The sequence below is a fragment of the Solanum stenotomum genome, chromosome 2 (genome assembly GCF_019186545.1).
Source record: "Solanum stenotomum isolate F172 chromosome 2, ASM1918654v1, whole genome shotgun sequence".
NCBI classification, from domain to species: domain Eukaryota; kingdom Viridiplantae; phylum Streptophyta; class Magnoliopsida; order Solanales; family Solanaceae; genus Solanum; species Solanum stenotomum.
In genome coordinates, this window is record NC_064283.1 from 55,967,432 (window position 1) to 56,021,985 (window position 54,554).

The window sequence follows — 54,554 nt, forward strand, 5'->3', positions numbered from 1 at the left end:
GTGTACTTATGCATTTTCCCTAAAAAGAATCTAAAAGTATATTTTTCCATAACTCATTTTATGTTATTAAAAATTACTCTATGTAACTATTTTTTTTTTATAATTATGAAAAATGAACCATTAGCTTCAAATAGATTGTTGTAGTAGAAATTATTTTAGATTGTTTTAGTGAAGCAAGCAGTATATTAAAAGTGTATAAATCTGAGAAAATGAACCATTAAATGAGCAAACATATAAAAATTAAATAAATTTGAAATCTATTTGGTACAATTAAAGATAAAATGCCCATTTGTTTTTTCTATTTATATTGTAAAACTTAAAAAATGTACTATTTTTGCAAGGCGTGACATTCACTTTTTTTTATGTTTCAGGGTACAATATTCATGATCTTCTAAAATAGGAGAAAACACAAAAAAATATGAAAAAGAATTATGTGTGTGAATACTTGAAAACTTTTATAGGGATAAAGTCAAATAATAAGTGTGTGAGAAATATAATGTAATCAAATATTTAAAAGATAAAATAAGAGTTACAAAGAATACGTAAAAGTAGAATTAAAGGAAATAATGTTTTGTAAATTTGTAGAAACAAAGTACAATTTTTATAGTTAATATTATCAAATAAAGTGAAATTCTGTTAGAAAAATTTAAATAAAATCTGAAATATTTAAAAATCGCGCGTAGCGCGGCCAAATTCACTAGTTGATAAATAAAAAGAAACAAAAGTATTACCCACTTCATATAATTTTAACTTCTATCATCAATAAATCAAGGTTATATAAAACTCAAAAGGAAAAAAAAATAAAAGTATTACTCCACCCTACTTAAGTTCAACTTTTGCTACCCATAAATTAGATACATAGTTATGATTGAAATATATATAGGTGAAAAGGTTTATAACTGATTTGAAATATAATGTTTAATGTAAAATCATGTCTTTTGAATTCTTCAACGTAGCATTGCAGACACAGAATTGAAAAATGCCAAGAGAAGTGAAAATATTTGTAACTGAAAGTCTTTATGCTATTGTGTAATTATTATCTTTTGTGTTTATAAATATGGTTGAAAGGTCAATAGGAGCAGATTTTAATGAGAAGTACAATTACTTAATTTTTTATCTTTAAATATCGATATATAACTGTAGAATCCATTAAGATATTAAAATTTATTAAAGCTTTTGAATTTCTTGAACTAATAGATGACATCGTATTTGTTCAACATTTAAAATTGTCATAGTGCAACTAATGAGTTTCTTGACCTAAACCATAAAATAGATTCACATTTAATGTCAAGACATTTCATGATTACAACCAACTCTTACAATTTTTAAGCAACAGTTTCACAATTGTGCTTTAATATTTCTTGAACAAGAGTGTTTATGACATTTTAAACTTATGAAAATGAAATAAGAGAAAAAAGAAGAAGAGGAAAACATTAAAAAAAAAGATGAGAAGATAAATATGTTGTTATTTAATTTTGAAATTGATAAATATTCTATAATATTTGAATTTAGTATAAAGGCAAAATGATAATCCAACTTTGAGGTTAGATCTTTTCACTTTTAATAATAATAATAATATTAATAATAATATATATAATAATAATAATAATAATAATAATAATATATATATATATATATATATAACGCACGTTGCGTGTGTCGCCCTTACCGGTGAGCGTATTTTTCAAAAATCACATAAATATGATAAATATATTCAAAAACCACATAAAAATCAATGACATCCCATATCTAAAGTGTTTAACTTTTAAGATTCTTAATTAATACTATATTAATTTTATTTTGGATTTATGAATAAAAATTTGATATGAATTTGTCAAATTTTAGTAGTTTTATATAAATATTATATTATGTTTTGAGCCAAAAACAATTAAGTTAATTAAATCCGTAGATTACACACTTAATCCGCTCATATCATCAATTCACCCTTGTCCTAGCACCAAATCTATATTACATTTCTAAGAAAAACTTTATTTGTTGTGTTTTCTTTACTCATCGTAATTATAATATTTTTTAGTTAAAAAGTAAAATCAACATTTCATTTTTATTTTATAAAACTGTTTTGATGAAATTGTACTTGAGAAACAAAAAAGGCATGCCAATAATAATATTACTGAAAGTCCAGGGGGGTGAATTAAAATTTCCTTTCGTCGACTTCCTGTAATGGCCAGTCGACTCACCTGCACGTTAGTTGAATAAATAAACAGTAATAATAACTTGCAGTAAGTAAATAACACGGAGTTTTTTTATACTGGTTCAGATCACCGATGTGGTGCCTAGGCCAATCTCCTTGGGTTACAAGGGTTTCCTTAAGAGCTTTTGAGAACTTGAGTGTTACAGAATGTTACAATTAAGATCCCCGTCTAATATGCAAATCAGATCTTTTTCTTCGACACAACCTCTACCTGTATAACCTACACTCAGATCTTTCTTTCTCTTTTCTTTTCAATTGTTCACTCAAGTGTGTACAAAGTTTTATAAAAGATACAAGAAGATTGCAATATAAGTTCAAGTGAAGTGCGTACTTCACATCTAAGTATGAGGGGGTGTATATATATATATATATATATATATATATATATATATGAACAGACTTGTGCTCTTGTAAGGAAAACCCAAGGGAATTATACTTCAATCAAGGATTTGAGGAATCCCTTGATTGAGACGATTTGCTGATCCATGTCCATATTAGATATGTGCATGGTAAATCTCATTATTTCCTTCTTGACATATATGATTTGATTATGTGCTTGGCTGAAGGATTTATCTTGACTCTTTGGCTTGATATGATTTCCTTTCTTCTCTTGATGGCTTGGCTCTATTCTTGGCTTGATTGATGATTCCTTGATCTGGTCCTATCAATCACGATTTGCTGCCAGCTTATTTGCTTGATTGATCTGTTGCCAGCTTTAGGCCATCTGTTAATGATTCTTTAATCCCTTTGATTATGTCTTTCCTTTACGAAGTAATTGTAAGGATCAGAATATATTGCTTTCCATGTTGGTGTATTAGAATATATTGTTTTCCATGTTGATGTTATTTTACTTGGATCCTTTCCTTATTGGATCTCCATGCCTGCGAGAATTGTGAGTAGTGTGTTAAGTGTCATTTATCATAATTTACATAATATTAAGAAGCTAACAATCTTCCCATTTTTGATAATGACAATTAATTCACAATTTTAAATGGAGCGTGGAGAGACAATGATACTTCTCTGAGATATGGCAGTATGTGTAGCTCCCCCTTATATGTGGCTCCCCCGCCTTGAAGGCTTCAGGAATGTATCTAACGAACTTTGAACTTGGTTCCCCTGTCTTAAAAATTGTGGTGGCAAATTTTCTCCCCCTTTGACATAATCAAAAAGAATAAAATATCAAATATAAACAGAAACAGATAAAAGCAACTTAAAGCAAAGTAATTCAGAGGCAAGTTAGTCCTCAGGAAACAGTCTAGAAGAAAGTTTTAGGGATAGACCCCTATTGAAACAAGTCCAAAACGAGCAGTTAAAATAAACAAGCATAAGTCAGAGGTTAGCGATCACCCAAAAAGTACTTCAGGGTGTTAATCACATTCCTACAGATAGAGTAAAGTGAATAAACTTGGTACTTAATAAATAAATAAGGTAATGCCAAGACATTCTCGAAGGAAGCAAAATCTTTCCTCAAGTAAAGGTTTTGTAAAGATATCGGCTAACTGATTCTTAGAATCAACAAATTCAAGCACAAAATCACCATTTTCAACATGATCACGAATAAAATGATGCTTGATATCTATGTGTTTAGCTCTAGAATGATGCATAGTATATTTAGATAGACTAATAGCACTAGTATTATCGCAAAAAATAGGTACTCCCTCAAAGGATAAATCATAGTCGAGGAGTTGATGCATCATCCAAAGTAGTTGAGTGCCACAACTTCCAACCGCCAAATACTCAGATTCAGTAGTTGAGAGGGAAACGGAGGTCTGTTTCTTACTATGCCAGGAAATAAGAGATTTTCCCAAAAACTAGCATGTTTCACTGGTGCTTTCTGTCATTTTTATCACCTGCAAAGTCAGCATCTGAATATCCAATTAGATCAAAACATTCAGAAAAAGGATACCATAACCCATATCAGAGGTTCCAATGAGATATCAAATGATTCATTTCACAACGATGAGATATGATTCCTTTGGAGCGGATTGAAATCGTGCGCATTTGCAAACGCTAAACATGATGTCTGGTCGACTAGCAGTGAGATATAATACAGACTCGATCATTTCTCGATAAAGTTTTTCGTCAACTACTTTTCCTGTTGTACCAAATTCTAGACAAGTGGAGGGACTCATGGGAGTTCCAAAGGCTTTACCCTTTTCCATTCCAAACTTTTTGATCAACTCTTTTGTATACTTACCTTGATTTATAAAAACTCCTTTATCTGACTGCTTAATTTGAAGACCGAGAAAGAATAAGAGCTCGCCTATATGACTCATTTCAAATTCACTTTTCATGAGATTTGTAAAATTCTCACAAAGAGAAGGATTAGAGCTTCCAAATATAATATCATCAACATAAATTTGAACAATAAGAATGCAGGAAACAGATTTTTTTGTAAACAGAGTTGTATCAATTTTCCCTCTTTGGAAATCATTTTTTATAAGAAAAGTGTTAAATCTTTCATACCAAGATTTTGGAGCTTGTTTTAGACCATAGAGAGCTTTAGATAATTTAAAAACACAATCAGGACAAGAGGGATTTTCAAAACCGGGAGGTTGTTTAACAAAAACTTCTTCTTTAATAAATCTATCTAAAAAGGCGTTTTTAACGTCCATTTGAAAAAGTTTGAAATGATTGAAAGAAGCAAACGCTAGAAGAATTCAAATATATTCTAACCTTGCCACAGGAACAAATGTTTCATCATAGTCGACTCCTTCTTGTTGTGAGTAACCTTGAGCTACTAACCTAGATTTATTCCGAATAACCTTTCCGTTTTCATCCAATTTGTTGCGAAATATCCATTTGGTTCCTATTACTGAACAGTTCTTAGGTTCAATAAGAGTCCACACTTGATTCTTTTTTAATTGATCAAGTTCTTCTTTTATTGCTTGTATCCATGACTCATCTTCCATTGCTTCATTAATTCGTTTTGGTTCCATTTGGGATATGAGAGCCAATGAAGCTTGTTTCTTGAGAGAGGATCTTGTCTGGATTTTGTCATCTGGTTTTCCCAGAATGAAGTTTTTAGGATAGCTGGCATTGTGTCTCCATTCCCTGGGAATATTCACTTTGTCAGCTGGAGTAGTTGACTCTACTTCTGCAGTAGCTGGCCCTTCAATGAGATTTTCAGTGGACACTTTTGGAATAACTTTTGCTGGTTTGAATGAATCAATTTCATCTTCGCCTGCTTCACTTTCCTGTATTCTTGAATTAGTGTCATTAAATACCATATGAACATATTCTTCAACACTTAAAATTCTTTTATTAAAAACACGAAAGGCTCGGCTAATGGGAGCATAACTTAGAAAAATACCTTCATCACTTCTTGGATCGAACTTACCAAGATTGTTCTTACCGTTATTGTGGATGAAGCATTTGCATCTAAACGGATGTAAGTAGCTGATGTTTGGTTTCTTACCTCTCAATAGTTCATATGGAGTCTTCTTTAGTATAGGTCTGATAAGACACCTGCTAAGAATGTGACAAGCAGTACTTACAACTTCTGCCCAAAAATGATCGGGAAGATTTCGATCGAGAAGCATAGTTCTTGATATATCTTGTAGTGAGCGATTTTTCCTTTCTACAACTCCGTTTTGTTGAGGTGATTTGGGTGAAGAGAAGTTTTGAGTGAAACCATTTTGAGCGCAGAATTCTTCAAAAGCTTTATTCTCAAATTCACCACCATGATCAGTATGAATAGTTGTGATGAAGTAACCTGCTTCTCTTTGAATTTTTCTACAAAAAACTTCAAAGTTAGCAAGAGCTTCATTTTTACGAGTGAGAAAGATTACCCATGTGAATCTTGAGAAGTCATCAACAATTACGAATGCATATTATTTACCTCCAATGCTAGCAGTTCGAGTAGGACCAAGAAGATCCATGTGAATGAGCTGAAGGGGTTTTGAAGTACTTACAATATCTTTTCCTTTAAAGGATGAACGAGTATGCTTACCCATTTGACATGTGTCACAAATATGATCTTTCTCAAACTTTAGTTTAGGCAGACCAATGACTAGTTCAAGTCTAGAAAACTTTTCAAGAGCATGCATACTTGCGTGTCCAAGCTTTCGATGCCATATCCAAGGATCGCTTGAGACTGCAGTAAGACAAGTAAGAGATGGAAAATCAACATTATTTAAAATATATATGTTATTAACTCGATCTCTGATAAGAGTTAGCTTTTTCTCAGGATGTTTGATGATGCAACTGGCTGTGTTGAAAGTAACTTGAAATCCAGCATCACATAGTTGACTAATGCTGAGAAGGTTATGTTTGAGTCCCTCAACCAGATACACTTCGATTAGATCGCATGATGAGCTGAGTGTAATAGTCCCGACTCCAGTTACTTCCCTTTTAGCATTGTCTCCAAATCTGACACATCCCCCCATCTATTCTTTTTATAGTTTTGAAATTTTCTTTCTTTCTGCACATATGTCTGGAGCATCCATTGTCAAGTACCCACATTCATTTTTTTTAGGTTTTCTTGGATTGCTCCTGTAAAACAATAAGATTAGTTTCTTTTAGGTACCTAAGCATTTTTGGGTCCTTGATGATTAGTAATTTTTGGTCTCCAAATCCACTTTTCAGTAGAATATTTTCTACAATTAAAAGATTTGTGACCAAGATCACCGCAAGTGAAACAAGTAATTTTTTCGTAGAAATTTCAGGAGAATAAGATTTAGAATTAGATCTATTTTATGTTGGAACTACAATTAGAAGAGTTTCTTCTATAGAGTGTAGTTCTATTAGATCGGACAGAACTATGACTTGGAGCCATTCTGATGCTGGTCAACTGCATTTTGACTTTCTCTAATTCTTCTGTTAGTAAGTCGACTTCAACCTGCCTTGCTTTTAGAAGAATCTGCCAATCTTTCTCACTTGTTTCACCTAGTGCCATGAAACATAGATTGGCCATTTCATCATGATCATCGTCGGTTATTTCTCCTTGATCCTATGCTCCGAGACTCTTAGGGTCCTCGTTTCTTCGATTGTTTCTTATTCTCCAGTCTGGATAGTTTTGTTTGATGTGTCCTGGTTTTCCACAGTAGTAGCAACGATCATCATTTCTTTTGAAATCATTGTTCTTAAAGTCCTGTTGAGGTCTATGTCCTCGCTGTCTAAGCATTTGTCTCACTCCTCGATTTATTAGAGTCATTCCTTCATCTTGATTTCCATCGACTTCTTCTCCAATTTCAGATATCTCAGTTGTAAATGCCACAACTTTCTTTTTATCATCTTTATTGTACCTATTGATATGATTATGTTCATAGGTCATCAAGTTGCCTTGAAGTTCATCGTATGTCATTTTCTTCAGATCTCCATCTTCAAGAATGGCAGCCTTAGTTTCCCAAGCTTTGGGAAGACTTCTAACAAGTTTTCTAACTTGAAGTCCATTTGAATACACCATTCCAGGTGATTTGAGTTCGCAGACAATTTTACTGAATCTTGAGAACATAGTTTCTACATTTTCATCTTCGGCCATTTTGAACAATTCATATTCATTTACTAGTGAACTGATCCGAGCCTCCTTCACCTTGGTGGTTCCTTCATAAGTCACTTCTAGTTTGTCCCACGTTTCTTTTGCAGTTTCACATGTTGATATCTTGTCATATTCAGATCCGCTCACTGCACAATATAACAAACTTATAGCTCTAGAATTAGTTTGAATTACCTCTTGTTGTTCCTTAATGATGTCAAATGATTCAAGATCAAATGGTTTTCCAGTGCCATCTTTGTCTGTCAGTCCAGGAATAGGCTTTGGACCCTTCTTGATCACTATCCAAGCTTGGTGATCATTTGAAGAGACAAAGATTCTAAACTTGTCTTTCCAGTGAGAGTAATGTTGTCCATTGAAGTATGGTGGTCGGTGTGAAGAATGTCCATCTTGAAGTAGAGCACCAGGAATCTGATAGTGTGCCATTGGATCTTTGCTCGCGTGTGGTTAAACACTAAAAAGGTGACACCTGCTCTGATACCAATTGAAAGTCAAGAGGGTGGGGGTGAATTAAATCTTCCTTTAGTCGAGTTCCTGTAATGGCCAGTCGACTCACCTGCACGTTAGTAGAATAAATAAACAGTAATAATAACTTGCAGCAAGTAAATAACACAGACTGTTTTTATACTGGTTCAGATCACCGATATGGTGCCTAGTCCAGTCCCCTGGGGTTACAAGGGTTTCCGTAAGAGCTTTTTGAGAACTTGAGTGTTACAGAAAGTTACAATTAAGATCCCCGTCTGCTATGCAAATCAGATCTCTTTCTTTGACACAATCTCTACCTGTATAACCTACACTCAGATCTTTCTTTCTCTTTTCTTTTCAATTGTTCACTCAAGTGTGTACAAAGTTTTATGAAAGATAAAAGAAGTTTAAGTGCGTACTTCACATCTAAGTCTGAGGGGGTATATATATATATGAAGAGACTTGTGCTCTTGTAAGGAAAGCCCAAGGGAGTTATACTTCAATAAAGGATTTGAGGAATCCCTTGATTGAGACGATTTGTTGATCCATGTCCATATTAGATATGTGCATGGTAAATCACATTCCTTCCTTCTTGACATATATGATTTGATTATGTACTTGGCTGAAGAATTTATCTTGACTCTTTGGCTTGATCTGATTTCCTTTCTTCTCTTGATGGCTTGGCTCTATTCTTGGCTTGATTGATGATTCCTTGATCTGGTCCTATCAATCACGATTTGCTTGATTGATTTGTTGCCAGCTTATTTGCTTGATTAATCTATTGTCAGCTTTAGGCCATCTGTTAATGACTCTTTAATCCCTTTGATTATGCCTTTCCTTTATGAAGTAATTGTAAGAATCATAATATATTGCTTTCCATGTTGTGTTTCAGAATATATTGCTTTCCATGTTGGTGTTGTTTTACTTGGATCCTTTTCTTATTAGATCTCCATGCCTGCGAGAATTGTGAGTAGTGTGTTAAGTGTCATTTATCATAATTTACATAATATTAAGAAGCTAACAATTACGACATGTGAGTGATGAGTAATATAAATTTTAAAGGAGAAAGGGAGGTATAATTTATGGATCAAATAACTAAAATAATCAACTAAAATTAAAGGTAAGAAAGTTAATATAATTTCACGAGAAAAATAACCAAAATATCCTGTCAAAATGTATGAAAGTTGTAATAAAATATGAGATTTTATTCATTCCTTTCTTTCTTAACATGAGTTTTTATCATCTCTTCTTTCTTTCGAATGAAATTTCATCAAAAAAATTTGAATTCAGAAAAAGACAGTTAAGCCAAATGACTGCAAGGCTGGTCGTTTAAAATTCCAAGAAAAGTTAGTTTGAGTAATTAATTGAAATAGGATAAAGAATGCACGAATGATCATAGAGAGGAGATATTAAAAGCTAAAAGCCTCAAAAATTAGATTGCTAGACTCATGTAGAAGAAAGATCTCTTGAGAAAATAATATTTCATTAAAAAGTTAGTGGTTCGGAATGTATAGATTAATGTTATGAAACATTAACTTGTACATATCTTTCAAAATAATTATTAGTGAAGTCATGTATGTTTAAATATACAAGGCAAATGAAGAAGAGATAAGTGAGATTGTACTACGAAAAAGAAGGAAAAGTTATTAGATCGATGGATATCACTTTCAACTTTTATGGTGTAGGTAATGCTTTGTCAATTCTTTTTGATTTCCCATTGTGTCTTCCCTTTAACGTATTATATACATGCTTACTTATAAATGTAATAATTTTCTGAGAAGTTGATGTGATGATAAGTCTAATTAGGCTACCTGTCTTGTAACGATTTGTTAGGTCGTTTCTGTTACAGAATATTATATGATATTGTAAAGATATTCTCTTACCTTATATAGCTAGCTAAATCATATAAAGATGTGTAGGATATTTACTTACCTTTGATAGAACCTCTAGTGATTGTATATATACATGTACTTCTTAACATAGTGAAAAACAAGTTCTTCTATTCCCATATTTCAAATAACAGTTTCGAACACTAGATCTATTTCTTTCGTAAAAAAATCTTTCCGTAAATTTTAAATAAGAATTTTGAAACTATTTGATAACTACGGTTATTTAGTTGAGGGGCATTTGTTAAATAATAATAATGTTTTATTTTGTGGGTAGCTGGGCGAGTGGATTGGAGGGCAACAATTTGATATTTTCTGTGGTTAGGTTATTAATTCTTTAAAATATAGTTAACTATGTTAATGGATAATTATGGATTGTGGGAGGGGATATAGATGGTTGGTTGTAGGGATAAGTTAATTACGGCAATTGGTGCTTTATGGCAAATTGTGATCATGCATTTGACTTAGAGCAAGTGTTGTACTTTTAATTTAGGATTGTCGCCACTGGTTTCGATAACCAGTTGGCTTCAATTCTTAATAATTAATTATATTCTTTAGTTATCATATTATGATTCATGTTTTAATATATTGAGATAGGTAATTAAATATGGATAAATTATAGAAATACACATCTTTTGTTTCACTTATTTCCATTATCCCCTATTACTTTTAAAAATCTCCAAAATTCCTTATTTCTTTAATGTATCCGAACTGCATATTAATGTATCCGAACTGCATATTATTGTATCCGAGCCAGTTTTTAATGTATCTGAGCTACATATTAATGTATCCGAGCCATTCTTTAATGTATATGAGCTACATATTATGTATCCGAGCTAGTTTTTAATGTATTCGAGCTACATATTAATGTATCCGAGACAATATTTAATGTATCCGAGCTACATATTAATGTATCCGAGCTTCAATTATTGTATCCAGTTTTTTTAATTTCTAAGGGATTAATGTAATTAGAAACTTATTAGGGATAGATTGTAATTTCATATTAAAGCTATGTGATTTATGTAATTTACCCATTAAATATTGAGTGTATTATATTATTTAACTACTATTAAGGTTAATGTTATTCAGGGAAATTAAGACTTAATCTTAGGCTTGAATATAAGAAATATGAGACTTGGCATATTAATTGACCTCAAGATTAGAAACTTGAATATAGATTTATACTTGATGATTTTTTTTGGGGATCTAGGCTAGAAGTATAGCAATATGGATGTCTAAGGACTTGCTTGTTTACGAATATTGTATACTTGATAAATTGGAAACATTCTGGGGCATTGAGGAAAGGAAACACATCGTGGAAGTAGCTTGCTTGACTTCAATTCTTCGGTTGAGGTAGGTTATGGTTTATTCTATGTGATAGATAGACTTTTAATAGTTATTGATAGTCATTGAGTGATATTGTGAATTTCTCCATGTACTTGGTTGTGTGGTTTGAATAATCTATGTGTGTTTGTGATTGGTCTAAAATCATAAGATTGTGAAATGTATAATCTTGAACCTTCTTTATCGAAGTGATGTCTTGAATAAAGAAGGTTTGATGAAAAATTGTTAATGAAGTGAAAAATGGTGATAATAAATGATAAATTAACAATATATTGGATTCGGTACCACGAGCCAGTACGATGTTATTGGATCGGGTGTTACGTTCCGGCACGGTAACATTAATGGAAAACATATTGAATTAACTGAATGTACTCAATCTCAAACAACTCATTTCGCAAATGAGCGTGGTGTAGAGGCATGTGTACTGATATTGTGATTGTTACGTACTTGTTTCCGTTGTCACTTGTTCATGTTGTTTGTTGCTTATAAGTTGCTAAGTGCTATAATTGATTTATACTATTACTTTGTGCGTATTAGTTACTATTTTGAGTCAGCTGATGATATCTACTCAGTACATGTTGCCTTGTACTGAGTCCTACTTGTGTTTTTCTTTGTTTTTCTTTTGTGGAGTGCAGCGAGTGTACCAATGACTTCGACTTGCCCTCAGCTCTAGCCAGTCAGCACCTCAGGTTCCAAGGTGAGCTATTCATTCTAGCTCGTGTTGGATTCTTTCGGTCATGGTATGATGTCCTAAGTTTTTGGACAGAGACTACTTTATTCTTTTATTTTGGTGTATTTGATACTCTTAGATGTCCTTGATGTGATAACTTTTCAAGTTTTGGGAATGACATATAGTAGACTTTAGTGGATATGTGTTTCTTACCTTAATAAGATTGAGCTTCCGCATTATGGTTTGTATTTCGTAAGTTTAACAATTAATATAAGTTGGGGTTAAATTCGTTGGTTCGCCCACCTAGGAGGTTAAGTGTGGGTGCCACACACAGGGGCGGAGCTACTGTAGCGGAAGGGGGTTCGGCCTAACCCACTGGCTTTTCCGTAGACCCTATATTTGTATTAAAAATATGAAGTACAATGTATATATATATTTCCTGCGAACCCATAAACACACTGAATCGTTTGGCCCAGTGGTTGCTGTGCACCCAGTGAGATCATTCAACCCCCACAAAATGTGGGTTCGAATCTCGGTAGGCACACATCTCTTTTGGATTAATTTCTGAATGTGTGTTTATATAAAAAATAATTTAAAAATAGAATATCGGTAAGGAAATAGTATTTTTTTTAGAAAAATTAATTACGACACAAATACTATTTCCTTACCGGTATTCTATTTTTAAATTATTTTTTATATAAACACACATTCAGAAATTAATCCAAAAGAGATGTGTGCCTACCGAGATTCGAACCCAAGACTATTATGAATACATTTCAAAATATGAAAACTCGTCGAGAAAAGTTGTAGTAGTTTACCTGATTTATGTTGTATTAATATGTTTTAAATAGTTTTTATATTAATATAATGTTTTTATATCAAATGAAAATTAATTTCTGAATGTGTGTTTATATAAAATATAATTTAAAAATAGAATATCGGTAAGGAAATAGTATTTGTGTCGTAATTAATTTTTTTTAAAATAAAAAAATCAATAGGTGGGTTTATATAAGAAAAATTAAAAAAAAAAACAAAAAATTGTTAAATGAAAGAAAAAAAAAAGGAAAATAGTATTTGTATCGTACTATGAAACTACAATATCTGAATATTGATTTCTACTCACATTCAAAAAAAAATTAACTCAATTTTTTTCTCCAAAAGTTAGGGTTCTAACTTTTATTATTGATCTAATTGCTGCTATCCAACATCTGGCCTCCGGTGTGTACTCTTGTCTCTCCCTTTTCATTTTTTTCCTTATTCGTTTTTAATGAATTAAATACTTGTATTTGTTCGTTAATTCGATGATTATTACTTTAGGTTAAGATCGTTGTTTATTTAAAAAAATTTAGAACCCACCGACATGAAATCCTGGCTCCGCCTCTAACCACTCATGACTCGTTTTGGGTCGTGACATGTTCCAGATGCAGAATCAAGTTTGAATTGTATGGGGCCAATTTATACATACTGTGTTGGTGAAACTTTGTAAAGATGTGCATGTTTTTCTCACATATTTAGCTTGGAATGGATGATACGAGAGTTTTACTTAATAATGATTTGTTTTTCTCATTTTTTCTTTATTCTCTTCTTATAGTTAGCAGTTAATATTATTATACTTACAAGTTTAAGGACATTCAGTTATTGACATAGAAGCTTGTAAATGCTTGAAAAAGAAGAGTCCTACTTTCATAGTTTGTTTACACATTTCAGCTTACAAATTTTACCAAACACTCATGAATGTCATGCTTGATTTTCTGTTTCATTTGTGACTATTAATCCATCAACTTCACCATCACATGTTCATATACTTCTTCCATGACAGATGCTGTTGTGAATTTATTCTATTAACACATTTTTTTTCTTTAGTTTCCGTTACAATTTGTTGGATATTTTATTTTTCAGTCACTACTAGAAATAAGCTATTTACCAACTATAACTGTCGACTACAAATATGTGATCAGAAATCTGGATAATTTTCCGACTACTGTAATCGGTACATTAAAATTTATGTTATTTTAATTATTTTTAAATTTTACCGACAATGATTTCGACTACTGAAGTCATAAATTTTATGAAATAAAGTCAACAAAATAATTGACTAGTGTTTCGATTACAGTAGTCGGCAACTTGTTAAAATAATTAAAAAATACTTTTAATTGGTGACTACGGTAGTCGGCCATTTTACAATATTTTTTAATTAAAAATTTTTAATTTTTCGATTATGGTAAAGTAATAGTGAAGGTCCCCAATTCGATCCTAGGCATCAACATTTTATTTTGTAAATATTTTTTTTAGGTAATAAATTCTGACCCATTAATTAAAAAACAGAAAATTACTCTAAAAGAGTTTTCACATTCTGATCCATTGGTAAAGTAATAGTAATAGTAATTCTGACTCATTTTTTCACTCACTACCGTCTCTCTAAAATCTAAAAAGGATTTTCACAGAGGAGAAGAGTTAAAGAAAGGAGAAATCGTTTTCACAGAGGACAAATCGTTTGAAAGAGGTACTGTAAATTCTTCTCCTTTTTAGGGTTTTAATTTGGTTGAGGTACTGTAAAGTCTCTTCCTCTTTATTGGTTGAGGTACTGTAAATTCTCCTACACTTTAGTATGTAATTTTTCTCGAGGAACCTTCCAAGGGTTGCTTGAATTAGAAAATTGTTTCAAAAATATATTTATTAGTTGCAACATATGAAACTTTTCCTCAATTAGGCATTTTCTTGTGTTTGTTATTGTTTCTCTTTCCGTGATGGGCTCGATTTTGCTTTCACTTTATGATAATTCTCCATATAAAAAGGGGAAAAATCACTTTCAATTTTATTCAGAATTTGTATGACTATACATTTAACATGTAATTGTTAATACTAGTACTATTTGTACCATTTATCAGTTTGTACTTGTCGTATTTGTTTTATTTACAGTAGGATTTTAAGTGAGACCAGTTGCTTACGTTACTACTTAGCTTACTTTATGCTTCACATCAAGTGGTAAAAATTGATCTAAAAATGATTATTTGATATGTCATGTAGCTTGTAAGAGTATTTAATTTGAAAATGTTTGGTGGTTGTAGCCTTACATACTGATTATTTATTTGTTATTTGATTACATGCCTTGGTTTGTTATGGGATAGATGTTAAATGTTGTCACGACCCAAGCCTACACTTCGGACGCAACACGGCGTACAAGACTCCGAAAAGCCTCATACAAGACTCATAGCATTCATAACATAAGACATAAGAAAATGGTACGGAATTTAAAAACATTTATCCATACAATCGAAGTCTTTATTCAAAAACAGCGAAAGTCTAACTTTATCTCACATGGCCATCTAATACAACTTTGAATCAATAATAGGGTCACAGCCCTTCAACATAGTCCAAAACGTAAAATGACATGAAAGAAACTACTAAAGACTGTCATATGTCCTCGAATCTTGAGGACTCACCACTAGCTTAAAGAATAGTCAATCCAAGCTTTACTCCAAAGAAATCACCTTAAGATCTGGAACCTACACTTAATAAAAATGTAGAAGAAATATGGGTTAGCATAAAAATGCACGAAGTATGATAGCCATGCAAAAATCTTGCTAAAAGGGACATTTTGGTTGAAAACCATGCCATATGTCAAGTTTGAGAAACATTATGAACTTTAGTATAACCACATAAGACATAAGCATATTCATCATGTAAGTCATTATAACACATTAGAACCATCCTAAGTTATACTTGTGCAATGTATGAATGGCATCCCATAATACAATTCCTACTAAGTACCACTTTGAGGCCACCATAACATACTTACCATTCTTCATCCTCATCTTTAGTTAGTACTCATAGACAAGGGAACATTCATATTCAATAAGTCATGACAAGGAAAGCAACTCATAATAACAATCCAAGTTAAGCATTCATCATTACATTAAGCCTTTAAGTCAACATTCTCATTAACATCATTATGAGCACATTCATTTCTTTAGACATTATGACATTAAAGAAACACATCATAACCACTCTCAAAGCCTACTTGTGCAATGCATGGATGGCATCCCATACTACCACCCACACTTTATAGAACTTCATGAGTAACCATAGCACATAACTCACATGATGGTAATAAGCTCTAACCGACATAGACCATGTGAGCAAACCATGGAATCCGGTGTCTATCTCACACCGTAAAGGGTTGGTCTACTTGCCTAAGGTAGGACCGGTAATATTTTAGCTTAAATGGATCCACTAGCTAATAACCTATGTGGGCACATAGTTATGGAATAAGGAAGGTGTTCATTGAAACCCGACCTAACGTGGGAGAGTTTCGACCTTAAGATATACACTTGGTGCTAAGCTTTAAATTCCCATAGAGTAGTTCGTTCTCATTAACATTATTACACATGAAAGGGCTACCACCATTACGTCTACCGATTCAAGGTACATTATTAGGATAGCTCATGGAATCCTCAATAAACGGCCACCACCATTAGGTCTACCGATTCAAGGTTCATTAATATAGTAGTTCATAGACACATCATAAAAGGGCTACCACCATTAGGTCTACCGATTCAAGACAACGCCTTAGAATACTTCATTAATCATTTATGAAAGGGCTACCACCATTAGGTCTACCGAGGTACATTATTAATTACATTAAAGGGCTACCACCATTAGGTCTACCAATTCAATGTTCATTAGGTCAAGATACTTTCGATTATACAAGAAGAGGATGCCCTAATCCTACCAATTCACGGTATAACATTACATTGAAGAAACCTTTCACAATATATCATTATCATTCACAAGTGTATAATTGACAATAACCTTTCAATAAATAACACAATTGCATTGTAGTCATGATCACATTACTTTCAATATATTCACAAGGCATATACACAAACATCATGATTATACAACAATCCTTATAGACATGTACAAACCCTCATAATTTTCCCTTCAAGTACCATGAGTTACATTCAACCCTACATCTAGAATTACTACATTAGATAAGTAGAATATCATGATTCAATAACTCAATCAATATAGACATAATCTATTCACATGCTTCTATAATTAATCAACCCACATCATGATGTCACAATTTAGCAATATAGGGAAATTCATGGGTTCTTGGGGTGATTTCATCATAAATCATCAATTAATCAACAATTCAATCATAATCCATCATAAATCAACCATTGATAATGTTTGAGGAAGGAACCCATGACTTAGAGTGAAACCCTAACTTTTTGGGGAAATTGAAAGCTTTGAAATCTAGTTTTGAAGGGACTCTATGGGTGAAAGCTACCCATAGATGAAAAGCTACCATACTTTGATTAAGAATCTTCAAAGAATTTGAGAAAGAAGCCTTGAAATCACAAAACCCTAGCTCCAATTCTACTCTTCTTCTTCTTGGAGTTTTAGAGAGAAATATTATTAGGAAGATGAACTCTTGGGTTTTCTTTTTTATTCTTTAAAAGTGACTTAATTGGGGAAAATTTGAGTCTAAAAAGCTTATATACTTACTAGGAAAAGAGTAAAATAATGTAGGTTCAATTTTGGAAGAAAACTAAAGACCCTTAAAGTTTCAACTTAAAATTAACTAACCTACATGACTTGGCTCGCCAACTTATCGCTCTTAGCTCGCCAAAGGCACTAGGCAACACGCCTAATGGTCCCTTGGCTCGCCTAATTTTTGAGAATGCTCCCTCAAAGGGCAGCTCACTTAGGCGATGGAGAGGGTCTATGGGCGATGCACCAACCTAGTAGGCGATCCCCGACCTAGCTCACCTAAATTTCCAGCAGCTAGGTCATGGGGACAGTCCACTAGGCGACCCCAAGGGGACATGGATGACTCGTCAAGTCTCTTGGGTGACCATGATGTCCCCTCGCCAAAAGGTCCAAAGGAAGAACATGTTTTCCTTCACTCTTTCTTGGTAGCTTAGGTCCTTGCCCTCTTCTTAAACTTTTACCCCTTTCACTTTAGCTCTAGTTTAGTCTAAACAAATTTCAGAATGTTACACTAGTCCTCACGTTTAGGCTCTAATTTAACTTACTAATTTTTGAGGTGTTACATTATCTCCCCCTTGGAAACATTTGTCCTCGGATGATGATCTAGACACCTTACGGAATTAAAGACTCAAGACTAGCAGCCCATCATGCATGAACCATCAAAATAATACATATTTTAAAGGAGGAAACATCAACTTCATCTCAAACATACTCAATGCAACACAAGGAAGTAGGAACTACATCTACAAACCTATTATGCATGAAACTTCAACATTTCTCATATCATTGGAGGAATTACCTTCTCCAACTCACATCATGCGCATCATAATATCATGAAGCAAATTATGCAATTATTCTCAAAAGCACATTTAACCATGTTCAACAATTCATCTCATGAATCATATAGACAACTCATACTAAATGCGCATCAACATGAGGAACATAAATCATGAAAAACTCATTTTCTCATTAAACATGAATTCATCAAGGACATGCATATCATAAGGAGACCATGGAAACACATAAATCACACATGACTCCAAAACATGAAACAAGCCACAATGAACTCTTCGTCTTAAGATTGAATAGGAATAGAAGAAAGAGATAAGGATATCAGAACTCTCAACAACATTTCCTTCCAAGCATACCATCTCCCCCTTGGGAGTAAACCCATACTAAGGCTATCATGAAAATCTAGCAATTAGCATAGGGACCTTAATAAAACATTTTCATCTATAAGGAGTTATCAACATACCGGTGCCTTCATCCTAAAGGGCTCCTTTGTCTTCTCTAGATCAGAGTGAATATAAACGACCATAATTTGGAAGAATAGGAACAGTACCACTAAGAGAAGCTTTTTTTGGCCTCCTTTCCTTTGGCCGTGAGTGTAGGGCAATCTTTCACTTGATGATCACTTTTTCCACAACCATAACACCCATTTGTACTTTCTAGGCACTTCCCATGATGCTTCTTTCCATAATTGGTGCAAGTAGGTTTAGGAAATGGAGGTCCACTGCCTTTCTCTTGGTTAACCCTAGGAGTGCATGAAGAATCTTGTTTGGAAGATCTCTTTTTAAACCTTGGTTGACCTTGTTCATCGGACCTTGCTCTCTTCATCTCCCTATTGTTTCTCTTAAGTTTGGACTCCTCAATTTGCTGAGCATACACCATAAGGCTAGAGATATTCATGTCATCATGGAGCATTGTCGTACGACATTTTACCTCAACTAAGTCGGACACACCCATCACAAATCTACTCATCTCATCCCTCAGATTCGACACCAAAGATGGGGCATACTTAGACAATAGGATAAATTTCAAAGAATACTCTTGAACATTCATGCTACCTTGCCTAAGGTTGATAAATTCCTCTACCTTAGTTTGTCTCTTCTCACGGGAAAAGAACCTATCAAGGAATGATTTCTTAAACACCTCCCAATCAATAGGACCCGCTCCTACCCGCCTATTACTATTCCTTTGGGTAAACCAAACTTGAGCAACATCCTTCAATTGGTAAGCGGCTAGCTTCGTTTTTCTATCGAAGTCACCCCAGAGTATCAACTACCTTATACACCTCATCCACAAATTCTTGGGGATCCTCTCCCACCTTGGAAATAAGAAACACCGGAGGGTTCATCCTAACAAAATCCCTTAACCTAGAAGTCGTAGTGCTCACATTAGGGTTCACATGAGTCCCACCATCTCTATTGGCTTGGGTCGTCATAGCTTGGGCTAGAGTAGACACGGCTTGAGCCATCATTAGAAGAGCCGACATGGCTGGAGGGTTAATTGGAGGTTGATTCCCTTGAGGAACTTCTTCATTGACATTGTTTCCCTCCATTCTCCTTGCGTTAAGCCTTCTTGTATTCATATCCTGAAGACACAAAAGACGGATTAGGAGATGGACTTGTATAGTCAAACTTCATGGTACAACTCAAGAGTAATGAAAGAGGTGAAGTTTCCTAACATCTTATAGCCTCTCATTCAAAATTTTGGCGTGCTTCACACTATGAACAAGACTCTACTAGACGTGGATTGTGAGACATCAATCCTAAAAACCATCCCAATATTTTGTGCTCTGATACCATGTTTGTCATGACCCGAGCCTACAACCCAGACGCGACATGGCGTATAAGACTCTGAAAAAGCCTTATACAAGCCTGATAACATTCATAACATAAGACATAAGAAAATGGTATGGAATTTTAAAACATTTATCAATACAATCGAAGTTTTTATTCAAACCAACGAAAATCTAACTTTGTCTCACATGGCCATCTAATACAATTTTGAATCAATAATAGAGTCACAGCCCTTCAACATAGTCCAAAACGTAAAATGACATGAAAGAAACTACTAAAGACTTTCATATGTCCTCTCGAATCTTGAGGACTCACCACTAGATTAAAGAATAGTCAATCCAAGCTTTACTCCAAAGAAATCACCTTAAGATCTGGAACCTACACTTAGTAAAAATGTAGAAGAAATATGGTTAGCATAAAAATGCACGAAGTATGATAGCCATGCAAAAATCATGCTAAAAGGGACATTTTGGTTGAAAACCATGTCATATGTCAAGTTTGAGAAACATTATGAACTTTAGTATAACCACATAAGACATAAGCATATTTATCATGTAAGTCATTATAACACATTAGAACCATCATTCCAAGGCAACCCTAAGTTATACTTGTGCAATGATGAATGACATCCCATAATACAATTCCTACTAAGTACCACTTTGAGGCCACAAGAACATACTTACCATTCTTCATCCTCATCTTTAGTTAGTACTCATAGACAAGGGAACATTCATATTCAATAAATCATGACAAGGAAAGCAACTCATAATAATAATCCAAGTTAAGCATTCATCATTACATTAAGCCTTAATGTCCACATTCTCATTCGCATCATTATGATCATATTCATTTCATTAGACATTATGACATTAGAGAAACACACCATAGCCACTCTCAAAGCCTACTCGTGCAATACATGGATGGCATCCCATACTACCATCCACACTTCATAGAACTTCATGATAGCACATAACTCACATGAAGGGAATACGCCCTAACCGACATAGACCATGTGAGCAAACCATGGAATCCGGCGACTATCTCACAGCGTAAAGGGTTGGTCTACTTGCCTAAGGTAGCACTGATAATATTTTAGCTTAGGTGGATCCACGAGCTAATAACCTATGTGGGCATATTGTTATGGGATAATGAAGGTGTTCACTGAAACCCGGCCTAAAGTGGGGGCAGTTTCCACCTTAGGATATCCACTTGGTGCTAACCTATAAATTCCAATAGAGTAGTTCATTCTCATTAACATTATTACACGTGAAAGGCCTACCACCATTAGGTCTACCGATTCAAGGTACATTATTAGGATAGCTCATGGAATCCTCAAGAAAGGGTCATGTCACGACCCGATTTCTCAAGTCATGATGGCACCTACTATAACCCACTAGTAGGTAAGCCAACCCGTAACCCGGAACAACAAGTAATGGGTCTGAGGGTAGAAACTAAACAAGAGTAGACAAATAACAATAAAAACAGGCGGAAGCAAACCAAAAACATATATACAAATAAAGATCCCTCCCAGAACCTGGAAGTCACTAGTACAGAGCTACTAACAAAATGAGTACAAGTCCCAAAAGTGGACAACAGAGACTGGACTGTCTCGAAAGGTAAAAGACAAGTCTATATATACAGATGGAGACTGAAATAGTACAAAACGTCGTGTGCTCACTCCCGTCTCCGGATCAGTCTGCTCCAAGCTCGATCAACGCTGGCTACTAGTGCCCGGACCTGCATCACGAAATAGATGCAGAGCGTAGCATGAGTACCAAAACAACAGGTACCCAGTAGGCATCATAGGCCGACTGAACTTGAAAAGTAAAGGCAATATGAAAAGAAGGAATACGCAAACCGAAGTCAAGAACGAAAATCTAACTAACAATGAAATGCACACGAGTGTACAAAGAACTAACTAAAGTAATCTATAAGCTAACTACACCTAACTGGACCCCCATAAGCCCAGAAGGTACACTCGTGCGCAAGTTAAATAAAAACCCGAACGGACCCCCATAAGCCCGACGAGTACACAGAATAACTATAACTAAAGAGAATTGCATAAAAGAACCCAAGAACGAAGAACATCGAACCAGAACCTCAACCCTAATTAGTAGAATCTGACAGCACTGAGGCCGGACCTCGAACCGGATGCTCAGCAGAAGTACCCAAGTAACCAATCACAAGTATCAAGTATAAGAGGCCGGAACTCTAACCGGATGCTCTATATAGGTGTCTGAGCAATAGAGGCCGGACCTTAAACCGGATGCTCTATATAAGTATCTGGGCAATAGAGGCCGGACCTCAAACCGGATGCTCTATATAAGTGTCAATGTAGCTGCTGAAAGAGTCCCAATTGATCCATACTCATAAATATCTGTGGAACGCCGTCCACACATAGCCAATCAATGAAAGTCCTTGGAACCAAATCGAAAATCAAATTAAAATCGCGAAGTAGAACTAGTGTCGCCGATGTAACTCGTGAAGCCGTAACATCGAGGAAAATAAGGATAACTATAGTCGGAGAGAGAGTATCGCTTAACTAAGGCCCAAGCTATCAGACTCAAGTCTGCTACACCAGTCTACAAGGATCTAAGCCGACCGAGCGACGTCGGGGCAAAACTAAGGCCTATTGGATCCGAATAATGTATTTCTAAGGCAAGCCCTAGTCAAACCTAAACTAAGGCCCAACATTCTTCAAATAAACAATAATTAAGCATGCAAGCACTCCACATAGCGAGGAGGGTCCGTTAATAACACAAAGCATGCTCACAGTTACCGGATAATTCCCGAAATAGGCCGAAAACATGATTTCTTAACACCTATGCAAGATTCAATGACTACCCAACCCAAATCCCAACTAATCAACATGCATTCACATTCTCGAGCTCAATCTAAGAGAGGAAAAACCGTAGCCTACCTTAAAGCCGATCACACGCGCTCCAAAATCACTCCTCCGGAGATTTTCCTTTCCGAATGGTCTCGAAACGCTTCCCCGCTATCAAAAATAGTATCACAACGTTAATACGGTCGTTTAGACACCAAAATCACAACAAACAGAGACGGGTCAATTTTGGAGTCAAAACGGGAATCGTGGGACCCACACAGAAAATTCCGAAATTAACCCCAAAAGTGGGTCCTAACCAGTTCCCCCAGCTCATTTCCCATAATGGGACACAATTCGGGGCTCGGGAACAACACAATACCAACATACAACTAAAACCCAAATTTTCTCAAAAATCGAAATGGGACAGCAGTGTATTTACCAAAAACGAGCGATCTACAGTAAAATCTAACAACACCACAATGTTCTCCTCGAAAAACCACTCAAGATAGCCTCAAAAATCACCAAAATCGGATCTAAAATGGCTAAGAAAACAAGTCTCAAAATTTCCAAAATCAAGTCACAAAAAGAGGTCTGGCAGCAGGTATTTTTCGAAAATTACCTCAAACGGGGACTCCAAATCACTATCCGAGCTCACCAACACGTTGCCCTCGAAAAATCTCACAACTTAGCCTTTTGGATCACCCAAATCGGTTGAGAGATGAGAGAGAGATGAGAGTTTGAAGTTTGGGAAATGTGGCTGATTTTCTGCAATTTATTGCAGAAAATCTGCAACATTTCCAAAACTTTAAATTCCGACGGGGTGCTTCGATCTCGTTCGGAACCCCGTGCACGCAAACGAGATATGCAACCATACCAAATTCGATATTTCAGACTCAACGGCGCAGTCGAAATTTCCATCAGAGGTCATTTCGATAAAAAGTGGGTCCCACTTCCAAAAGCCCTTTTAAGTCAAAACCCACAAAAGGGCTCGGAAAGATATCGAAAACCTCCAGACACAAAAGAAAGGTCAATCTAGACCAAACTCGACATTCCGGAGCTAACCACGCTGACGGAATTCTCATCCGAGCGCGTTTACTCAGAATGTTGACCAAAGTCAACCTTATGTCAAATTTCAAAGGCTAAAACGCCTAATCGCACCGACTCACACTGAAAACCTCGGGAGTCATGTCGACCACGCTACTAGCCTAAAATGACCCTTCTGGAGCTGATGAAATCGTCAGAATTGGATTCCGATGTCATCTTCTTGAACTTTTGATCGAAAATGATCGTTCAAGGTTCATAAGCTCTAAAACACAAAAACTCACACCAAGACCAAACGAACGACCAGGTGACCGAACTGTCAGTCCCAGCAAGTCATAAATGACTTGGGGTCGCTATAGGAACGCTCTAAATGACACACAGAAGGCAAGACACAGAAATGACCATAAGGGTCATTACAGGTCATCACCATTAGGTCTACCGATTCAAGGTTCATCAATATAGTAGTTCATAGACACATCATAAAAGGGCTACCACTATTAGGTCTACCGATTCAAGACAACGCCTTAGAATAATTCATTAATCATTTATGAAAGGGCTACCACCATTAGGTCTACCAATTCATTGTTCATTGAGTCAAGATACTTTTGATTACACAAGAAGAGGATACCCTAAGCCTACTAATTCAAGGTATAACATTACATTGAAGAAACCTTTCACAATATATCATCATCATTCAAAAGTGTATAATTGAGAATAACCTTTCAATAATAACACAATTGCATTTTAGTCATGATCACATTACTTTCAATATATTCACAAGGCATAGAAACATACATCATGATTATACAACAATCCTCATAGACATGTACAAACCCTCATAATTTGCCCTTCAAGGACCATGAGTTACATTCAACCCTACATCTAGAATTACTTCATTAGATAAGGAGAATATCACGATTCAATAACTCAAATCAATATAGACATAATCTATTCACTTGCTTCTATAATCAATAAATCTACATCATGAAGTCACAATTTAGCAATATAGGGAAATTCATGGGTTCTTGGGGGGATTTCATCATAAATCATCAATTAATCAACAATTCAATCATAATCCATCATAAATCAATCATTGAAAACGTTTGAGGAAGGAACCCATGACTTAGAATGAAACTCTAACTTTTTGGGGAAATTGAAAGCTTTGAAATCTAGTTTTGAAGGGACTCTATGGGTGAAAGCTACCCATAGATGAAAATCTCCCATACCTGGATTATGAATCTTCAAAGAATTTGAGTTAGAAGCCTTGAAATCACCAAACCCTAGCTCCAATTCTACTCTTCTTCTTTTTGGAGTTTTAGAGAGAGAAATATTGTGAGGAAGATGAACTCTTGGATTTTCTTTTTGATTCTTTAAAAGTGATTTAATTGGGGGGAAATTTGAGTCTAAAAATCTTATATACTTACTAGGAAAATAGTAAAATAATGTAGGTTCAATTTTGGAAGAAAACTAAAGACCCTTAAAGTTTCAACTTAAAATTAACTAACCTACACGACTTGGCTCGCCAACTTACCCCTCTTGGCTTTCCAAGGGCACTAGGCGACACATCTAATGGTCCCTTGGCTCACCTAATTTTTCGAGAATGCTCCCTTAAAGGGCAGATCACTTAGGCGATGGATAGGTGATGAGTCCATGATTTGGACTCATTTAGGGGTTTATTTTAATAGATTTAGTGTCCTCGAATGCATATTTTGTCTCAATAAATGATATAATTCCTTGAATTTCAGGTATTTGAACTTAGGGACAAAGCATGGACACTATTGAGCAAAAAAGGAACAAGGCAGCTGAAAGAACGAAGAAAAGAAGGCCTAAGGATTGCCTATTGCCATTGAGATCTAAGATTCTAAGATTATGTTAAATAAAATAATATTGAAGTGTTATAACTTACAAATGTCTCCTCTGCACGTGGTTCTATCCATTATCCCTTTGTACCATCCTTATTTCTTTTCTTATGCGTCTCCTCAAATACCTCAGGAATAGACACCTCTGCACCTTTTATGAAGTTCAATCACATTTAGTTAAAAGTATGGAGATTCAATTAAAAAAATTTCATTTTTCGTTTGTGGGCTGCGAAACTCATAGAACCTCTGGTGTGTAAAGAGACACCCTTTACAGAGGCCCGAGTTGCCTTTGCTCTCTCACACTTCTTAAATTCAGGAGTACTTCGTTTCTCCAAAAATTTAGCCCATATGTCTTCTCGTAGCCAACTGGGCTTTTGATTATTTTTTCGAGCTTCAAACAACATTTCAATAACTCATATACGAGCATTCTTCTCATAAATGAAATTTATTTTATTCTCATAACATAGCTGCCATACACACTTCGTCTTCACAATAAAAAAATATCATTAGATTAAAAATTCAATATTTGATAAATGATATAAGAATAAATTTTATTTGTAACTTAAATTGATTCTACATTTGTTCCCTAATATTGTAGGGAAATTCTTTCCATCTACCCCAAGCATCATCGAAGAATGGTGTAATAGATTCTGCAACCATACGCGATCCAAGATATGATGGCGCAAACCTGCATTAAACTTAATTCATGTAAGAAGTACATTCACCAAATTAAGAAAAATGTAAAGATTACCTAAGGATAATCAGCCTATGAAAAGCATCATATTCTCCAATATCTCCAGCATTTTGAGTCTTGTAGTATTACTACTGATCATAGATGGTGATGCTGGTACAAGGACTCCAATATTTGACCTAGATATATTAGGTGTCGATGATGCTGGAGATACAACTTGAGTCGATGATGAAAGCAGAGATGAGGAGCTGCCTTTTTTACTTATATGACAACTCGAAGAAGAATTTTTACAAGTTGTGGGAACAATATTATTAGGAAGACTTGTACTTCTGCCATGAGAAGTTGTGGAGTTATTTTGGATAGGTCCACATGGTGGTATACTAAAAAAACAAGGTGGTAATGAAGTTGACAGGGGAGGAAAGCTAGGGGTAATGATGTCGACATATGAGTAATAACGGGTGAATGTTGTTGAGTAGGAGCGACAGATTGCAGTAAATTTGGTTGAGGAGGAAAGGTGGGTGGCAATGAATTCGCCTTAAGAGGACCTGGCTAGGTGGAGTGACTTGTAGGTAGCAATGAAGGCGGTTGAGACTCGTGTTGTTTCCTCTTATTTGTATGCTTTCAACGCTTTCCAGATGCCTTCTTCATTGCCTACAAAGATACTCAAATTATGCACAAGGATACATTGGGTTAACAGAAGTTGAAACTATTTCTGTTTACTTAGGTATAATTATACATTTCAACCAGCCTATCAAGCCATAAGAATCGACTTTACATGATAAGCAGTCCACCAAATTAAATTTAACATAAACTTGCTTCAGTAAATTTCTAATGGAATCACAATAAATACATCAAACAACAATTTCTTAATTCATCAATTATACAACTTTATAACCTTATACTACAGAAGCATAAATATAAGGCTGCTATACCAATCCATTCTCATAGGCAAAGAAAAAAACTACAACCAAATTCCATTGCAACAAGATCAAACAGAAAGTAGTTGAGCCCCTACACACATAAAACACAATTTAGAAGATCCAGCTTATATTGTCTACTGTTAATTTTTTACTTATTATTACAACAACAACATATTCAGTGTAGTCTGAGAAGGATAGAGTTTACGAGAGGAATTATTAGTGAGTATTAATTTTTAAATTATACCTGAACAAGTAATACTGAAGCACATAAAGTGTATTGATCAAATCTACTAATAATTAACATGATTCCCAATCAGCAGCTCAAAAAATAAACTTCGTGAAAAAAAAAACAACAAAGTGCCAAATTTTTATATATATTTGTTGTCCTAATGTACTAGATTAAAAATATTAAGAGGACCTACATCTGGCTGGCTCGAGTGACTTGTAGGTGGCAATGAAACTGGTTAAGAATCGTGTTGTTTCCTCCTAATGTACCAGATTATGAATATTAAAAAAGGACCGAGTAATCATATTTCCTACAAAAGGTAATCTACAACATGGGCTAGCTAACTTACCAGCAGTTGACCACCCAGACAACATTCCATAAGCAGGAAAATCATTTATAGTCCACATCAGAGCAGCACGCATTATGAAGTTTTGTTTATGGAATACATCATATGTTTCCACACCTTGATTCCACAACAATTTTAACTCATCGATCAAAGGTTTCATGTATATGTGAATCAATTTTTTTGGATTGTATGGACCTGGAATAATGCAAGTTAGGAACAAATATGGACTTGTCATACATAACTCAGGGGGAAGATTATATGGCGTAACAAATGTTGGCCAACATGAATATGGTGCCGCAGAGACCACAAATGGAGTGAATCCATCAATACATAATCCCAACCTAATGTTTCTAGGTTCACTAGCAAAGTCAGGAAACACATTATCAAAATGCTTCCATGTTTCTCCATCTGATGGACGACATAGAACACCAGGTGGCCTTTATGTTCATATTGCCATCTCATATGAGGAGCAGAGCTCATTGATGCATATAACCTCTTTAACCTAGGTATAAGGGGTAAGTAATGCATTGCCTTCACTGGAACCTTCTTCCTTTTGACATTTGTGACTTCCTTATAACGAGCTTGATTACAAAATTTGAAATTTTCTAAAGTTGCATCATCTTTATAGAATAACATACAACCTTTTTAACAATAGTCAATCCTTTCTGATGAAAGTCTTAACTTAGAAACCATCTTCTTTGTCGTGTAGAAATCTTTAGGTAAGTCAATTTTACTCGGATTAAGCTCATTCATAAGCCCAATGATAAAATCCATCCCCGCTTGAGAAATTGAATAATCTGACTTTATACTTAGCAATCTAACATCAACAGACAACTTGAATGCATTGAACCTTCATATAATGATCGACTAGCTTCAGTTAACTCTTCATAAAAGCGCTTAGCCTCATAATTTGGTTCTGATTGAACCCCTGGGAACATCCCAAAATCATCCCTCAATAATTCATTGTATCGAGAATTTCAACATTATTATTCTCTACAGGATTATCCACTCCATCAAACGCATTCTGAAAATTAACATTAGCTACATTGGCGTCATTCTCTCCATGAACAGTCAACACATAATAATTATCCATAAATCCCTTCTTCAAAATATGAAATTCAACTTTATCTGGTTTCAATAACTTGATACGCTTGCATTTGGCACAAGGACACCCAATTGTACCTTTTATAAGAAAATCATTTCTAGTTTTCACCTTTGCAATAAATTCTTTAACCCCGTTTATAAATTCCACCCTCAATCCCGCACGATTAGGATGAGTTATATCATACATCCATTTACTATGTGCAAATTCCATCTACACAAATAAAAAAGTTTAGAATTTAACTAGACAAACTAGCAACAATTCAATGAAGAACACATCTGTAAAATAAAATCTTGAAAATGGAGATTTTTCAGCTACATAATATAACAATTGTTCATATTTGACATAAACTTGTTTAAGCAACTAAGAGACCACCACATATTATATCATTTTTCAACACATAATCTAGATAGATAAGTACAAAGAGGCAACAAGATGAAAAAATATAGACTCTGGTTAAGCATAACCAGTACTTCATAAATGGAGAATAGTAAAGCTTAAAGTTTTAACTCACCGATTGTAAAAAGAGAGATATAATCGAGAGTATAGAGGAGACGCCTGCAGAGTGGTCGAGAAAATTAAGTAGCAATCCAATTCTGTAGAGAAAATTAAGCATATATTAACTCTAATTTTGTGATTGAATAAGGAGAAAAAGGAATTTAAAGTGTTCTTATATATTAGAATCCATTACGTATCTTCACAACTGGTAATTCGTGTGTTTTATTTACTCCCGTCAGCCCATTCCTTTCTACGAAGTTTCCTAATTAAAGAAAAAGGTGTAGCTCGTTGCTAAATTCCTAAAGCGGTGAATTCTTTATTGATCATCATCTGGAGGATGGTAAAATACACTAGGTGAATATGAGTAAAATATGATGAAACGAACAAGAAGACTAGTTGTGAGATGGGTTTGGATGATAGGTAAGGTGTTAAAAGAGAAAATCATTTGGCTGGATTATTGTGACCAAGATAAATCTGATGTTCGATCAATCTTAAAGCAGTTTGTTTCTTCAACCTGCTTCGTATACCTAATTCATTATGTATTTGCATAGTTATTGGACGAGTTGCCAAATGAATAAAAAGGCTCATTCGGAACATTTGGCTTAAAGCATATGGAGCATTGCACTATCATTCTTTTCTTCACACAATTTTGAAATCTGGATGGCAATTGCTTCTGCACTCTTCTGTATTTCTTCAAAATTGCGTGTTCTAGAATTAAATAGATAGTTTTAAGAATTTTTTAATTACCGAGCTAGCCCAATAAAACCTTTTTATTTATGTCTATAAGTCCCTAAGAGAAAACATGAATTTTTGGTGCATAGAAGCCCAACACAAACTTCATTTTGACTATTAACAGGGATAGCATAGCTCTTTTGTCAGCAATATCAATTTCTAGCCTTTGATATTTCTGGTTCTAAACTTTCTCATTGTTATTTTTTCTTTGTTGTCTTTGTTTTTAGTTGATATTTCAAGACTTCAAACCATCAAATATTCTTCTAGATGAAGACTTTATCGCAAAACTATCAGACTTTGGACTAGCTAGGCAAGGTCCAACTGCAGGACTAACCCATGTGTCAACATCAATATCTTTTTTCTTCCCTATTTCTATTTTAGATGTTCTTTGATTTGCACAATTTGAGTCGGGGGTCTTCAGAAACAACCTCTCTACCTCCATAAGAAAGGATAAGGTATGTGTCCCCTCCGTAGACCTCACCGGGACTATACTGGGTATGATGTTGTCCATCAGTCCCAAAAAAGAATGACTTTTTCTATGTTTAGAAACATTTTAAGTTTAAACTTCTCGTTTTACCCTCAACTGATATATAGCCGTACAAATGTCTATGACATGTTTTAGACCAAATGTTTCAAATGTCTCGTTATGCATTGCCTGACTTAGCAATTCCTCAGGTTGTAGGTACGGTAGGCTATGCAACTCCAGAATATGTTCAGACTAGAAGAATCACTGCTACAAGCAATCCAGTTATTTATTGGTTTGATTAGGCAAGGCATGATTTATTGATTTCATGAGCATTTAGTTTCTAGCAACTACTTCTGGAAATGCAATGAAGTATTACACTTTAACAACTGTATGTATATAAAGTACGTGTGTTTTAACTAAGGAGTGGTAAAGTTGATCCACACAAACAAATTAACACATACTCTCTCTCTCGCTTTTGTTCTGCCATAATTTGTCACCATTATATTCCTCCTGCTAATTCACTGATAGTTCTCCTCCTTATCACTCACTCTCTCTTATATAACACTCCCATCACAACGTGTATTGAAGGAACGACGCATAAAGGTGTATGATTCGATGTCCTCATCTAGGACTAACAGAAAATTGTGCATCGAGATTCAAAAGTTGTCTACAATGTTGCCAAAGTACGTTGAATCCAACGGATTTTATGAGCAAAAAGACCGAACCAACTGGTCAGTTCTTGAATCTTACCAGGGCAAGAACAAATCTCACCCATTCGAAGTCATACATGTTACTGGTATTGCCTAACAAGCAAGCAATAGTTTATAAGTAGTATCACATTATTTTTTTAGTCTTACCACTATCGAAATATGATGTTAATATTAGGTTTATTATATTTTCTAATTGATGATTTACCATGCAGTGATTGTGGAGATTTTGTTGCTGCATACGCTGAGTTTTTGAGTGATGGACTACAAATACCATCTGATGGAATTATTTCTCAATCCCTTCGCTTGAAATATGCTTCACTCCTATGGAATTATGGGATTTTAAAGGCTCGGAGTGGCTATGTTAGTAACAATGAAGACCCACAAAGGCCTAGACCTAAAAAAGCAAAGTTCATAGATGAAAATGTTGTGGTTACCACCATTGATTAGATTGATGGTTATGTGCACCATTGTGAATTACCTTTTTGTTGATAAGTTGTATAAAACAATTGGTGAAGTGTTAATTTTTGCTGATAATATTAATATTAATGATTATTATTATTATTTTTATTTTTATTTTGTTGGAACAAATGTCAATTATGATGGAAAGGAAGAAATGTGGTGCCTGTGGCAACATATATAACCTCTGTTGTAAAAAATACCACAGAATTATCTGCATGTTCCCCAACAGAAAGGATACATGTGGCAACATATGTCACAAAAAGAAGATATACGGTAATATATGTCATAGAAAGGAGATATGTGGCAACATTATATTGTCATCAATTATTCATTTTTGCTGATAATATTAATATTAATGATTATTAATATTATTTTTATTTTGTTGGAACAAATGTCAATTATGATGGAAAGGAAGAAATTGGTGTATATGGCAACATATATAACCTATGTAGTTAAAAACACCACAGAATTATCTGCATGTGCCCCAACAGAAAGGGTATATGTGGCAACATATGTCACACTATGAATTGTCAAAATTCAAAAAATAAATTAAAAAGGTTTAAAACAATTGTCCCTTCATTTTTCCCTCTCTCCTCTCCTCTCCTCTATAAAAGGTCGTTTCATATTCCAAATTTAATTTATTTTTACTAATTTCCGTTTTCTTGTCTCTTCTTTCCTTCCTTTCTATAGTTCCATTATTCCTTCACAGATCAAGGTTGTTGTTGCAATATTTTCTACAACAACGGTGGTAATCTGGTGCGATCCTCTTCTACAACAAAGCGTCGTTACCTTATCATTTCTAGTTTATCGTTGATATCTTGTCAGGTAAAATCTAATTAGGGTTTTCAGAAATACTTACTGGTATTAAATCAGGACATTTTTAGTGGTTTTATCACTTATTTATTTGTAGGAAGGTTGGATAGTTATTCCTTTTGAAATATTATCTGATTTCAAAAACCTTAATTCGTAGTTCGTTGGTTAGGGTTTAGAGAGGTTTTTGTGGTTTATTGTTTGGTTCATGTGTGGTATTGAATCGTATTTGTTGTTTGTGTTGTTGTGTTTGGTTGTTGTTATTTTTGTTAAGAAATATTTGATTTTTGTGGTTGCAGATACAAATATAGTGGCTCCTGTCAAAAGAAAAATTGTATTAACAAAAGAAATAGCTGACACAAAGATCCAGAAGAGGCCTAGGACTAGAACTTGTAGGAAGAAAATGAAAATTCGACTACCAGTCTTTTAGAAGAACTAACATCTGAAGCAGTTTTTTCTTCTCAAGTAGAACTTAGAAGCAGAATTTTCTCAAAAAGAATATGAAAAAAGAGAAAAAGAAAAAAATGAAGTAAACAATGATGGAGAAAGAGCAGAAGGAGTTGAGGAAGAAGAGGGAAATAAAAAAGAAGTTGAGGAAGATAAAGGAAAACAAAAAGAAGTTGAGGAAGATAAAGGAAAATAAAAAGAAGTTGAGGAAGAAGGAAAAAACAAAGAAGTAGTTGAGGAGGAAGAAAAAAAAAATGAAGTTGATGAAGACAAAGGAAAACAAAAAGAAGTTGAGGAAGAAGAACAAAGTTGAGGATGATGGGATCAAAACTATCAATGCACACACTTTTCCTGTGCATTTGTAGTCTAATGCTACTGGTGATAGCATTATGAGGTCGGCAATGGGAAAACCTTTCAACACCTTCAGGATCACCGTAAAGTAGAATGGTTTGAAAGATTTTTTTAGGAATAGTTGTTTTGGTCATTTTCTTGATTTTTCAACGAATAATAATGCACGTTTTCAAATGACCATGGTCTATGAACTTCTGAAAAGAAGGTTCATTTTTCAGAATCCTGAAAAGAATGATGAGGTTTTGATTAATTATTGTGGCATGCCACTCTTCTTTGGCAGAAGAGAGTTTGCCATAGTTTCAAGGTTAAAATGCCATCCTCCTTCTTAGCCAGTCCCTGAATTCATAGTCAAAAAAGAATCACGAAGACGAAAGAAAGGAGGAAAATAACAAACAAGACAGTCAACTGAGGAGCAGGACTTGGTGTCCCTTGTTGGCACAAGCTTCAAAAATCCCAATTTAATATATTTGTTGAATGTCGAGGATACACCAAGGAAGCACAAGGAGTCATTGTGCTTACTTTGGTTTGTACATAATGTACTTTTGGCCAAAGATCTCAACAACAACATATCCCTTAAATGGGTGAATTTATCTCAGGATATTAAGGCTTTCAACAACTATCCTTGGGGTCATGAGAGATTTGAATTAACTGTCAAATACTTGTTGAAACCTTTAGGACCAAAGACCAATAGCTTATTTGGCATTCCATGAGCTTTCATGGTAAACATAAATGTTCTTAATCTTTTTATATTATATTGAAAAATTCAACATTTGATTTGTGACATGTTTTCCTTTTTTATAGGCTTGGGCATTTGAAGTCATTCCTCATTTGACCCATCAAGTAAATGCAGAAGAAGAGATCTCATCTCCAAGGATATTGAGATGGTTGAGATCAAAAACAAAAACTGCCAAAAATATTCCAGATCTTTATAACCCTCCTCATGAAGTAGTAAGTAATTATTAGAATACACCCATATATGTAGCAACATGTGACTCATATGTTGCTACAGAAGATCCCTTTGTTACAACATGTGACACAAATGTTGCTACAGATTCCCATATGTGTCAACATATCACCCATGTGTGGTGACTTATGACACATATGTGGCAATATCTTACCCAAATATTCCTACGAATAACTCATTTTTATAATTTTAGGTTGTGCATCCATGGCTTATCCCAACAGAAAAGGAATTGCAAATGCCATATCTAATTACTCTAGGGTTGGTTGAAATCTTATTTGATCATGTTGTGGATAGAGTTAAAATGGGATTGGCTGGAGCAAGAACCATCAAAAGAGACAGAGTTGTTAATGAATTAGTTGTTTTTGATAGGGGTGATGGTCGTGGTATTGATGTTGGTGATGGTGCTGGATAAGACCAAGGGGCTACCTCTTGTAGAAGATGCTCTGGCTTTCTCTATGAAAAGTGCAAGAAACAAGATGAAGATTCTATCATGTATCTTCAAACATTGAGTTAGACTGTCAATAAATTTTAAAACAAGAGGGGGGTCAAGGTCATTCTATCAAAGAATGTTCGGCATCCATATACTCCACATGCCAAGAGGAGGAAAAAATCCTTTATCAAGGCAATACAAAATTTAAAGAAGAAGATCTTTGGAGAATTGTCAATGGTCGTAGGAGAGAAAGTGTTGGAGTTCAAGCATGTGAATGTTTATAAGCGTGTGACTATAGCTGAAAAGAACAAACTGGTAGACCTGACGAGAGCAAAGAAACTGCGTGTACAATATGGCATTTTTTTAGTGGAGAAGATTTCAGGACCATGACAAGCATGGACATTTGGTGGGAAGACTGGGTAATTTTTCTCTACTAGTACCTTCAATTTATAATGTTCGCTTGTTTTATCTTTTCAATGATTATTCTTCTTTACTCTTTAATATTATTTATTATTTCAGTATGTTGATGAAATCCTTAGCCTCATGCGGGAGAGACATGTGAGATACCCTGAGTACTATGATTCCACAAATACAATCCTGGATCTCAACTTCTATTCCAACTTCAAACTAAGATATGACAAAATTAGCGAGGAGGCAACAACAGTTGGTGGCAGAAGCTTTACACTGTTAATTAATGAGTTTGAATGGGATGAAGATATGATTAACTATGTCAGGGGCATTAGACCATATCCTAGAGGCATGGATTGGATTGGTGCAAAAAGGCTTTTGGCAGTCATGAACTTGAACAAAACTCATTTTGTGACTCTTGAGATCCTCTTGCACGAGGGTCACATGAATGTTTATGACTGTCTGTTGATGGGTATGGAACATGCCAAGTTTTTGACATTCATACAACCTGTCTTCGAGTTGCTACCAAAATTGTTGAAGCAAAGTGGAATAATGAACCATTTGCCAAATAAGTTCCTCAATGAACCATGGAAATTTAAAGGTCGATTGGAACCCATGGTAACAAATGATAGCAAAGCCACGTGCACGTCATATTTGCTTGTATTTAGTGAGCATTTGATTACCAGGACAACAATTCAACCTCCCAAAACCCTGTTGTGTGACAATGCAGATCGTCGAATGCAATGGGTTTGGGCTGTTGGGATAGTATCTAGGAGCTTGGAGTCTTGATAATGTGTTTGTAATTAAAGACAATGTTTTATTTGATCACCCACAACAAGAGCATGCGGAGACTTAAATTTGTCTAAGGTGGTAACATCTTCTCAGGGAAATTTAAGTGTGATGAGAGGAGGAGAGGAGAAAGAATAAAGGAAAGAAATATAAAAAGAGAGCTTATTTTTGTGAATTAAGGGAACCCTAATTAACCCTTTTATAATGAGTGAGAGTGAGTGGAGTGTGTGTTAGTGGAGTATTCTAGAATGATGCGTTACATTACATGTTGAATTAACCCCAAAAAGATCATTTTATGATATACTTATGTTGCCACATATGACATGTCTATTGAGATTTATCAAACAGAACGTGCATATGTTGCCACAGATTACACTTCAAGGATCGGTTAATTGATAAATTGAGCGATTTAGGAATGGGAAAATGTCAAATTGGACCAAATTTTAGTACTTTGAACCATAATTAAGCAATAAAAATACGCTATAACACTTGGAACAATGATTTACAAGGGTGTTATATAACTATCATATGGAGTTACTTGGTCATTGTATGTGAACTATACTAGTGGGATGATAGTCTTTGTAAAAATAATTGATAGAATTGAATAAAGGTTGTTGTATTAGACCATAATTATGTACTTAGACATGTTGTAGGACTATATATAAGTGTTACATGTTGAATTAGGTGACAATTTAATTAAATTAACCCCAAAAAGACACTTTTACGATATACACGTGTTGCCACATATTACATGTTTGTTGCGATTTATCAAACAGAACGTGAATATGTTGCCACAGATTACACTTCAAAGATCGGTTAATCGATAAATTGAGCGATTTAGGAATGGGAAAATGTCAAATTGGACCAAATTTTAGTACTTTGAACCATAATTAAGCAATAAAAATACGCTATAACACTTGAAACAACGATTTACAAGGGTGTTATATAACTATCATATGGAGCTACTTGGTCATTGTATGATGAACTAGACTAGTGGGATGATAGTCTTTGTAAAAATAATTGATAGAATTGAATGAAAGTTGTTGTATTAGACCATAATTTTGTACTTAGACATGTTGTAGGACTCTATATAAGCGTTACATGTTGAATTAGGTGACAATTTAATTAATTAAATTAACCCCAAAAAAACTCTTTTACGATATACACGTGTTGCCACATATTACATGTCTGTTGTGATTTATCAAACAGAACGTGAATATGTTGCCAAAGATTACACTTCAAGGATCGATTAATCGATAAATTGAGCGATTTAGGAATGAGAAAATGTCAAATTGGACCAAATTTTAGTACTTTGAACCATAATTAAGCAATAAAAATATGTTATAACACTTGAAACAACGATTTACAAGGGTGTTATATAACTATCATATGGAGTTACTTGGTCATTGTATGATGAACTAGTGAGATGATAGTCTTTGTAAAAATAATTGATAGAATTGAATAAAGGTTATTGTATTAGACCATAATTTTGTACTTAGACATGTTGTAGGACTATATATTAGTGTTACATGTTGAATTAGGTGACAATTTAATTGAATCAACCCCAAGAAAACCCTTTTACGATATACACATGTTGCCACATATTACATGTCTGTTGTGATTTATCAAACATAACGTGAATATGTTGCCACAGATGAACAAATATATTTGGATTAAATATTTTATAAAGAACAAATTCAAAAATAAGTACAAAACACAAAAAGGCAACCTTTTTCACCATGAATTTGATTGGCAAGTTATGTACATATGTTACCACAGATGGCAAATTAATTAATATCACACAATGGTATAAGGCTGAAATTTAATTACATAATCTAGTTCTAAATCACAACTACATAAATCACAACGAATATCATCTTCATTGTCACTTCCCATGGGCCAACCATTACTGCGTCTGATTTGCTCAAATTGATGAACAGTCCAACAAATGGGTCTTCCTCCCAACAAATGAGGTTCTGGCACCCACATTCCACCTAAAATATTTCACAAATTATGTCGACATCTTCTGACTCTTAGTGGCTCCATTTTTTTCACGTTGGAAATGAACATTAAACCTTCTCTCATGGATTCACCGCTATTGAAGACTGAAATTATGGCAAGCACATAGGATGCACCAATGTGGCCACCGTCTGCTGCTTGATTAATCATTCCCAATGCAGTTGGATCGTTACGGTTGAAAAAATTAAACTACAGAAGAAATAACACATTTAAAAGGCAAAATACATTGATAAAAATGTGAATACATACGAAAAACATAAAAAAAATTACCACGCCTTTTCTGTATAAGGCTTCTAAATTCCCCGATGCTCTGCACATTTCCAGGAAAGAAATGGCTTCTTGAACTATCGATCATCTACGATAAGGAATGCTGACCAATGTTACCTTTTGATATACAGAAGGTTCATTAGCGACTTGATTGAGGACCCTGGAACTGGGAAATCAAATCAAATGGTTAGGAAATCAAATTAAAGAGCGAAAATTGTTTAATACATGCATACCTTAATTTAACCCTCATTAAATCTTTGAGGAAGTAGGAAGCAATCCTTTCAACGATATCAATTAGTAGTTCCCTTGGAAGGGATTCAATGTAGTTTTTTTTACTCATAGTCATTTTTGAAGATTTCTTATTCTTTCAAGATTTCTTACATAATGCCAGGAAAATGAAATGTGTGAAAAGTTGCAACTTCTGAAGACGAACAAAAGAAAAGTGACACAACTTTTGACTTTTCAAATGAAAGTACTTATTCTTTTTCGAAAAAAGGGGTAAAATATGAAGAGTTGTAATTAATTTTTTTCTTGAAAGTTGTTCCAGTGACAGTAATTATTGATTGATGGTTCACACAACTTACACATAATTATCTATTAGAAATATGTTGGAACATATGTGTTTTTTGTGGTACTTGTAACACATAATTGACATATGTTGGAGCATATGCAATACTATGTTGTAAGATCTAACACATAATTAATATATGTTGGAACAAATGCGTTATTCTGTAGTACATGTAACACATAATTGACATATGCTGGAACATATGCAATATTCTGTTGTAAAATCTAACACATAATTGTCATATGTTGGAACATATGCAATATTCTGTTGTAAGTAGCAACACATAATTAAATAAATCACACATTTTATATAAATAACGTAACATGAGTTGATTCAAATTAAGATAAGAACATAGGGAACATCATCCTCAAATAAAAAAGAACATTCATTAAAATTCAACAACACTTATAGAGCATTTCGATTTGGGCATGTAGTCCTTTTGTGGCCAAAGTCCCTACATACGGAACATTTATTTTTTCTTGTTGGAAATGATTCACCAACTCCACGCCATCTCTTATATCTCCTTCTTCCAGGTTTGCTTTGATCAACATATGAAGGAGGTATTTCTCTCTTTATGACATCCAATAGGACAATCCAAGAATCTTCAGGTGACACCGGGTGAATTTTCTCACAATATGTCATTATGTATTTTTTCACGGAATAATATGGAGAGGAGTACTCATAAATCTGATTTCCAAAATTGGCACCATATTGGGCACGAAGTGCAGCCATGACATGTGGATAAGGTATTTTGTCCAAGTCAAAAATTCTACAAGTACAAGTTCTTCTTTGTAGATCCATCGTAGCAACATCACCATGACCAGTGACACTGCACTTGTAGTTAGAGATTTGATGAGCCAACAACTTGTTGCCCGCGTTGACATACTTTGATATGTCTTTTTCAATTAAAGGAACAAATCTATTTGCAGAGTTCACCAGCTTCATACGCCTCTGGTGAAATAAAAGTGTAAATCTCCTGTTTATTTAATCAAATAGAGCAACAATGGAAAAGTCTCTTTCAACATCAAACATAGAATTCACCGACTCCGTGATGTTTGACGTCATAATGTTATATCTACACAACAAAAATAAAAATCAATCAAAACACATAAAATTACAATAAAATCAAACGAGATGGTATAGACAATAATGTACCTATTTCCCGGGCAAAAATGCCCTGCTCCATGTGTGGAATCCAATACATTCAAGAGTTTCAGCCGTCTTTGGTACCAAATTTCTTATTTGATTGAAATGGTCATTGAACTCACATCTATCGTGTGCCTTTGCTGCTTTATAAAAATGGGTCACTACATTTGAATTGTGAAAGTTATTTCGAATATTTTCCCCAAGGTGTCTCATGCAACAACCATAATGAGATGCAGGGTAGATAGTCGAAACCATCTTTCGAATACTTGGATGTCTATCATAAATAATGCATAACTCATTAGTGTCATCTACAAAGCTTCTCATATTTTGAAAAAAATATTCATATGAGGCATCGCATTCCTTGTCCACAACACAGAAAGCCACTGGAAATATATGATTCTCAGCATCTTGTGTCACCGCCGATAGCAAAACTCCTTCATACTTTCTCCTCAGGAATGTCCCATCAACGACTATTACTTTTCTCATTTCTTGAAAACCAGTTATCCAAGCGGCATATGATACAGAGAAGTACTTGAACCTCCAATTTTCATCGAGCGACAATGTCATCTTGCTTCCTGGATTTGCAACTTCAAGCATATAACGATACGCATTAAGCACTGCATATATGTGCTCATGTGTTCCCCTAACATTAGACTTAGCATGCTTCATGCCCTTATAAATCTTCCAATAGCTTACCTTACAACCCAATTATGTGCGGAGTTGATTTGACATGTCTCTTGTGGATAGGCCTTTACCATTGGAAAACCTATTTTCAAAGTACTTATCTGTGACTTTTGTCGTGGCATGGGGATTATGGCTTGTAAGATGCTCTGAACCACACGTATGGTACTTTTCGTAGATTCTAATAACAAACTTGTCGCTACTTGTAAATTTCACAGCCCTCAGCCACCAATTGCACTCCGGATATGAACATTTAAAAGAAAACACATTACGAGAATCAATCTAAAATCTTTTTTCAAGAAAGCAATTTTCAATAAATTTGCCAGTTCTTTCTTGTTCTTGAATGTCATTCCCTTATAAAAATTGGTTTCATCATCTCGGACATTATTCACACGTGATGATTAAAAAGAACGTGGAATGTTGCTGCCAACAATAGGTATAGGAGGATTGTGGCACTCAAAGTCCGGCACATTATCTTTACCAATTTCAGCACCGTGATTATTCATGTCCACATCATAAACTCATCATTTAACATATCTTGTTGGTCTTCTTCTAGATTATGATCCTCCTCGATAGAATTTTCATCCACATAGACTCTTAATATGGGCGATCTCTCTGCTCTTCCCAAATAAACAACCAAACTAGGTTAATCAGTTATTTTAAAAGGTAAGACCTTCTCATTATGAAAAAAATGGAGAATGTAACTCATGACAAGATCTTTCAGTTGACAATTGTATCCATATTTTTCCATTACTAAATTCACAAAATCATCATACAAAATATTTCTTTCGACAGTCATCCCTACCGACCTTCTCCGTTTCTTACCATCCTTTCAACACCAAATGTATCGATTTTTCTTCTGGACCCATTCACCACGACAATCGATCCCTACAAATAATCCCTCCATTTATTGTATCTGAAGAAATTAATTAAAAAAATAATTAGTACTAATGAAGAAATGTGTAAGCCATATGTTGCTACATATAACTGATATGTTGTGACAAATAAATCACATGTGGCAACATGTGTAAGTTATATGTAGCAACATATGGCTATCATGTTGCGAAATGTAAGTCATATGTTGCTACATATAATTATTCTGTTGCGAAACATAAATCACATATTGTGACAAAATGTATAAGTCATATGTTGCAACACATATAGCCATCTGTTGGAAACGCGAATGTAAATTATTGAAAAAATTGCGGCTACCCAAATGATGATGAATGATTTCAAAGAACTGTTAATTTTACTTACCAAAACAATGGTGTGTGAACCCAATCACTTATGAAGTAATTCCAATTGATACATAACGAAATTTGATCCACTGATTAGATTAGCTAAATTTGATTCAAGAAAGACTAGCAGGCAAGACCAACAATGTACGAAAAGAAAAAGAAGAAGAAGAAGAGAACGGGAAGAAGAAAGGCAAGCAACCAGGCAAGAAGAGAGCAAGAACATAGCAGAAGAAGAATAAGAAGAGGAATACGGGGGGGGAAATGTTTTATTTTCCCCCCTTTTGGTACAGCTGGTGGCTTCCCTCCAATTTTGGTTCCACCAAAATTGGTTAAATTAGGTTTTAGTCATTTACCCTTTTACCCCTCATTTAATTCAATGGACCAAACTGCCAACTTATAAACTTGAGGGCAACTCCACAATCCTTAATCACTAATCACATAATTGTCACATACACTCAATAATTAAGACTTATGTCACCACCCCTTTATTTTGACACCTTAATGTCACCTTTAATTCAAAGCCCCTAGTGAGTGAAAAAATGAACCAGAATTACTATTACTATTACTTTACCAATGGGTCAGAATGTGAAAATTCTTTTAGAGTAATTTTCTCTTTTTCAATTATTGGGTCAAAATTTATTAACTAAAAAAAATATTTACAAAATAAAATGTTGATGCCTAGGATCGAATTGGGGACCTTCACTATTACTTTACCATAATCGAAAAATTAAATTAATTTTTAATTAAAAAATATTGTAAAATGGCCGACTACAGTAGTCACCAATTAAAAATATTTTTTAATTATTTTAACAAGTTGCCGACTACTGTAATCGAAACACTAGTCAATTATTTTGTTGACTTTATTTCATAAAATTTACGACTTCAGTAGTTGAAATCATTGTCGGTAAAATTTAAAAATAATTAAAATAACATAAATTTTAATGTATCGATTACAGTAGTCGAAAAATTACCCAAATTTCTGATGTAGTCAGCAAATTGCTTAGTGTTCTCCCTTAACCCCAAGACAATAACTTTCTGTTGTAATTCAAATGCATGATCTGCTTGATAGTATATTTGAATGATATGCTTGATAGTGTTTTGTGGACCGCTCATACTAAGTGAGATAAGAATGAGCTTTATAATCATATGTGGGATGCTCGTATTACGCGAGGTAAGAATGAACTTTTCAATTCCTTGGTAAACCATAGGAAACTTATTTGTCATTTCAAGCAGATGATAGTTCTAGATGGAAGTAAATGGACTTGCACTAGCATTAAAAATGTATTTGTTTCTTTTCCTCATGTTTGTGTAATTGTAAATATAAAGTGAGAATATGAAAAAAAATTAACTTTTGTTGTACATATTGTCGTTCACGCCCCTTAATAGAAGACTCTTTTTGAAAAATGTAAAGCTTTGCCTATATATCTATTAAATTGCTTAACGTCACTTTTTAACTCTTTTAATTATCAGAAATATGCTACTATCACTAATAAATTTTAATTATGCAGAAGATATGTAGGTGAATATACAATCATAAACTTAGGTCCTTTTGCCTTCTTGCAAGTCTTTTTATTTTTTTGGTTTTAAACGATCTCATTTGTGTGCTACGCTTAAAAAAACACAAAAGATTTTCTCTTTCTTTTTTTTCTGTGTAATTGCACGTCAAGATTTCAATTTCCCCACTATGTTAATGCTATTAAAATACTCCCTCTGTCCCTAATTACTTGTCCATTTTTGAATTGACACACCTATTAAAAAAACAATTATTGATATAGTGAGTTTACCATTTTACCCCTATTAATTATGAAGTAGATGAATTAAAAATTTAAGTTTTTTAAAAAGTTCTACCTTTTTCAAAGTAATTAATTGAGGGTACAATAGGTAAAAAAAAAATTGTTCTTTCTTGATTTGTCAAAATGGACAAGTAATTAGGGACAACTATAAAAGGAAAAATGGACAAGTAATTAGGGATAGAAAGGAGTATATTTTTTAATAGCTAAAATGAGTTTTCATAAGTTGCTAAAATAATGACAAGCTAATAAATCTCTAAAAAAATGGGTGCTTGTAATTACTATCGTGTATTCATTGGTAGAATTTAAGGCATTATATTGTAACATTTGTCAACATCTTTATTGGTGGAATTTAAGTCATAATATTGTAACATTTTCAAATAATGAATAGATCGAGGGAAGTTAAAAAGATACATCCAAGAAAAAATCGGTATAAAGAAAAGAAATGATTCATTTCCCCCCTTTTCTGATATCACAAAATTGTTATGTCCATCTCATGATTTCTTCACGCTTTTCTCAAAGTCCTTAAATGATTGTCTTCTAAATTTCGTCTTTAGGAGCTTCAAATCAATTTGTAGCTATTAATTTATGCTTAGTTAATCATACATCAACCGTTTTTAGCAATAAAAAATCATCCAACTCACAAGAAATTTTTATATATGAAGCTCAAAAATGGAATTCAAGTTTCTTCTTGGACCCCTCACAATATCAGCCAAAAAAAATCAAATTACCACAATGAACCAACAATGGTGAATTTGAAATTTCACCTTTCAATTTCACTTAGACCAAATTTGTTTTTCACTCTCGCATTTGTGAATATTTATTTGTGAGTTCTTGTTTCTGGGTTTGATACAAATTGAAATTTTATGTCATATGCATAGCTATGGAGTTCTTCTTTCTTCTTCTTCTTTAATAGGATTTTGGGAAAACAAACATATTTCTCTATTTGAAAGCAATTTTGTAAATTTTATTTAGGTTTGATAAATATAGAAGTTTTACATAATTTTATGGCGGAACATTTAATTATTATTTTAAGTTAGGTTTAAATTTACAAGAAAAAAAGGAAAGGAATAAAAAAAATGAATGTACAACTATCCATCGTGTGTGCTATACAACTTTGACATAGAACATATTATGACTTTTTTTAATGGTTATGACTTTTTAGGGAGGTGATTATTTAAAGGAAATAAAATTACCCAAAATATGCGGAATTTAATATATGCACAAGTCAAAAACCCAATGATGGTTATATAGAAGAAACTTATTAATCTAATAGGAGGTAGAAGACTTTATTAAATAACTCAATAACTTCTATAATTTTGTACATTGAGTCTATCTTTCTACATTCAATGTATATCTCTACACTACTTGAATGTATCTCTCACTACATTTAATGTATCTCTCTCTACCTTCAATGTATGCAATAACGCATCCCTATATATAATACTAACATCCATAAACTAGGACTAGGAACCTATAAAACTAACAAATCCTAATTAAATATAAATAAGTAAATACCACAAATAACAAATCATAAACTACTAAGGAATCCTAAACTACTTAGGAATCCTACTCTTTGGTTTATTTCCTACATAGCCTCTCTTAAATCAAGATCTTCAAATGTGATCATGCCTAGCATCTTCTTCAACTTTCTGAAATATGTAGCATCAACAAAATTGTGCGTGCAATCCTTGATCAACTTCAATCTCTCTTTAGCAGAATTCAAAGTCAATTTGACTTTCTTCATATTTAATATTTTTAAAATATTATCATTTTTTTTCTTTTCTTTTATTCTTGAATAACTATTCTTGCCTTAAAATCGTTAGCTTCTCCAATTGATTTGTAGTTGGTCTTGCATGTCCATTCGACTTCAGTTGATTATGTATGTGGTAAAGTACTTCAATAAATAATTTTTCATGCTCTTCAAAATCTATAATTTAAAATAATGTTTCAGAGTTGATTGTATCATTACTATTCATAGTCATGCATAGGGGTGTACATGACCGGGTTGGTTTGGGTTTTTCAAATATCAAACCAAACTATTTGTGTCGGATTTTTAAATTCATAAATCAAACCAAACCAATAAAACTCGGGTTTTTCAATTTTTTGGGTTATTTTGGGTTTTTCCGTAAAGTATTCATACAAACATATAATTTACTTGTACTTCAAATATTTCTTTAGTCCTACCAAAATACAATTATCTAAGATGTTTCTTAAAAATATAACACAATATGATATGATTAATGACACTAAAATATCCAACAAAAATAATAATAATGAAATCGCGTAAAACAAATATTGCAAATTAACAAGTCATAATGAAAATGATCATAATTTAAAAGTACTAAATCATGCTAAAATTAGTTTAATAAGTATTAGTTACATGACTAAATATTAAAGGAAATTAAAATTAGATTATGTATTTTAATTGTCTAAACCAATGTAAAACTAAAGAAAAAATAATCAATATTATTGTCATTCTTAGTGTTGAATTGATTTTCTTTTTTGCATTAGTATTAATTTGATTTTGATTTAAGCTTTATTATAACTACCAACATCTGTGGACTATAATTTTTATTGGCTCATTCATAATTATAAGTTTCAAATTTGAAATAATATATTAAAAGATAAAAACTATGAAAATGTATAAGAAATATTTAAAAATTATATCAAAGTAAATATTTTTATGTATAAAATAAAATTTTAAAATTATATATATAATGTCGGGTTGGTTTGGTCTCGGGTTGGTTTTTTTTAGTTAAAACCAAACCAACCCAAATATAGTCGGGTTTTTTTTTTCAAAACCAAACCAAGTGAAACCAAACCACTAGTCGGGGTTTTTTTTCGGGTTGACTCGATTTTCGGTTCGGTTTTGTACACCCCTAGTCATGCACTTCAATTGCAGATCTAGAACTTCAATTGTTTTTGTTTCAATTTTTGGTAGATCATCAAAAACTTGCTCTTGGTGAACATTTTTGTTTCTTTTATTACCAAGTTCATCTTCAAAAGTTTCAACTAATTTTTGTTGTGAGACAATAGTGAATATTTCTATTTCTTTTCCAATAGCTTCACTTTGTATAGGTCAATCATGTCTATTACATGTGTCTCATGATTTGAATTACTAGCCTCTATCGAAGAAACATCAGTTTCAACCAAATTATCCTTTTTAGTCATCCCAATAATCATTGACTTATTAGATTGACCATTATTGAAGTCCACTTTTCAATCAAAAACATCTATAGTATAATGAAAATTACTTCTACATTTCCTTCCTTTTTCCACAATTTGTAAACTCTAATCTTCTTCATATATTTCTGTCCAATTTGAAGAATTTTTTTTTAATTGATCATCCTTTCTTTGGTTCAACATTTATTCCTATCAAACTCAATGTCTCTTCTTTATCAAATGTTATTACTTGAGAGAATGATGTTGTAACTAGGACTGGGCATTCGATATTTCGGTTTGGTTTCGTTTTTTTTTCGGTTTTCGGTTTTTATACAACATGTACCGAATACCGAATCGAAATAATTCGGTTCGGTTCGGTTTTTATTATTTCGGTTTTTGTTAGTTTGATTTTTTTGTTATGGGCCTGCTTAGTGGGCTTTTTAAAATTTTGTAATTTTTTTGTTTATTTTTATTTATATTTATATCTTTTTACTTATTTTACTCTGTTTTTTAAATTATTGTATGATGAAAAGTACTAACTACGAAACTGCCGTTATCAATTATCATTGAAATTTGCCCTTGCTAATAAATTATAATTAAAATACTACTAAAAGTGTAAAAGCCAATAAATTATAAATTTAAATTAAGTACTACTAAAAAAGCCTTGTGAGTAGTTCCAACTTCCAAGTTCCACACTTGTTGTTATCATTGTTCTTTTTTTTCTTTCAAAAAGTAACACACAATTACACAAATAGGCAAAGAGCTGTGATACAAATCTCTTTAACATTATTATAAAATACCATAGTTTTACTCAATGAATGTAGGGCAACTCAATTAAACTATCAACCTTTAATTTCCTAAGGAAACATTTAAATCCATTTTTATCCCCCTCAAAAATCAAATCAAAATGAATGAATCCTCAGAATAATACGAAATGATGTGGCAGTTTTAGGCCAAAAAGGCACTATCAAATAGGCCAAAAGGCACTAACAAGTAACAATTTAACAAGTAAATAAACTTCACTACACTTCACAAATACAATAATCAATTGATCATGCCATTACACAACAACACAATAACTATCTAACAAGTAACAATAATGCACCAATGTAGTTTTCATGAGACCACTTTCAAGTTTCAAGTGCCAACAATAACAAACAACAATAATGAACAACAAACAATGTAGCCTCTTCCATGATACCACTTTCAAGTTTCAAGTGTCAACAATAACAAATAACAATAATGAGCAACAATGTAGTTTCTTGACTTTCTTCCATGAGACCACTTTGAAGTCTCAAGTGCCAACAAAATTACCAAAACACTAACAAAACTTGGTACTTTACACCTTTCTTCATTGTCTCGACTTTGGACCTTTTAAAATAAAATTAAATGTTAGAATACTACTTTTAAGATTAAAAAAAATGATATGATTAAATAAATGACGTATTAAACTCACCACTATTAAATACTTGAGACTTGCAAGCCAATCATAGATCAACAATGGAAGAGTTTCTTCCACTATTTGCCATCTCTATAAATAAGAAAATCAAATATGTCATACAACACAATAAGTCTTTTATTTTTTCCAAAAACAAATAAAAAATAAAAAGTCTTACCAAGTTCAATTTTTTCAAGAAACTCCAAACTTTCTTCAACACAAATAGGCTTAGTTTCTTGTCTAAGCCAATCTTGAACACAAATAAGGCATTGCACACATTTGGGAGTCAATGAACTTCTAAAGGGATCAAGAATACGATCACCCGTGCTAAATGCACATTCCGATGCCACACTCGACATAGGAATAGCCAATACATCTCGAGCCAACTGTGAAAGTATAGGAAATTTAGGAGAATTAACTTTCCACCAAATCAAAATATCAAAATCCTCAGATTCAGGCTCTTGGTCTTCAAGAAGATATCTATCCAACTCAGATTTAACACCTAAACTTCCAGAATCTTCCTTTTGTTTCTTCATGTAAAACGTAGTTCTCAAAGAATTTGTTTTCATATTTTGAGAAAGACAATAAGTAGATGAATCAGAGGAGTCAGATGAAGATGATTGATTTTTAGAACCTTTTGCATACTTACTTACATAGATCGCAAACAAATTCTTTAAGTAAGCATTTACTTCATTATTCACTATTTGTCCCTTTTCTTCCCCAAGTAATTCTTCAAGAGCAAAACTAACATACATAAATTTATTGCGAGGATCCAAAACATAAGCAATAAAAAGCATATTGTTCATCTTTTCAGGAGTACCCCAATATTTCTTGAACTTTTATTTCATCCCCGAAGCCATTTTACTCAAATCAACATCATCACTTGTCATACATACTTTCAAGTATGCATCAAGCTCACATATATCCTCAAAATGAACATTACAAGTAACATACCGTGAACCTGAAACTTTCAATGTGAGCTCATAAAATTTTTCAAGAAACTTTGTGATATTCCTCACATTAGCCCAATGCTCATATTGAATTGAACATGCAATACTTCCATCTTCACAAACATCAGTAGCAAGAAAAGAATTAAAATTACCATCATAAAGATCAAACCTCTCAAAAGCCTTTTCAAATTTTTCTGCCGTGTTCAACATCAAATAGGTGGAATTCCACCTAGTAGGCACATCTAAAGACAACATTTTATCACATTCTATTTTTTGCATTTCAACACATTTCAAGAAGTTTCTTGTCCTTGTAGAAGATGATCTAACATATTTCACCATTTGTCTCACCCGTTTGATAGAAGGACTAATTTATTTCAAATCATCTTGCAGAATTAAATTAAGTTTGTGAGCCATACATCTCACATGGAGATGCTTACCTTCCATCATATTAGTTCCCCACATATCTAATTTTTTGGACAACTCTAAAACCGCCACATCATTTGAAGAGGCATTATCAACCGTAACAGTAAAGACATTGTCCAAGTTCCAATCAAGTAAACAATTACTAATACACTCAGTCAAATGCTCACCTTTATGACTAGTGATAGGACAAAAATTCAATATTCTTTTATGAAGCACCCAATCCCTATCAATAAAGTGAGCAGTCAAACACATATAATTGATTCTTTGCACCGAGGTCCATGTGTTTGTTGTGTTGTGAGACAAATTCTTGGTTGTATTTCTCTAAAAGACATTTTCAAATTCATTCTCAATTCACCATAAACTTCATAAGAATCCCTTGTTATGGTTCTACGAGAAGGAATCCGAAACAAAGGTTGAACTTTACTCATAAACTTCTTAAAGCCTTCTTTTTCAACAAAACTAAAAGGTAATTCATCCAAAATTATCATCTCAACTAAAGCTCTCCTACATACCTCTTGCTAAAATTTCCAAGTCTCTATCGAAGAACTGTTACTTTGAATATTTAACAATTTTTGAATGCCAGGTGCAACAGGCGGGGGCTTATACACTTTACATCGGTTAGTCAAATGTTGTTTCAGTCCACTTGTTCCATTTCTAGTTGTATTAGCAGCATAGTTTTGTTTACAATGTAAACACTTTGCTTTAACTAATAAACCATTTTCAAAAAAAAATTTGAAGTGTTGCCAACCAGTAGACCTAGGATCCATTTCTTTTCTTTTTTTTGTTTTCTCTGTGCCAATTGAGGCATCATTGCTAATAGTAGGTGTATTATCCGTAGAATCAGTCATACTTATTCGACTTTGATTAGCCACACCCACATTTGATTGATTTTGTTCAGCCATCTATATAATAAAAAAACTATTTCACAATGAATTCACACTTAGAATATTAAGGAGGAAATAAGAAAAAGAAAATGATAATTGGATGCATTTTTTTATTGTGGTTTCTTTTTCTTTATTACTTTTGCTCCTTTTTTTTTTGTCTGAGATTTGACCCTTTGCTAGAAAATACAATATTACAATTATACAAATGAGCAAATCAAAATAAAAAAATAAATTTTAAATATAAAAATTAAAAATATACAAATCTGAAATCTTTATTAGTTTATTTTAATGGATAGATCAAAATCCAAATGCACTAAAATATTCTCAAGTAATTGACTAAATGCAAGTTAAAAACTTAAAATTATTTTTTATATTTATAAGAAAAAAATACCTGAAAGCTGATGGTTGTCGCCTGTCGGTCGCCGTCTGCTGCTGTGCGTGGTGCTGCGGCTGCCTGAGCCCTGCTGGTCGACTGGGGCTGGTGGCTGGCGGTTGCTACTGCTGTGCGTGCTGCTGGTCGACGGGACTGGCGGCTACTGCTACTGATCGACGGAACTGGCGGCTATTGGTTGTCGCCTGCTGGTCGCCGATTGCTGTTGGTTGTCGCCGGCTGTTGCTGGTTGTGCAGCTGCTGGCTGCTGCTAAAGCTTAGAAAGTTAGAATTTAGTAAAGTAAAAAAATTGAAAAAACCAAAAGGTTTAAAGAGTTTTGACCTAATTTAATTAAAATTATAATATTTATTATTTAATATAATATATTTCGGTAAACCGAAATACCGAATAACACAAAAATTACATACCGAAAACCGAACCGAAATATCAAAAAATACAAAAACATACACCGAATACCGAACTGAAAACCGAAATACCGAAATACCGAAATACCAAAATCGAAATAGTTTGGTTCGATTCGGTATTTTGGTTTTTCGGTGTTTTTGCCCAGCCCTAGTTGTAACATCATACTTGAAAAATGAAATACACATATAAGGCGATAAAAATAACATGCAAAAACTTTTGTTTAATTTGTGTTATGATTTGATTATTGTAAAAGTTTTTTTTCTTTAATATAACGTGGTTTTTGACACTTTTTTTCATAAGCTTTCACTAGTTGAGGTAATTTTATTTTTTTACTTTTGAAATTTTGTTTTGATTTGATCTTTTGTTTTAGTTTTTGAAACATTAATTTTTGCAAAATACCTTTGATATGAACTTTACTCTCATGTTCGACAAGTATGTAGGTTGGTGAACAACAACAAATCATTCTTAAAATCTGTTGTTCATCCTGTATTCCTAAGATACTTAGAACAAAAACTTTGAAGAATTTGATAACAAACAACAAAGTTTAAAGATCATTTTCAAAACTAGAAAATTAAAATCAGTAGAGAAAATAGAATCAGAAACAGATTAGAAACAATATACAAAATATTTTTGTTTAAAAAAAAAATCAGGCCCATTGAATGCACAGCGTCCCCTTAAGGAAATTATCCCCCTCAAGTACCCGAGGTTAATGGAATATATCCTCCCAGGATAGAACAATCTTACTCACCGGTGTACAGGTACCTAAAACCACGGTGTCAGCGAATCACTCAACGACAGTAAAGTACACTTAGAATACTAGATTTAGTAGTAGAAGAAGAAGTCTAGAAAATTGGTTCTCTTAAAATGAGAGGAAATCCCTCAATTTATAGAAAACAAAGGGTTGTGTGAAAAGGTTCTTATTGTGCCTTATCGGAAAGGTCACAACCCTTTGGAAAGGTCACAATCTTTCAAAAAGGTCACAACCTTTCATATAAGTCACAATTTTTCATCAAAGTCACAACTTTTCATAAAAGTCACAACTCTTCATAAAAGTCGCAATTTTTCATAAAAGTCACAACTCTTCATAAAAGTTGCAAGTACTCTTCATTTTCCATTCACACCTTTTAAAATCCAACAATCCCCGCATGAATGGGGAATGACTCCAAGACAAAGAAACAGACAAGTGTGTACTTTACAAGCAAGAGTTAATTGCATTTGGATAAGTAGTTGTCCCTTTGAACTTTCCATAGTGAACATATGTCGGATATACTCGATCAATTGGTAGATTTGATATCTTTGAACTGTCAAACTTTGGTGTATACCTAGACAATCATATGTCACACAATCAACCCTTTACCGTTTATGGTTCTTACGGTTGTGTTCGTTTCAGCCATGAACACCTCATGGTTTCATGAGTGTATAAAGAGATGTGCTTTTGAAAATCATCCCCTTGAAGCGGCTTACAGTTCACACTCACATAATTGATTTCTAACCGTGTTATCGCGTAGATACACTATTTGGTCAAATCTGCCAAACTTAGCAAATCATTAAAAACATTAAGCTTTATTAACTCATTAACAAACCTTAATGTTGTATCCTTGTTCTTGAGCATTATCTTCATCATGAGAATGGATTGTGTTGGTTGATAATGTCGAACCGTCAGTCACAACTTTGTTTTCTCCTTGAACCTAGCTCTTGGGGATCTCCAGTCTGCTAGGTAGAGTTACCATCATGATGACTTGTCCTAAGTCGTAAACCCATTCCCTTAGATTATCTTTCAACTTTCTCTCTAGTTAGGCTTTTTTGTAAGTGGATCCGACACAGTATCATTTGACTTTACATAGTCAATTATGATAATTCCACTAGAGAGTAGTTTTCTAACGGTATTATGTCTATATCTTATATGACGAGACTTTCCGTTATACATCATGCTTTATGCCTTACCTATTGTCTCTTGACTATCAAAGTGTATGCATACTAATGTCAAAGGTTTGGGCCAAAAAAAATATCTATCAAGAAATTCCAGAGTCTTTCAACTTATTCACCGACCTTATCTAGAGCACCTAGCTTATAGATCATTGTAGAGCTAGCGAAATATGTATATTTGAAAGATTTCCAAGAGATTGATCCTCCACCAAGAGTAAATACATATCCACTCGTGGATTTTACTTCATTTGATCCTGGTGATCCAATTCGCATCACTATATCCTTTCAATACTACTGGATATTGTTATAATGCAAGACATAGTTTTGAGTATGTTTTAAATACCCCAAAACTCTTTTCATTGTCATCCAATGAGTTTGATTAGGATCACTCGCTAACCAACTCATTTCATTAATAACGCATGCTATATATGATCGGGCACACTTCGTCATCATACTTCCCAATACTCTAGCACAATCCAATTGTGAGTAACTTTCATCTTCACTCTTTTGAAATTCAAAGCTCACATTTATTGAGTCAGCTAGGTAGAGTTACCGTCATGATGACTTGTCCAAAGCCGTAAACCTATTCCCTTAGATGATCTTTCAACTTTCTCTCTAGTTAGGCATTTTTGTAAGTGGATCTGACACATTATCCTTTGACTTTACATAGTCAATTGTGATCATTCCACTAGAGAGTAGTTTTCTAACGGTATTATGTCTATGTCTTATATGACGAGACTTTCTGTTGTACATCATGCTCCATGCCCTACCTATTGCATCTTGACTATCAAAGTGTATGCATACTAATGCCAAAGGTTTGGGCCAAAAAGAATATCTATCAAGAAATTTTGGAGTCTTTCAACTTATTCACCGGCCTTATCTAGAGCACCTAGCTCATAGATCATTGTAGAGCCAGCGATACATGTCTTTTTGGAAGATTTCCAAGAGATTGCTCCTCCACCAAGAGTAAATACATATCCACTCGTGGATTTTACTTCATTTGATCACGATGATCCAATTCGCATCACTATATC

At 33.7% G+C, this 54,554-nt stretch overlaps 2 long non-coding RNA genes across 2 annotated transcripts; both read right to left on the minus strand.

Moving 5' to 3' along the window:
* Positions 1-21,631: 21,631 nt before the first annotated feature.
* On the minus strand, positions 21,632-23,696 carry LOC125856750 (uncharacterized). The gene is made up of 2 exons (XR_007445558.1): positions 23,073-23,696; positions 21,632-21,889 (listed from the first exon to the last, which is right to left on the minus strand). It is a non-coding gene; the product is annotated as an uncharacterized LOC125856750 (long non-coding RNA).
* Positions 23,697-48,251: 24,555 nt separating this feature from the next.
* LOC125856748 (uncharacterized) lies at positions 48,252-48,858 on the minus strand. The gene is made up of 3 exons (XR_007445556.1): positions 48,719-48,858; positions 48,559-48,633; positions 48,252-48,473 (listed from the first exon to the last, which is right to left on the minus strand). It is a non-coding gene; the product is annotated as an uncharacterized LOC125856748 (long non-coding RNA).
* Positions 48,859-54,554: the final 5,696 nt, after the last annotated feature.